This window comes from Mytilus californianus, unplaced genomic scaffold (genome assembly GCF_021869535.1).
Source record: "Mytilus californianus isolate M0D057914Y unplaced genomic scaffold, xbMytCali1.0.p SCAF_40, whole genome shotgun sequence".
Classification (NCBI taxonomy): domain Eukaryota; kingdom Metazoa; phylum Mollusca; class Bivalvia; order Mytilida; family Mytilidae; genus Mytilus; species Mytilus californianus.
The window spans coordinates 1,825,887-1,897,975 of NW_026262691.1; the positions used below are offsets into that span (position 1 = coordinate 1,825,887).

General features: G+C 35.1%; 1 protein-coding gene and 1 long non-coding RNA gene across 4 annotated transcripts; both read left to right on the forward strand.

Annotated features, from left to right (window-relative positions):
• The first annotated feature begins 25,891 nt into the window (after positions 1-25,891).
• On the forward strand, positions 25,892-27,762 carry LOC127699782 (uncharacterized). Of its 3 annotated transcripts, none has more exons than XR_007981208.1 (3): positions 25,892-25,928; positions 26,207-26,234; positions 27,727-27,762. It is a non-coding gene; the product is annotated as an uncharacterized LOC127699782 (long non-coding RNA). The 3 variants fall into 3 exon arrangements; XR_007981209.1 differs by lacking the exon at positions 26,207-26,234 and adding an exon at positions 27,454-27,481; XR_007981207.1 differs by lacking the exons at positions 25,892-25,928; positions 26,207-26,234 and adding exons at positions 27,123-27,175; positions 27,454-27,481.
• Positions 27,763-32,281: 4,519 nt separating this feature from the next.
• Positions 32,282-37,389, forward strand: LOC127699772 (uncharacterized). Its single transcript, XM_052203128.1, has 5 exons — positions 32,282-32,336; positions 32,751-33,020; positions 33,753-33,888; positions 34,791-34,900; positions 37,215-37,389. Exons 2-5 carry the CDS (start codon positions 32,819-32,821, stop codon positions 37,220-37,222), a joined length of 456 nt encoding a protein of 151 aa, XP_052059088.1. The 5' UTR covers positions 32,282-32,336; positions 32,751-32,818; the 3' UTR covers positions 37,223-37,389.
• The last annotated feature ends 34,700 nt before the right edge of the window (positions 37,390-72,089 follow it).

Below are 72,089 nucleotides of genomic sequence, written 5' to 3' on the forward strand. Positions count from 1 at the left end.
ACTCTAGAACAATAAGAGTGACACCCTAAAAAACAATCTTGATCTGTATTTTGTAGTAATTAGCAAGCATTGTGTATAAGTTTCATAACATTTGGTTGAGGCTAACTTAAGATAGAGAACGGAAACAACAAGCATTCTGTGAGTATTGCCTGGCAATACATAGTCCCCTACCGGTTAAAAATTCATTGTACTAGAACAAATGCTAACTTGATCTATAACTTGTCATGGTGTAAACTATATAACAAATATCAGGTCAATATCTTCAAGTATGACCAAAAAAAATATGGAAAATTGATTATTTAAGTGAATTTTCCAAGGACCATATCTCTGCACAAAATCATCAGACCTGACAAAATTTGAACTTGATTTGTAACTTGTCAAGATAAAACTATATACCAATCATCAAATCAATGTCTTCAAGCATGACAAAAAAAAGTGCGGAAAGCTGATTATTTGAGCAATTTTTCCAATTTCAAAGGGGCATAACTCTAGAACTGTTAAAGTGACACCACCAAAATTCCAACTTGATCTGTATTTTGTCGTAATAAGCATTGTGTAAAAGTTTCATAGCATTTGGTTGAGGCAAACTTAAGTTAGAGAACAGAAATGAAAAATTCAGCAATTTTTCCATTTGTAAAGGGGCATTACTCTAGAACAATAAAAGTTACACCCACAAAATTCAAACTTGATCTGTATTTTGTGGTAAAAAGCATTTTGTATAAGTTTCATAGCATTTTGTAGAGGCAAACTTAAGTTAGAGAACAGAAACGAAAAATTCAGCAATTTTTCCATTTGTAAAGGGACATAACTCTAGAACGGTAAAAGTGACGCCACCAAAATTCAAACTTGATCTGTATTTTTGTTGTATAAAGCATTGGGTATAAGTTTCATAACATTTGGTTGAGGCAATCTAAAGTTAGAGAACGGAAACCAACTTTGGGACGTACAGACGTACAGATGAGCAAGGGTAAAACTGAATGCCCCCTCCGCTATGGCAGGGGCATAAAAATACTGATATAGCTATATGAGAAATTCATTGAACAAATGCATCATAATAAAGGAAGGTACTCACCACTTCAATGATATTTAAACATATGCTGGCATCATAGCTGGGATCATCGAGACAAATGTCCACCTGTGGTTTATACTTCACATATCTGCATGGGGCAGTATATATCTCAAATGGTTTTAAAGGAAGTTCTTGGTGAGCAATAAAACGTCCATCAAAATGTTTCATCAGCATACAGTGGAAAAGATTTCTTCCAAGAGAATGGGCAAAATTGCGTCCAAAGGATTCAAATCTCTTCCGACACTGCTTTATCCTAAAAAGTAATGAGTCAACCTCCTGAACTATTGGTTGTGATAGACACAGTTCTATAATGTTGACATACATGTACACGGAATAATGAACCTCAGTTGGAAATAAGAGTCTGAGGAATATTTTGTGCTTTGTTAGAAGTTGATTATTACACTTGTTAGTGTTAGATATAATATATAATTCAAATGTACAAGCTATGGTCATGATGGTCAGTGAATTGAACAAACATCAAAATGTGAAGTAACCGTTTTCAGGAGTTGAGACCAAATTCCTTACCCAGAGAATTTTCAAATAAATCTGTCACTCCAATTATAATTGTGAGATAGACATTTACCACATGCTTTGTCATAATCTGATAACAGGAGAAAATTATTTAAAAACACTTAGTGTAATCAAACTTTATATATATAATTAACCATTTCTGTACAAAGAGAAGTAACTCAATCACATAAATACCACTTTTGGATATTAAAAAGGGCGATAACTCAACAAGGAGAAAAACTAAAATCGTGTAAATTGAACCTTACCTTCATTTAGTCACAGGAAACAACATATCTAAATTTGAAAAAATTTCATCAAAGCGTTTTCATGTTATTGAACGGACACTGTTTGGCAGCTGCCTGCCCGCCAGCCGTACATCACCAAATCAATAACCGATATTTCCTTTGAAAATCCAGTTAAAAATGTGAAAAAAAGGTCAGATTTGTCATTTATGGGCAATAAATCCTATAAGAATTTGTCTGACAGTTTTGACGTATATGGACAATTGGTAGAGCTCATCATTTTGAACAGTTTTGCTCCTTTCAGATTTTCTCTATTGATAATGGTTCACAAAATATTAGACAAAACTTGCATTTCACCCCTATGTTCTATTTTTAGCCATGTTGTCCATGTTGGTTGATGGGCGGGGTTATCGGATACAATTTTTAAACTAGATACCTAAGGATGATTTAGGCCAAGTTTGGTTTAATTTGGCCCAGTAGTTTCAGAGGAGAAAAGATTATAAAAATTTACGAAAAATTGTTTAAATTGACTTCAAAGGGCAAGAACTCCTTATGGGGTCAATTGACAAGTTTGGTCATGTTGACTTATTTGTAGATATTACTTTGCTGAACGATTTTGCTGTTTACAGTTTATCTCTATCTATTATAATATTCAAGATAATAACCAAAAACTGCAAAATTTCCGTAAAATTACCAATTCAGGGGCAGCAACCCAACAACGGGTTGTCTGATGCGTCTGAAAATTTCAGGGCAGATAGATCTTGACCTGATGAACATTTTTACTCCTCTTCAGATTTGCTCTAAATGCTTTAGTTTCAGAGATACATGTACATGTATAAGCCAAAAGCTGCATTTTACCCCCATGTTCTAATTTTAGCCATGGCGGCCATCTTGGTTGATGGGCGGGGTCATCAGATACATTACTTTGCTGAAAGATTTTGCTGTTTACAGTTTATCTCTTGCAAGATAATAACAAAAAACTGCAAAATTTCCGTAAAATTACCAATTCAGGGGCAGCAACCCAACAACGGGTTGTCTGATGCGTCGGAAAATTTCATGGCAGATAGATCTTGAAATGATGAACATTCTTACTCCTTTCAGATTTGCTCTAAATGCTTTAGTTTCAGAGATATAAGCCAAAAGCTGTATTTTACCCCAATGTTCTATTTTTAGCCATGGCGTCAATCTTGGTTGATGGGCGGGGTCATCGGTTAAATTTTTTAAACTAGATACCCTAAGGATGATTTAGGCCAAGTTTGGTTTTATTTGGTCCAGAAGTTAAGGAGGAAAAGATTTTTGTAAAAGTTAACAGACGACAACAGACGACTACGACGGACTCCGACGTCAAGAGATGAAAAAAGCTCACACGACATAATCACTGAAATGTTACCCATATAAATCAAGTATATCAGAAAAGAAATGGTCACAGTACCCAAATTTCACAAAAATAGCAGCAGAAGTCTTACAAGTTTTCTTAGAGAATTAACAATTTGTATTTTTATTATTTGACATTATACACGTCTTTCAACATAGCTAAATATATTTAGATATACACAAAATGTTCACAGTATATATATATCAACAGATGAAGTATTTACTACAAAAAGTAAAATCTACGGAAAAGTAGCAATGCGACGTCAACAAAAAGTAAACTTTCAGAAATAAGCAATTACAATTTTGCCCTTACCCCCGCCCTTCTGCCCTCCCTTGTTTACTGCTAATTAGTGGATTTAAGATAATTGAACAAATACTAGATATTTAATACAGAATGAAATGTCCACATGTTATCCATTTGTAATGTTTATGTACAGCATGTACACCTGAAAAAAATTATTTAAGTAGGCATAACATAAAAAATAAAATCTTGAACAATTTTAAAGGCATACATAGTTTTGACTAAATTGGTAAAAATGTTTTGTTTCATAACCATGAGTATGAAATTTAAAGAAGAATCAAAGAAATTTGTACTTTGAACATAACAAGATTCACTTCCTGTTTTACTTCTTGTATTTTATGATCCTCCTGACATAGGAGCTCTCAACAAATTTATTTTTAACAATGATGGAGAAAAAAGCAACTGTTTATACCTTCTGCAATATATTATTGCATCAATATAATATGATCATCTCCTGTCTCACCTGTTATATTTATAAAACTCCTTACTGAGGAACACTTTGGTGTGCACTTAAGAACTTTTTTGTAACAATTCAAATGATAATAAATAACTTTCAATAACAAATATACCATATGTTTGAACAAGTAATTTAAATGTAGATAATTTAATTACATTAAACATTCAATTTTGCATGTATAAGTCCATCTTTCAAAACTACAAATGTACTTATTTATTTTTATAGACTGGTATAAGTTATAAAACATTGAAATTTGTGATGATTATTTCCCTTACCAAATGTACAAGTTTGTTAAGATTAACATCAAAATGATATGCTTTGCTTCATGGTATGATCATTTGATAAAAAAAAAATCTTACTGGAACCAACATCAAGAACACATTAATTTCTGAATATGGTTTAAATACAACTAATGTTCTCCAGCAAAGCCTAGCAATATTCAAGGTAATTTATACACTGTCCAACAGTGCCCTTAAAATATGGGTTATAACGCTAAAGTGCCCTTTCAGACAACTAGCACCCTTCTGCCCCGAGATTCAAGCTGGAACACTGTGGGTACTCCTCATTACAGAATTATTGGTTGTATGGAGGTCAGTCCAAACACATTTGTCTATGATACAATATGGATTCAAAATTTAATCGGTGGGACTATATAGTTAATAAGGATACATCTACAAAAAAAAAACAGAATGGACACTTTTGTCTGGATCATAAACGTAGGTGAAACAAGAATGTGTCCATAGTACACAGATGCCGCACACTATCATTTTCTATGTTCAGTGGACCGTGAAATTGGGGTAAAAACTCTAATTTGGCATAATTAGAAAGATCATATCATAGGGAACATGTGTACTAAGTTTCAAGTTGATTGAACTTCAACTTCATCAAATAAACTATTTCGCTGAGTGCAGCTGGATACGCCAGCAGAGGTCCAACCCTTAACAGTTGGGGCAAAAATGGACACAATATTCAAGCTTGATACAGGTCTGAATTTGGATTGTAATTAAATGTTTGGCATATTATAGGTTTCTGAATAAATGTAGTCAAAGAACTTGAAATTGGTTATATGAATTGAATTTATATTCAATTAAAGATTTCTTGCTGTAGTGCAATACACTGTGCTGTTGCGCAATACTTAGTAAATCTGTTGTCAGACTATAAACAAATAAAGTTCAATTAATTCTCAATGTCAAATTAGAAATTTATGAAAATGTAAAGGGAGCTTTCATCAATAGATATAAACAATTCACCAAAGTTTCATGAGAATTGCTGACAGCATTTCTGAGTTATTGTCCAAAAACTGGAAAATCCCCCCTTTTTTAATGAATAAAACCTCGTAACTCAGAAATGATAAATGAAAAATTCATAAAATTCTAAACGGAGCTTACATCAATAGATATAAACAATTCACCAAAGTTTCATAAGAACTGCTGAAAGCATTTCTGATTTTTTTGTCTAAAAACTGGAAAATCCCCCTTTTTTTATGAATAAAACCCTGTAACTCAGAAATGTAAAATCTAAAATATATAAAAATCGAAAGGGAGCTCATGTCAATAGATATAAACAATTCACCACAATTTCTTGCAAGTTGGTGAAAGCATTCTTGAGTTATTGTCCGAAAACTGGAAAATCCCCCTTTTTTTATGAATAAAACTCTGTGACTCAGAAATGTAAAATCTAAACTATATAAAAATCAAAAGGGAGCTCACGTCAATAGATATAAACAATTCACTAAAGTTTTATGCAAATTGGTTAAAGCGTTTTTGAGGTTATGTCCGACATGTTGACGACGGACAGACAGACGGACGGACAGATCTAGACATACAGATGGACAAAGGTATCCCATAATACATTCCGTAAACGGGCGTATAAAAATGCCTTGACCAAAAACTTTATCATGTTTAACCTGAAGCAGGACAGATGGACGAACGGACGGACTGAGGGACAAACGAATGAACAGACGCACAGACTGAAAAACATAATGCCCCTAGCTGGGGCATAAAAACTGTCAAAATAGGTGCAATTTGGGTACCGTCATGTTATATACATGAGTCAGAGTGCGATAGTCAAGTTCAAATTAGCCTAATCTACTTACTGTGTTGAGTTCCATGTTTCAATGCAATCTCTTGCTCCACTATGAGATTCAATTTGTTCCCAAATTCCCTGCCCTAAAACCTCTTCACATGACTGAACTTGCTTTATATCACAAAATCTAAATGGCCACCTAGCAGCTGATATTTCTGAAGGAGAAACGTTTGACCTGCAAGAAAAATAATTAAGTACAAACATTCTACATGTATATCCATTGTCAAATTTGAAATATTTACAAACTTTGATCGGTCAGTGCTGTTTATTTGGAATATTTATTCACGCAATCGTTCTTGTAACATCGTAACTGTCATCACCTTTTAAATTTTAGAATTGTGCCAGTTCACATCCCACATTACTATTTTTATTTGAAGCATATCTTTGCAGTCTCTGTTGTAAATAGCTATATAACCTATGTCATGTTTAAAATTTTTAGAATTGTACAAGCGTCTAAACTATGATGTTCGGTTTAACTGTTTTAATTGTATAAATTTCAAGGTTGTTATAGTTTAATAAAAATAGATTGATATGATTCATTTGACATCCATGATCATAATCATACAGATGAAGGATATCTGTTATCCGAAATATTGATAAATAATTACATTTATAGTTTTCTTTTTTTGTTATTGGTGTTGTTTTGTACACTTTTCAGGTGTTTATATATATACATTGGAGATGTTGGAAAAACAGATAAAAATAAAGGTTCTTTTATTCACTGGGTAACAATTTTTGTGAATTTAATGGTTAATGAGGGTCTGGGTGGAGTTTACAGAATAGATACATTGTAATAATGGGGGAAAAAATGAACCAAAAATTAAGAATAGAGAATAATGAACCAAACAAAAAAGAATAGAAAAAACCCCTAACATGCACACTTTTTGTTAATGACAAGAGTGCACACACTGAAATGTCTTGCTTGTTTTACTTTAAATATATCATTGATTTTATGTTGAAAGTCTGTAATATGAAGTTTTACTACAAGTATCACACAAAGGTAAATCATGTTATTAAAATCATTGCATATGACTGTAGATAATATTTCTACATGTTCTAAAGTGTTAAGTATCATGTTATTAAGACAATTCACCTTCAGCAGTCAGGGGACTTATTGAAATAAGTGATTTTCAAATCACTTATTTAAGTAGCAAATTCGAAGTTTTGTCACAAATTGTGATTTTGTAGTTTCACCAAAATTTTAAACACATATATACATGTATGTTTAGATAATATCTTTTCATTAGTAAAATTGAAAAAAATGAACTTTTTGCTTCTTTTAAGCAGCAAGGTTTATGCCTTTGATACAATCATTTAGCTGCAAATTCTATTTTAGTTGAAAAACTGCTATAAAAATTGCTTTACATAATGAACTGATACTTTCTTAACAGATTTTTACCAGCAGTGGGATTATTTTTTCCGTAAAATTCAAGGTTTCATCTTATAGATTATGTAATAAAATTCTACTGTTCGCGATCAAAATATCACTGTTCGGGGGTGTTGAAATTAGTGGGGGTTATTAAAATAATGATACTTAAAGAAGTGATTTTTTGGAACGAAATTAAGGTATGATACATTGTACTTAAACAAGTGTTTTTTATGTCATTATCCTAGATTTAGTACAAGGTCATCACCTGACATGACCCGCTCATCCTATCAAAACAGATGTTGGTTCTGATAATTTTAGCAACATAATTAGTCCCTGGATCATTAGTATTCTATATTTAAAGCTACAATAAAATTAAATCACTTAGTTTAGTGATTAATTTGTACTACTTAAATAGGTGATTATTAAAGAAAGACAACTCTTACTTCCAACCTTTATGGACATAATGTTACTTGAATCAGTGATTTAGAAAATCACTCATTTAAGTAAGTCCCCTGACTGTTCAGTTATTGTATATATATATTATATATATATATAATAATTGTATTCAAATTTAATGAATCATTGAATGTGTCAGCGTGTGTCCTGTTTGGCTTGGGTCAGTGTGGTCTCCACAACAGAATCCACAGTTACAACAGACCAGTATATAAATCATGCCTCATTATTCAATTTTAAGGATCAAATAGAATTCTTACTTCAAAGAAACAATGTCAATCTCAACTTTTGAGTGACAAGTAGTAAGTAAAGAAAAATGTGTTTATCAGATCGTTCTTCAACAAAGAACCAACTCAGTACTTGGGATTTTTGTACTTATCAAAATATAATATATATAATATATTTTGACCACTGAAGAAGAGAAGAACTCTAAATCTATAAAGCTGATCTTCAATAATGAGCTTGCAAGCTCATTTTTTTTACTTTTGTTTGACCAAATAGGGCTCGTTTATCATTTGAGTTTACGGATTCGATCCGTAGCTTAAACAAATATCTCAGTATGTACTAGTCGGATCAAGTACCAATTTCTTTGTCCGCCTGCTTTCACTCCAGATGCCATATTCCTTTTGTTCAAGGTAAAACCCGTACCCCGTTTCAGGAAGAGAACCGAAATGATTCCGTACCTGCTTGAGTCTTAAAAAACATCAATATTCAGGCATGCAAACGACGGACTATGGACAACTCGGACCGACTAGTAAGTCAACTAGGACCGTCTATAATGTCAACCCAGACCAGAAACTACTATAACACAGTACAAAGTATTAAAAGGAACGTTTAGACTATTTGAATCTTTATAAAAACTCATCATTTACTATATTTTTCATGTTTTAATCTCATTGCATATTTCTTTTGTATTTTACCTTATGTACGTCTGTAAGTCAACTTGGACCGTCTGTAAAATCAACTAGAACCGTCTATAATGCCAACTTTGACAAAGTATAACATAAAATTTGTGCTATTTAAATGATTAAACGTTATATTTTACGTAACAGTATCTTTTATCATGATACCTTAGCATAAAAAAAGCATATAATATTTATTGAAAAACAGGTATACACATATACAATACAACGTGACAAACTCTGTAAAGCATTTAACCGACATACATATGTACAGAGACTTTACACGCAGAACACAGAAAGCACATCATGCATAGCATAAATACTGGTACCAAAGCACAGCAAATTATAACAACTTGGAACTTAAGGCTAACAAAAGGTCCCCACTGGAAATAAGTTTTAACAGAAGTCCATTACTAGTAATGGACTTCTGGTTTTAATAACCTTTGTGGGTCATCCTAAGATAATAGGCTACAGTGAAAATCTAGTCAATTTAAATTTTAAATTTCACTCATTATTTAATCTAGTCTATTTATATTATCAAAATATCATAAAAATTTTCATAATTTTATTTTTTAAATAAAATATGTCTAGTGCTATATCTGTGTCAATTGTAATATATTGTATCTGTCAATTTCATGCCTTTTTATCTTGAATAAATAAATATATATATAACAACTAATAAGCAAATCAAAGCTTATAAAAGTACAAACTGACATGTATGCGGTAGCTATTGAACACTAAAAGAATTAAGCACTCAGAACAAAATTTAAAGGTATGCAAACAAAAATATAAAAGCCAGAACTATATAAGATAAATCAATGTTCTACGGCTCACTGTGATCTGCAGGAGGAACACTGACACGAAGTCATCATTAAATTAAATTAACAACCAATAATGTAATTTCAATGATTCCAATCTTCAAAAATAGTTAGATGCACGTCTAGACAAAATATCAAACCGTTTAATTTGTCTAAATAGACAGTCCAAGTTGTCTTTTTCGTAGATACTTATTTAATCATTTATTTAGTCAAAACTCTCCATAAAATAGTTGTCTGAGTTTGCATTATAGACGGTCCGAGTTGACTTACTGAAAGACGATTCTAGTTGACTTATTGAGGATACAGAGGCAGATCCAGAGTGTGCCCCCTGAGGAAGACAAACATAGAGTATTATCTAAATTTTAGGTAATTTACCAATTGGTATTTCATTAATAATAAACTTGTCATTCTATTTTCATTCTGGCTATTCCTACATTTTGAATTTTATAGGTAAAATAGTAAACTTTTATGTTGGAGTTCCCAGAATTTTTATGTAAACAATGGAATTATGTAGGATAATGTTGTAGCAACACTTAACTAATGAACCAAGGTAAATACAGGTAAATCTTGTGGAAAATAAAGAAAAAGAATAGTTTCTATTACAATATTTTATTTAACAGTTTCATAGGTGAAATTTATTTAGGTGAAAATATTAATATATACAAGTAAATAATATCATTTGAAATATAAATATATTAAAATTGTAGTTCTTATTCATTGAAACAATAAGTTCATCATTCTGTAACCTTGTTTTCAGTGTTCGAATATAAAAATAAGAAGATGTGGTATGATTGCAAATGAGACAACTCTCCACAAGACACCAAATAACACAGAAATTAACAACTATAGGTCGACGTACGGCATTCAACAACGAGCAAAGCCCACACCGCATAGTCAGCTATAAAAGGCCCCGAAATGACAAATGTAAAACAATTCAAACAAGAAAACTAGCGGCCTAATTTATGTACAAAATAATGAACAAAATACAAATATGTTACACAGCAACAAACGACAACCACTGAATTACAGGCTCCTGACTTGGGAGAGGCACATACAGAATGTGGCGGGGTTAAACTCGTTTAAAAGCACCAACCCTACCCTAACCTGGGACAGTGGTGTAACAGTACAACATAAAAACATCTATCAAAAACAAAGAGTTGTCGTGGATATGTACTTATACATCCCCACAACAAAATGACACTAAGTACAGATCCGAGAGTACTCGCAGTTACTGACAGCCAGTTCAAAGCCAATAACAACTAATAAAAAAAATCATGCATCTAAGACTAAAATATCAATCAGTTCACATCCAACATCCAATGGATTTAGAGTAAAGACGTCATAAAGTCTGTCATCTATTTCTCTGTATTTTCTCTTTCTTGGAACACGTTTCCCACTGGCTCTGTATTGGATAAGTGTGAGAGCATGGAAGGCTTCTTCTTGTCTTAAGAACTTGATCATGCTGAAGATGTTTGGATGAGGTGCATTGACTAACTTCTTCAGTTTACTATGCCAACTTTCTAAATGATTTGTTGTTCTAGTACCTTCTGTTTTTGTTTAAAAAATTATATTTTTTTTCAAATAATGAAATTAATTGAATCTTTGAAGCTAAAGTTGAAAGTGTAGGTTACTATTAAATGCTTTAACTACCTTTTCTTTTAAATAGTTTCTTTTCCAGACTTTTAAATGCTTTTGCTACTTTTTCTTTTAAATGATTTTATTTTCCAGACTACTAAATGCTTTTACTGCCTTTTCTTTTAAATAATTTTATTTTTCAAGAAATTCCATATTAGAAACACTTAATTATAACACTTGTTACATGTTTTCAAATAAACAAAAAGACAACCATTTTTTTTTACATAAATTTCATATAAATAATTAGATTTATATAATTTCTACAGGTAAAGTTGACTGTGACCTAATTAGACACTAATAACTTAAACAACATATTTTGCAATAACAACATCTATTGTTCTTCCCATAATCTCCCATGTAGGAATAGCCAGAATAGTAAAATATAAAATGTAGGAATAGTCAGAAGACACCTTTCAATACAACATATTTTACCTTAAGGCTAAATGACATGTTTATACAATGAACATGTAGCTAATTACCCATCGTTAATTACCCATTCGGTTTCTTTAGTTTGTGAGCTATAAGTAAGTAAGTAAGTAAGTAAGTAAGTAAGTAAGTAAGTAAGTAAGTAAGTAAGTAAGTAAGTAAGTAAGTAAGTAAATTTTATTTAAAGACGGCATATAATATACATATATATATATATATATATATGTATACATAGTAACAGATAAAACATGAGCCCTTGTGAGCTCTTTAACCGACTGGCATATAAAAATCATGCAGCTTCATGCAACTACAAATAAATAAAAATGCATGTTAATATAATGAAAGCAAATTAATTTTGATTTCTGAGCCTCCAGAGTCAATGCTCATGCGGCAAACACCCCTATGTGCATTGAATGGGGGAACCAGCAAATCACTGAAATTTCATTAAATAGAAAAGAATAGAATAGAATAGAATAGAATAGAATAGAATAGAATAGAATAGAATAGAATATTTTTATAGAAAAGAATATTTTTTTAAAACTATTTCATTTCATTAAATATTAACAAACTAAAAAGCATAAAATAAATAAATAAATTAAGCACTGGCATTTAATAGCAGGTATATATAATGCATAAAAAGGCAGAGCAAAAGACCAGAAAAAGAAAGAAATTTCAGCTATGAGACAGCACTGAATGGAAACGGCACGAACTGCAGTTTCATTTTTGACCCCACACCAGGAATTTATATAATTCCTAAATTGGTCAAAAGAGATCATAATTCTAGACTCATTGGGAAGGGAAGTTCCGTACTTGTGCTGCCTCAAATCTAAAAGATCTTTCACCATAACTTGAGGTTCTTGGTTTTAAGGTACCTCAGCAGTGTTCACATACCTGAAATTATATGAATTTTTTTTTATAACAACTAGATCTTGAATAAATAAAGGACATTTTTTATTAATTATTTTAAAGGTCTCCAAGGCAATTTGCGCATTCTACGAGTTTTTAATGATGGAAGGTTTGAAATCTGCAAGCGCCTGTGCCCAACGCTAGAAATGAAAATAACACTTTTACATATTTCGGATTGGATTAGGTGAAAACAAAACTACTTCTACAATACAAACCCGAAGAAAGAAAGTTTTCACTGTTGAAAAAAAAAATTAATACCAAATTATGACACTAACTTATTTCAGCTTAGAAGTTATGTGGGTTGTTGAAATAAATCAATGGACTCTTTTATCATGTTTATGTAGAAAATACTCTACATACCTTTACAAGTATCAAGAGACAAATACAATTTTATTACATGTCTATGCAAACCAATTATACCAATGATGTTTCAATATAAAGAGCATTTTACATCATAGTACTATCTTATTACACAATTACAATCAATTATACCAAGGTTGTTTCAATAGATAGAGAACTAAACGTCATAGTGCTATCTTAATACACCATATAAAAGATGTATATCAAGGATGTTTCAACAGGTATTGCAATGAACATCACTGTACTATCTTATGACGCCATTAAAACAATTAAACCAAGAATGTTTTAATAGATAGACCTTCTAACATCATAGTACTATTTTACTACCGTATTAAAACCAATTATACCAAAAGTGTTACAACAGGTATGTCAATTAACATCATAGTATAGAGATTAATACATGGCCTTTTCCATATCGGCCTGGGTATCATCCCGAGACCCCCATATCAGCCCGAGACGTAGTCGAGGTGCTGATATGGGTCGAGGGATGATACCCGGGCCGATATGGAAAAGGCCATGTATTAATCTCTTTATCATATACTTTCGACAATTGTTTTATGTAAGGCAAATAAACAAATGAAATAACTAAAACATTCAAAAACTTTATAAAGAAGTTAAATCATGAATCCAACAAATACACTATAATTGTCCAACAATAGCATCACTACCTCCATATATATTATGGTACCATTTCCTATAGAGGCATTTGGAAACATTAAAAATTTGGAAGCTGGAAGCATGGAGGAAGTATTTACAGTTTTATGATCATTATTACTACATGTTGTACTCTATGAGATGATTCATAATTGTCAATGGCATTTGTTAGCAAGTACTAATTGTAAACTAGCATCATTTTGAAAATCTATATCATCGGATTTAGCCATGTTAACATCTGTTTTTCAATAACAGCTGGTTCTCTACAAACAGATTGACCACTGGATCCAATAAACCTTATCGCTGTTTGTCCGCCGTTACTGGGCATTTCAAAAGTTCCCGTAAAATTTTGACGTCATAATAAAAAATATCTGACGCCACAATGGAAAAGTAAACATACGATACCGGAAATGCCGGAAGTAACTTGCACGAGAGGCACTGTTATGGATTTTTTGCACGAGACGCCCCTGATATGGGTTATCAGCCCGGGTGGGAAATAATGGCTTGTGTACTTCCGTTCATTACACATATGCAAAAGCTATCATATTAATGCTAAGTATATGATAAACTATCATACTACACCATAAAAACCTGTAATACCAAGGAATTTTCAATAGGTAGAGGAAACCAGCTGCCATTCGGACAAGTACACATTGCAACCATTCCATACACCCAATATAGTTGACCTATTGCATGTCTCTAGTATCTGAAATTCGGACTTGACCAAGAAAACTTAACCTTAATCACTGATCCATGAAATGAGGCCTCGGTTGCCAAGTTACACATTATATAGTAAATTATGTTTCAACAGTTGAAAAAAGTTGACAAATGTTTAACTTTTTAAATATAAATAAACTTCTCTTATGGTTGTGGCCTGTTATCTATTTCTTACATGAAGAGATATATAGTTCTCGTATCACACTGCACAGAGTGTGATACGAAAAACTGATACGCAAACTGTGTTAATTTGATTGGCTTATCCAGCACCATGAGACGATATTACGACATTTCCATTGGCTATTCGTTAGATCATTGATAACTTTCAAAGGTTAAGATGATGTACATTTCGTCCATGGCAACGGACATATGTAATTTATTCAATAATATACAAAACAATTACACTTTTCACCAATTATACAAGGGTCTTTCAATTGATAAACAATCTCAACCCTGTGAGTGAAACAAATAGAGGGGAAATGGGCCCTATCTCTTTTCCGTATAAATGAAGTAAAAGTGCCAAACATATAACAATTACGAGCAGTCAATTATGATTTATTGTAATATGAAATAACTCATATGTATACAAGTGTATATGGTAATGTTGAATGTATAATTTAAAAATTAAAATAAATTGATATATAAACAGTCAAACAAATATTTAAATGTATTTATAAGCATTTAACAATAGCTAAGGATCTGTCATATACTAACAACGATTCAATTTTCAGGTAAAATAATTCATCTAAATAGCGATGTATGTGCATTTAACAAAAGATAAGTATTTTTTTAAGTTCGCAAAAAACCCAGATATTCCAAATATGGCGTAAATAAGATGTGGAAAATGTTCTAATTAACTGAACATGCAAATACAAATTAAAAATGAGAATATTCTATAAGCAGATTTCAGTGTTAAAATATTTGAATATAGGCATAAATAAAATGTGAAAAATGATTCAATTCCATCTGTATATGCATATACAAATAAACATATTTACACTTTTGGTATTTAGCTGAATTTTGCCTCCGAATAACCTTAGATTTTCTCCGAATAACCTTCTGACGTCAAGCAACGATCACTTTAAAATTGTGAAGTCAAATGTTTTGAATTGTGATGTCAAAGTTTACGGGAACCTGTGTGATTTTACGTAATGGCGGACAAATTTGCATACAAGTGTAAATACGTCTATTAAAAAATGTAAATATTCTATAAAAAGAGAAATAATATACTATTTTAACATAATTCACTCAATCAACACATCTGCCATATAGAGGGAGAAATTTAAAGTTCAGAAGATGAAAATATACAAAATGTTTTAGCATTTTTAAATTTCACAACTGGGGAAATGAAAACCACAAGGGTGGGGAGTCTCTTCTTATATGAAGGTATAAGCTGTGTACTGATCTTTTCATATAATAATGTGAGTGTTTCGACGTTGTTAACATCTAAATAAGATAGGACATATTGTATGTTTGATAGCTAAGAAATATATGAATGGGTTATAATTTTCCTATGAAAGATATGTTCGGGTAGGGATTTTCGCCCCATCATACAAACTTTTTTCAAATCCTGGATCTGCATCGGATGATGACTTTGATACTAGAGATCTATAAATAGCTTACGGGTTATTCCAACATTCATGAGTTATTGAACTTCAACATGCCATACAAAAAGAGACAAAATGTGGGATCGAAACGAGAAGAAGTGAGGTAAACTTCCCGTATGAAATTATAAGGCGTATTACGCCTGGAAATAAGGCGTAAACCAGGCGTAAGTGGTAGTTACGTGTCTAGATCCAGGCGTAAGGGAGCAGGAAACGTAAATTTGTAGTCCTTACGGGTGTAGAAAAAAGTGGTAAACCTGGCGTAAATTGAAATAAGCAAGGCGTAAATTTTCTTACGGGCGTAAAACTGTTGGTATGGGGTAAATCATAATACCCATAATGCTTTGTTTAAAGGATCATGGGAATTTTTTTTCAAAATTTGGCTTTTTGGTTTGAGTTTGCAAGAGTTGGACTTAATGCAGCTTCATACATTCAGGGATAATTAGCTTGTTTTGTGCTTTTTGGAAGAATTTGGAAATATGGAATCAAATTGATTAATAAAAATTAATTGTGAAAAAAATGGAAAGTAATACATGGTAAATAATAATTATGTGAGTATATTACCTAAGTTATTAAGTTTTAAGTTCTAACAGTAATTTTGAAATCCCAAAACCTTTATCCTTGGATAATAACATTAAAATCTTTTACATGAAGTTAAATTGCAGTATTATCATTTATATTTTAAAGGACATTAATTTATAAAAAAAACTTTGTTAATCAAAATGCAGAAGTTTTATTTCAAGAAAAATTAATTGTCATAATTCTTATTTAAACTTAAACTTATTTGAGCCAGTGTCTGTCTAAAATGTATTTATTCATATATTAGCTTCTTCAATGGTTAATATTTCCAGTTTCATGTCAAATAATGAGAAAATAAAGCAACAGTACAGAAGTTTGCATTAAATACACAAAAGTACACAGCTAGGGTAATACACTGATTTGAAATAAGTGTAGTATTATGTAAGGATATTACGCCTGGTTTATTTATTGACCAGGCGTACTCATTTGCATATTACGCCTGGTTTTCTCTGGACCAGGCGTACTCATTTAAATATTACGCCTAATTTTACGCCTGGTTTCCGCCTCAGTTACGCTTGGTTTCCGCCTGGTTTACGCCTGGTTGACGCCTGGACATGCATTCCTTAAACACTGCAATGACGCCCAGATAAAGTATGATTTTTACGCCTGGTTTCCGTGTCATATACGGGCGTCACAGTTCGTACAGGTTGTATGGCTAACTCATGCTTTTATTAGACTGCATTGTGATACACACGTCTGATTTTATTAAACGTGATATTCGTGTTTTTGTTGTTCTATGCAAGGTTATAACATGTTAATTTAAGGTATATATAATATGCTATGTCCACCAGGGGCGGACCCATGATAAAGGAGTCAACCATATGTTCCCATTCAAAAACATTGATCGTAAAAAGGGGGGTTCAAACCCCCCTGGATCCACCACTGTGCACAAGGATAACAGTTACGCTGAAAGGGGCCTGGTACAGGCAACCTCTAAAAATAGTGCTATTCTGCGCATTAATATTGTGGTTCTAAAAATAAAATAAATTAAAGGTATACTGTAAATTCAGAAATTATTGCGTGCATTTATTATCATTATAGACCGAAATTTAAATGCGATTATTATTTTTTGTGATACTGAGAAAAATCCCGCTTCATTCACAAAAAAAAAAAAAAAAAAATCCAAAATGCAAGTTTAAATTTTTTTATCATTGCGATTACAGATCATTACAACCCTGTCGCATTTTTCGCAATGATAAAAACATCGTAATAATTTCCGAATTCACTGTTCTTTCTATTTAGCTTCTTAGAACACGTATAACTAAAAGATTTGAAAGATTTGTAAGTACAGTAACTACACAAAAAACCGATTTTTATCGTGATTTACATAGACTTTATAGTTTAACTTAGCTCTTCATAGAAAACATATTTATTGTAGCAGATGTTTCCTTCATGATACATTTGTGTTGGTAGCCTATATTTATGTAAGTGAACCTTAACTTGAATTTTAAGCTCACCTTTCCAAATGTGAGCTTTTGTAATCACTTGACGTCCGTCTTCGTCCGTCGTCGTCGTCCGCCCGGTGTACAGTATTTCAAACATCTTCACCTCTGAACCTACATAACCATTTCCAACCAAACTTAGGCTGAATGATCCTTAGTGTATCTAGAATATTCAAACATCTTCACCTCTGAACCTACATAACCATTTCCAACCAAACTTATGCTGAATGATCCTTAGGGTATCTAGAATATTCAAACATCTTCACCTCTAAACCTACATAACCATTTCCAACCAAACTTAGGCTGAATGATCCTTAGGGTATCTAGAATAGAGCTTGTGTTTTATTTTCTGTTTCGTCAAAAACATGGCCGCCATGACTAAAAATAGAACATAGAGGCAAAATGCAGCTTTGGCTTATATCTCAAAAACTAAAGCGTTTAGAGCAAATCTGACACGGATACAAATGTTCATTAGGTCAAGTTCTATCAGCTCTGTAATTTTCAGATGAATCTAACAACCCATTATTGGGTTGCTGCCACTTAATTGGTAATATTAAGGAAATTTTGCAGTTTTTGGTTATTATCTTGAATATTATTAGGACCCCGCCGAATGGCGGTCGCCCTATAGTGATCAGTCTTTCCGTCCGTCTGTCCGTCCGTCTGTCCGTCCGTCCGTCCATCCGTCCGTAACAAATCGTGTCCGCTCTATATCTAGAGAACCGTTATGATTTCAAAGTTTATACTTGACATGTATATTAACCAACACCAGAGGGTGTGTCATAATGTATGTTCAACTTCCTAGGTCAAAGGTCAAGGTCAAAAACTTTGGTTTTAGTTGACAACCCCATGTCCTATGGTAAAGATCGTGTCCGCTATATATCTTGAGAACCGTTATGATTTCAAAGTTTATACTTGATATGTATATAAACCAACACCAGAGGGTGTGTCATAATTTATGTACAACTTCCTAGGACAAAGGTCAAGGTCATAACTTTGGTTTCATTTGACAACCCCATGTCCAATGATAAAGATACAAATTTTTTACCACACATTATTCACCACAGAGATGGCTCCCATCTAAATGATATCTAGTTATAGATAAAAATAAACTGTGAACATAAAAAATTTTCAGTTTTATATGACCAAAATTGTCAATTGACCCCTTAAGGAGTTATTGCCCTTTAAGGACAATTATACACAATTTGTTTATCATATTTTCTAACTTTACAAAAATCTTCTCTTCTGAAAGTACTGAACCAAATTAAATCAAACTTAAGATGAATGATTCTTAGGTTATCTAGAATAAAGTTTGTGTTTTATTTTCTGTTTCCTCAGAAAACATGGCCGCCATGGCTAAAAATAAAATATAGTGTAAAATGTAGTTTTTGACTTATATCTGAAGAACTAAAGCATTTAGAGCAAATCAGACAAGAAGTTGAAGTATTCATTAGATCAAGGTCTACCTGTCTTGACATAATCAGCCAAATCGGGTATCTGATTTTTAGGTTATTGCCCCTGAATTGACGATTGTAAGGAAATTTTGCAGTTTTCGGTTATTATCTTGAATATTATTAATGATAAAGATAAACTGTAAAAAGCAAAAATGTTCAGCAAAGTAAGATCTACAAATAAGTTTAATGACCAAAATTGTCAATTGACCCTTAAGGAATTATTGCCATTTAAAGACAATTTTTCACAATTTGTTCATCTAGTTTGCTTACTTTAAAAAACATTTTCCTTTGAAACTGCTGAATCTATTTCAGCAAAACTTGGACTGAATGATTTTAAGAGTATCCAGTATAAATTTTGTATTTCAAGAATTATAGACACTGTGGCTAAATTGGAACAAAGGGGGTAAAATGCATTTGCTTGCTTTTGAAGAAAATATGACAGATACAAAGAACATTAAAATGGAATTTTTAAGCCACTCATTAATATATATTGAAAAGCAAAAATAATCATGAGAAAGATTTAAGCGAAAAATTACAGGTGAGCTATTCAGGCTCTTGAGAACATCTTGTTTAATTGACCATTTACCCTTAAATGCCAAAACCGAAATTTCATTAATATAAAATTATAAGAACATAATGTTGTATGATAGACTCATAAGAATAAAACTAGATACAAAAACAGGTTTACGAAATAAATATTTCACCAATGCCATTCATACTTTCTTACATGTGCATGTAGTTGATAATGTTATGATAGCTCAGATGCGAATTTAGGATGGAGTTCGTTTAAATCCAAAAACTTTTTGCAAGTATATCCGAACGTTTGCGTGCCAACAAGGTGCCCCGCCCCCTTTTTCGTAAAATCCCGAATTAGATGCCTACATTGATTTAAGATTGATTTTTGTTTTATTAATTTTTGTAGGATTATGTTGACTGACATCAAACAAAGGAGTACAGGTAATTACCTTACAACAGATAATGACATAGATCTCGCGTCAACTCCAAAAGAAGACAGAGGTCTTCTATAACCGCGGAATAAAATTGAGAATGGAAATGGGGAATATGTCAAAGAGACAACAACCCGATCAAAGAGCAGATAACAGCCGAAGGCCACCAATGGGTCTTCAACGCAGCGAGAAAATCCCTCACCCGGAGGTGGTCCTCAGCTGGCCCCTAAATAAAATTGTGTACTGGTTCAGTGAAAATGGACGTCATACTAAACTCCAAAAGATATAAAGAAACTAAAATAAAAAAAAAACATACAAGACTAACAAAGGCCAGAGGCTCCTGACTTGGGACAGGCGCAAAAATGCGGCGGGGTTACACATGTTTTGTGAGATCTCGACCGTCCCCCTATACCTCTAGCCAATGTAGAATAAAGGAACACATAGCAATACGCACAGTAAAACTCAGTTTAAAAAAAGTCCGAGTCCGATGTCGGAATAGGTAACAAAAAAAACTAAACAAAATGACAATGATACATAAATTAACAAAGGACTACTAGCAGTTACTGACATGCCAGCTCCAGACCTCAATTAAACTGATTGAAAGATTATGTCATCTTCATATGAAAATCAGGTACAATCCCTCCCGTTAGGTGTTTAGTATTATACCATCATAAAATATATGAGAAGAACATAAGCCGTATCATGCCAACAACTGGTTTTAGAATAAATGTGTTTATTTCCGATGCAAAGACCCTATGAGTGAATTAATATTAATACCAAAATATGCAATCCTTAATGACTTGACAACAGAATCGTAACTATATCCTTTCCGAATAAGTCTGTTTAAGGGTTTGGTTGGCTTTAGAGGTGAATGCCGACATTTTTGTGCTTTGTAAAGAATATTACCATAAAATATTGGATGTGAAATACCTGAACGTATAAGATGTCTGCATGTTGATTTATATTTACGAATGATGTCCTTGTACCGATGATAAAATTTAGTAAATAGTTTGACTAGTTTGTGATATCGAAAACCCTGGTGTAATAATTTTTCAGTATTACAGATATTTTTTTCGTTGAAATCAAATACGTTGTTACATACACAAGCGAATCGAACAAGTTGAGATATATAAACACCATAATGCAGTTATAGATTTTGGTTACCACTTGGCACCTTTCACTGATAATGCCCTTTATATACTTTTTAGCTCCCTAATAGATATAGTAATGACTATCAGATCACGGTCAAATAAAGGCTAAACAGTTGTAGGTTTCTTCTGTCAGATAGCGTATTTTCTTTTCACTCGTTACAAGAGCATTGAACTGTGAAGATTCTGCCTACCTGTGGCCACCTGTCAATTATTTCGGTTACCCATAGTAAACGTACACACGTATCGACTTCTATTTGTTACTCCTGATCATCATCCTACAAAAAGGTTGAAATTGGTTATGTCTGTTCAGCGTACACAGATATTGACTCTTGTTTAAACTCGGATCAGTTAAAATAAATGTTGACATGTTACAACTTGCCATCTTTCAGGATACCTTTTTTGATTATCCCTGATAACCTTTCACATATGATAAAATTGTTACATTTTGTCAGGGTGCACATCGACTGGTTATATCTAATGACCAAAAACAGATTCTTATTGACATTGATTACAATTGATAACCATACACATTTTGAAATTGGCCACTTATGGTCACCATACACGGATATTTCCTTTTATTATTGGTGGTTGCCTCTGTTCATAATAACATATATTGACTTTGGTAACCTCTGGTCAACCTACATAGGTATTGAGTGTGTTACCTCTGGTCATCATACACTGATATTGACTTTGGTTACCTCTTATCACCATACATTGATATTGATATTGTTACCTCTGGACACCATAATATTATACATGTATTTAATTTGGTTACCTCTAGTCAACTTTCACTAATATTGAAATTGCATGGTGACCGCTTTTCACGATGCACAGATATTGACTGTGGGTACCTCTGGTCACATACATAGATATTGAATTTGGTTACCTTTAGTCACCATGTACTTATATTTACTTTGGTTACCTTTAGTAATCCTGCACATATTTTTATTTTAAGTTTTCTTTGGTCACCTTATAACGATATTCTATTGATAACACATTTTCACCACAAATAGATATTGCATGGAGTTACCTCTTGTCACCATACACATAAATGACAATCTTTATCTCTGGTCACCATACTTAGAAATTGAATTTGGCCATCATACACTCAAATCAAAATAGTTGTTTTTGGTTACCATACAAAGATATTAAAATTTGTAACCTCTTTTCACTATAAACATATATTAAATTTGGTAACCTCTGGTCGCGTAATACAAATATTGACCTCGGTTTCCTCTGTTCCCCATACACTGATATTGCATTTTGTTACCTATGGTCATCTTACACAGGCATTGACTTCACTTACTTTTGGACACCGCAAACATATATTGCATTTGGTAACCTCCGATCATCATACATTAATATATATTTTCTCAACCTCTGGTCACCATACACAATAATAACATCGGTTACCTCTGGTCACCATACTTTAAAATTGAATTTGGTTACAAATATGAATTTTGTTTACTGAATACCATACACAGATAGTTATATAGGTTACCTCTGGTAACCTTACACTAATTTTGAATTTGGTTATCTCTGGTCAACTTACACTGATATTGAAATTGGTCATCTTTTTTAATCATAAACAGATATTGAATTTGGTTACCTCTGGTCACCTTACACAAACATTGAACGCGATTACCTCTGGTCACTAAACAACGATATTGAATTTCGTTAACGCTGGTCAACTTACACAGGTAATTACTTCCATTAGCTTTGATAACTGCAAACATATTTTGAATTTGGTTAGCTCTTGTCAACTTCCGATTGTATTGAATTTCGTTTCCTCTTGTTACAATACACATTAATGACATCGGTTACCTGTGGTCACCACGCTTCGAAATTCAATTTGGTACCATACGATAAATATAAATCACATTGGTTACCTGTGGTCACATTAGGCTGATATCAAAATGTGTAACCTTCTTTCACTTTAAATATAAAGATAAGGCCTTTGGTTTTCCCGTTTGAATGGTTTTACACTATTAATTTTTGGGGCCCTTTATAGCTTGCTGTTTGGTGTGAGCTAAGGCTCCGTGTTGAAGACCGTACTTTGACCTATAATGGTTTACTTTTATAAATTTTGATTTGGATGGAGAGTTGTCTCATTGGCACTCATACCACATCTTCTTATATCTATGTATATCAAATTTGGTTACCTCTGGTCACTTTACAGAAATATCGACTTCGGTTACCTCTGTTCACCATACACTGATACTGAATTTTACCTCTAGTCATCTAACATAGGCATTGACATCACTTACCTTTGGACACCACAAACAGATTTTGTTTTTTTTACCTTTTGTCACCTCATGATAATATTGAATTTCATTTCCTATTGTTACAATACACATTAATGACACCAGTTACCTCTGGTCACCATACTTTGACACTGATTGCCACTTCAAATTGTTAATTGGCTGCTTGTGTTTAAAAACTACTTTTATTTATCTTTCTGATTATATTGAACTGATAAGACTTGTTTACTCTTTCAACATTTACACGAATCTTTTCTATGTTTTTGTTCTTTTTTCATTTTTATATATTCAAGGACAGCCTCAGAAGGAACATACAGAAGAACAGGTTTGATATAAATCATGAGATCAGCAAGAATATAGCATATTGAAACATTGCATTCAATACATTGATACCACTTAACTGAATGAATATTATTTTCCAGGATCGTCAAAGTCCAATCTGACACCAAATTGAAATTGAACTGGCAAACAATGTAAAGGGCATTTGACATTCAAGTGTACTTTTGGTATACCAAATGTTTTAGTCACTTTATAATTATCCTCGTAAGATATTTCATGAAAAACGCACTGATTCTATAATTAGTTCATAATATTATTTATCTTTTATTTCACAGAAAGCTGAAGAAAAGAATGTAGAAGGTGGTATGTATTCATTTGTGTTGTTGTTTATAACCAACCATGAAGGATAATGACAGAATATTTATATGATACTGTAGCTAATATTTTCTTTTTGAAATTTGGTAAGTTATTTTTAGAAACTTGCTACTTTGGCATAATAAAACATACACGTAGTTACATTTTTCTACTTGTATTGAATTAAATGGATATTTACCAAGTATCAGCATTCACAAGCAACTGTTATATATATTTTTCTATTTTTTCGTAGAAAAGGCAAGACCTTCAAGGGGGAAAAAGAGAGGAGCAAAGGTTTGATATATATCATTGGTTCAGCAAGAATAGAGAATATTGTAATATAGTATTCAATACATTTATTACAATTAACACAATGAATAATATTTTTCATGATCATCATAACTTAAAGCAGATCTGACCATAGAAATAACTTTAAGTGGCAATCAGTGTCAAAACATGTGACAGTGAATTGTGTTTGATTATTTTACCAGAATTATCCCCATAAGACAGTTTCTGCAAGATGATTTGATTTTATAATTAGGTCATAATATTTTGTATCTTTTATTTTGCAGAAAGCTGAAGAAAATGGTGATGAAGCTGGTATGTGTTCATTTGATTTATTGTTTAAATATATAATGATGACGACATAATGTTTATGCGTCGGCTGCCAGTAATTCTTTTTTGTAATACCAATATTTGGTGATCGGTTTTCATCAAATAGTTACTTTTGTTTCTTTAAAAACTGCTTTTATTTATCTTTCTGGTTGAATTGAATTGATAGGACTTGTTTACTCTTTCAACATTTGCATGAAACTGTTCAATGTTTTTATTCTTTTTCATTTTCAGATATTCAGGGAAATCCTCAGAAGGAACATACAGAAGAACAGGTTTGATATAAATCATTAGATCAGCAAGAATATAAAATATTGAAACATTGCATTCAATACATTGATACCACTTAACTGAATGAATATTATTTTTCAGGATCGTCAAAGTAAAAAATCAAATCTGACAACAAAATTGAAATTGAACCTCCAAACAGTGTAAAGGGCATTTTACACTTAATAATAACCTCCAAACAGTGTAAAGGGCATTTTACACTTAATAATAACCTCCAAACAGTGTAAAGGGCATTTTACACTTAATAATGTCTATCTAGTATACCAAATGTTTTTAGTCACGTTATAGTTATCCTCATAAGATATTTTATGAAAATCGAAGTGATTTTGTAATTAGTTCATAATATTGTTTATCTTTAATTTACAGAAAGCTGAAGAAAAGAATGAGGAAGGTGGTATGTATTCATTTGTTTTGTTGTTAATAATATACCGTGAAGGATAATAACAGAATATTTATAGGATTCTGTAGCTTTTTTTTGTCCTTATGTTTTTGATATTTGGTGAGTGATTGTTAGAAACTTGCTATTTTGTCATGATAAAACATACACGTAGTAACATTTTTCAGGTTGTATTGAATTAAAGGATTTGTACCAAAGATCAGTATTCACAAGCAACTTTTATATGTTTTATAATCTTTTGTAGCAAAGGAAATACCATCAAAGAGGCGAAAGAGAGGAGCAAAGGTTTGATATATATCATTGGTTCAGTAAGAATAGAAAATATTGTAATATAGTATTAAATACATTTATTACAATTAACACAATGAATAATATTTTCCATGATCATCATAACTTAAAGCAGATCTGACTATAGAAATAACTTGAAGTGGCAATCAGTGTCAAAACATGTAACAGTGAATTGTGTCTGACACTTATACCAGAATTATCCTCATAAGATAGTTTCTGCAAGATGATTTGATTCTATAATAAGTTCATAATAAGTCGTATCGTTTATTTTGCAGAAAGCTGAAGAAAATGGTGATGAAGCTGGTATGTGTTCATTTGATTTATTGTTTAAATATATAATGATGACGACATAATGTTTATGCGTCGGCTGCCAGTAATTCTTTTTTGTAATACCAATATTTGGTGATCGGTTTTCATCAAATAGTTACTTTTGTTTCTTTAAAACTGCTTTTATTTATCTTTCTGGTTGAATTGAATTGATAGGACTTGTTTACTCTTTCAACATTTGCATGAAACTGTTCAATGTTTTTATTCTTTTTCATTTTCAGATATTCAGGGAAATCCTCAGAAGGAACATACAGAAGAACAGGTTTGATATAAATCATGAGATCAGCAAGAATATAAAATATTGAAACATTGCATTCAATACATTGATACCACTTTACTGAATGAATATTATTTTTCAGGATCGTCAAAGTAAAAAATCAAATCTGACAACAAAATTGAAATTGAACCTCCAAACAGTGTAAAGGGCATTTTACACTTAATAATAACATCCAAACAGTGTAAAGGGCATTTTACACTTAATAATGTCTATCTAGTATACCAAATGTTTTTAGTCACGTTATAGTTATCCTCATAAGATATTTTATGAAAATCGAAGTGATTTTGTAATTAGTTCATAATATTGTTTATCTTTAATTTACAGAAAGCTGAAGAAAAGAATGAGGAAGGTGGTATGTATTCATTTGTTTCGTTGTTAATAATATACCGTGAAGGATAATAACAGAATATTTATAGGATTCTGTAGCTTTTTTTTGTCCTTATGTTTTTGATATTTGGTGAGTGATTGTTAGAAACTTGCTACCTTGTCATGATAAAACATACACGTAGTAACATTTTTCAGGTTGTATTGAATTAAAGGATTTGTACCAAAGATCCGTATTCGCAAGCAACTTTTATATATTTTATAATCTTTTGTAGCAAAGGAAATACCATCAAAGAGGCGAAAGAGAGGAGCAAAGGTTTGATATATATCATTGGTTCAGTAAGAATAGAGAATTTTGTAATATAGTATTCAATACATTTATTACAATTAACACAATGAATAATATTTTCCATGATCATCATAACTTAAAGCAGATCTGACTATAGAAATAACTTGAAATGTCAATCAGTTACAAAACATGTTACAATGAATTGTGTCTGACACTTTTACCAGAATTATCCTCATAAGATAGTTTCTGCAAGATGATTTGATTCTATAATAAGTTTATAATAAGTCGTATCTTTTATTTTGCAGAAAGCTGAAGAAAATGGTGATGAAGCTGGTATGTGTTCATTTGATTTATTGTTTAAATATATAATGATGACGACATAATGTTTATGCGTCGGCTGCCAGTAATTTTTTTTTAATACCAATTTTTGGTGATCGATTTTCATAAAATGCTTTCTTTTGTTTGATTAAAAACTGTTTTTATTTATCTTTCTGGTTGAATTTAATTGATAGGCCTTGTTTACTCTTTCAACATTTACATGAAACTGTTCACTATTTTTATTCTTTTTCTATTTTCAGATATTCAGGGACAGCCTCAGAAGGAACATTTAGGAGAACAGGTTTGATATCAATCATGAGATCAGCAAGAATATAAAATATTGAAACATTGCATTCAATACATTGATACCACTTAACTGAATGAATAATATTTTTCAAGATAGTCAAAGTCAAAAATCAAATCTGACTTGTTTTTTTTTATTCTTTTGTAGAAAAGGAAATATCATCAAAAAGGCAAAAGAGAGAGGCAAAGGTTAGATTTACATCATTGGTTCAGCAAGATTAGAGATTAATGTAATATAGTATTCAATACAATTATTACAATTAACACAATGAATAATATTTTCCATGATCATCATAATTTAAAGCAGATCTGACTATAGAAATAACTTGAAGTGGCAATCAGTTTCAAAACATGTTACAGTGAATTGTGTCTGACACTTATACCAGAATTATCCTCATAAGATAGTTTCTGCAAGATGATTTGATTTTATAATTAGGTCATAATATTTTGTATCTTTTATTTTGCAGAAAGCTGAAGAAAATGGTGATGAAGCTGGTATGTGTTCATTTGATTTGTTGTTAAAATATATAATGATGACGACAGAATGTTTATGCTTCGGCTGCCAGTAATTTTTTGATACCAATATTTGGTTATCGATTTCCATAAAATGCTTACTTTTGTTTGATTAAAAACTGCTTTTATTTATCTTTCTGGTTGTATTGAATTGGTAGGACTTGTTTATTCTTTCAACATTTACATGAAACTGTTCAATGTTTTTATTCTTTTTCATTTTCAGATATTCAGGGAAATCCTCAGAAGGAACATACAGGAGAACAGGTTTGATATAAATCATGAGATCAGCAAGAATATAAAATATTAAAACATTGCATTCAATACATTGAAATTACTTAACTGAACGAATATTATTTTTCAGGATCGTCAAAATCAAAAATCAAATCTGACACCAAATTGAAATTGAACCTCCAAACAGTTTAAAGGGCATTTTACACTAAATAATGTTTATCTAGTATACTAAATGTTTTTAGTCACGTTATAATTATCCTCATAAGATATTTTATGAAAAACGAAGTGATTTTATAATTAGTTCGTAATATTTTTTATCTATTATTTTACAGAAAGCTGAAGAAAAAGATGAAGAAGGTAGTATGTATTCATTTTTGTTGTTGTTAATAATATACCGTGAAGGATAATAACAGAATATTTATATGATTCTGTAGCTTTTTTTTCTTTGTTGTATTGATATTTGGTGAGTGAATTTTAGAAACTTGCTACTTTGGGATGATAAAAAATACACGTATGTTTAATTTTCTGGTTGTATCGAAGTAAAAGAATATATACCAAGTATCAGTATTCACAAGCAACTGTTATATGTTTTCTTTTTATTCTTTTGTAGAAAAGGAAATATCATCAAAAAGTCAAAAGAGAGAGGCAAAGGTTAGATATACATCATTGGGTCAGCAAGATTAGAGATTAATGTAATGTAGTATTCAATACATTAATTACAATTAACACAATGAATACTATTTTCCATGATCATCATAACCAAATGCAGATCTGACTACAGAAATAACTGGAAGTGGCATTCAGTGTCAAAACATGTTACAGTCAAAAATTAGATATAAGAAGACGTGGTATGAGTGCCAATGAGACAACTCCCCATTCATGTCACAATTTGTAAAAGTAAACCATTATAGGTCAAAATACGGCATTCAACACAGAGCATTGGCTCACACCGAACAGGAAGCTATAAAGGGCCCCAAAATGACTAGTGTAGAACCATTCAAACAGGAAAACCAACGATCTTATCTATATAAAAACGAGATACGAGAAACACTTATGAACCACATCAACAAACGACAACCACTAAACATCAGGTTCCTGACTTAATGTCCGATTATTATACCAGAATTACCCTTATCTAGTTTCTGCTAGATGATTTGATTTCATAATTAGGCCATAATATTTATTTATCTTTTATTTTTGCAGAAAGTTGAAGAAAAGGAAAATGAAGCTGGTATATATTAATTTGATTTGTTGTTAAAAAATGTTTTGTTTGTAATATCAACATTTGAGATTCGATTTTCATATATATCAAATATTGAATTCGGTAACCACTCTTTACCTTAGAAAAATATTTACTTTGGTTACCGCTGGTAACCTCACACAGATTTTGACTTGCAATGGTTAGCTGTGGTCATCATAAACATATATTTAATTAGGTTATATCCTGTCACCTTTCACATATATTGGTAACCTTCGGTCATCATACACACATATATTGAATTTGGTTACCTCTGGTCACCTTATTGATCTTGGTTACTTCTGGACAAATAAACATGCAAATAATGACTTCTGTTACTCTGACACTCTTTTCCGTGACCATTGGTCACCTTAAACATATATTGAATTTGGTTACCTCTGGTCACCTTTTGACTTTTGTTACTTCTGACCACATATTCGTGCAAATATTGACTTCTGTTAAACCTGACCACTCTTCACAGATATAGACATTTGTTACCTCTGGTCACCTTACAAAGCTATTGACCATGGTCATCTATGGTAACCTTACACAGATAATGACTATCAATCGTTAGCCCTGGATATCCTAAACATAAATATAAATATGTTATATCCTGTCACCTTTCACAGATATTTAAAATTGTATCCTTTGGCCACCTTACACAGATGCTGAATTGGGTTACCTCTGGTCACCTTATTGGCCTCGGTTACTTCTTGCCAATTGTTATCTCTGGTCACTCTTTTCCGTTTCCATTGGTCATCATACACAGATATTGATTTTGTAACTGCTCTTGACCTCAGACAAATATTTACTTTGGTTACATCTGGTCACCTTACACAGACATTGAAATTTGTTACCTCTGTTCTATTTCAGCAGATATTTATTGTGGTTTCCTCTGGTCACATTCTTAAGCCATGCAAATATTGACTGCTGTTACATCGGTCACCTTACAAAGACATTTCCATTGGTTTCGTACGGTTATCTGATACAGATATTGAATTCCACTAGTGTACTCTGGTCATCAGACACAGATTTGTGGAAAGAAAACAAATTGTAATTTTCAAATATTGACTTCTGTAACCACTTGTTCCGTTACCATTTTTCATCATAACAGATATTGATGTAAGACAGATATTTACTTTGGTTACCTCTGGTAATCTTACACAGATATTAAGTTTGGTTACCTACTGTCACGATATTGACTTTGGTTACCTATGATAACCTAAAACAGATTTTAACTTTCAATGGTTAGCACGGGTCCTCCTAGAAAGAAATTCCATTTGGTCAGATATTGGCCTGTTTTAGGTTACCTGAAACAGATATTGACTTTGGTTTTTTCTGGTCATATTCAAATGCAGATATTGACTTTGCTTACCTCTAATCAACTTGCACAGATAAAGACGTTGTTATCTCTGGTCACCTTACACATATATTGACTGTGGTTACCTATGATAACCTTACACATATATTGACTGTGATTACCTATGATAACCTTACACAGATTTTAACTTTGAATGGTAAGCACTGGTCATCCTAGAAAGAAATTCCATTTGGTCAGATATTGGCACGTGTAAGGTTACCTTAAATAGATATTGTTTCTTGTCATAAACACATGCATATATTTACTACGCTTACCTCTGATAAACTTGCACAGATATTGACTTCATATACCTCTGGTCACCATACAAAGACAGATATAGACTTGGGTTACCTCTGGTAACCTTACACAGACATTGACTTGGGAAACTCAGGTCAGCATACTCATGCATATATGGATTGTGGTTTCCTATGATCATCTAAACAAATATAAACATTAGTTACGATACTTGTGGTCACCTTACAACTATATTGACCTGTGATAGGTTACCTGAATGAAATATTGACTTTGGTTGTTCCTTGTCATGTACACATACATACATTGACTACGCTTACCTCTGGTCACCTTAAAAATATATTGGTCTGTGTTAGGTTTCTTAACTTAATCAGATATTGACTTGGTTGTTTTTCGTCATATACACATCCAGATATTGACCATACTTACCTCTGGTCATCCTGTACAGTCATTGACTGCATGTACCGATGGACACCATACAAATACAGATATGGACTTTGGTTACCTCTGGTTACCTTACCCAGGCATTGACGTGTGGTTACCTCATACAAATATTGAGTTCCACTTGTGTGCTCTGGTCATCAGACACAGAAATTTTCTGTCAAGTCGAAGAAATTGTAATTTGCATATTGTGGGAAGATAATATGTACATACCAATTAATGTAAGGCATTGAATATCATTCATAATTCATACGAGATAGTTAAATTTGGATGACAATAATAATATATTTCTTATCTAATTAGATAAAGTTTATTAAAAACGGAACTGCATTATATAGCTATGCTGATGACAATAACAATACATTCAGAGGAATAATGTTCAAAACAGTGATAGATTTTATGAACAAAGTAGTAAAACTCTTGTTTTTCTTGTGTTACGCTTATCATTCTGTACCATACTCTTATCTTCACAGGTTCAAGTGAACTTACTGAATGGAACGACATTTCATCGTTTGAGGAGTTCAGGCTTGCTAGTACGTACATTCAATAAATTTTCAAATCATTTAACATTAGGTTACTTTTATCACCAACATGCATAAATCTGTATTAAGTCCTCAAATATGAATATGACAATATACAGAACACCCTGATCAACTGCGATTGTTAAATTACAAAATATATTGTTCTCTTCCTTGACTGTATTGTACTTTTAGTACATCTCACTTTTGATGATGAATGACTCTAAACTCTGAAGTGACGAACTGGTAACCCATTTTAGGCGAAAAGTTCTTTATAGTATTCGCTTTATAAATTTTATATATTTTTCACATCTGACCAAAAACTCTTTCCTTAATTCATTTAATTAATAAGGCCGTCAAAAACATAATTTCAATAATTTTATTACTCTCATCTTTACGGATACATGATTTGTTCTACAATTTTTTAAGACATAAGACCAGTCAGAAGTAGATTACAGTCATTGAAAACTAATAAGACTAGTAAACGTTTGATTCATATGGTAGATGGGGATGAGATAACTGCTAGGGTACAAGGACCTGAAAAGATGTCATTGCATCAAGTTGGGGATTACCTGAGCATCGGCAAGTCAAACACAACCCACCAAACCAGAAAAGAGCTGGCTAGATTGGTGAACTTGGTACCACAACCGACAAACACAGAGCCAGCCGTGACATCTGCTTGGTCAATGTTAACAAACGGTAGGACTTTATTAATTACATTTGCATCTAAATTCTGAATGTTTTGATGGCTAAATCACAGACAATGTTTTTAATAGGTACAAATGAAAATGTAAACCCGAGATTGGTGAGCTCGTGTTTCCATCAAGCCATTTATATAGGAAAAGTAAAGTATGTTATTAGATATGTGAACCATGATCTGTCCAGTATCTTTTGTCAATAGAAATTGACATATTTTATTCAATGATATCCAACCAACTTATATTGATTATATTTTGGCACCACTTACTTCCACAGCGGTACAGTTTCCGACTATATATGTTGGTAACTGGTTTTTGTCACACCATATGTGACAAACAAACTAAAAGAATCAAATGGCCTAACTTTCAACACACGATACTATAATAATTATTGACACATCAAAAACACCTAACAAAACTATGACAATTAAATTACTTAAAGTAAAGGAAACAGGTTATTTGATGTATATTTATCCATAACACTGTATATCAATCCTGGCTTTAATGGGAGTCCAAATAACCTAAGCATTCATGTTCGAGTTTCGGATCCCCTGGTATATTACTGTTTAATTAATTATCTGTTATCTGACTTGGTCTTCCTACCACTTTTTATTCGTTTAGACTTGTTTTAAGTAATAAGAGCATAGATTACAGATGTTTAATTACGCCTTACTATATATCTATGTGCTTAACAGCAAGACAGGATCACATCTGTGTCTGATTTCATTTTCAGGAGATGTTGAATATCAAATACAGTCCATCAACAATATTACGGAGGCCCTTGTTGACAAGGAGAAAACAAAAAAAGCTGTATTAAAAAAAATGAAAGGAACAGCTGCACAAAAAAAGGATAACATTGAAAAAACTAAGTAAGTGTTGTTCAAGTCCTTACATTGTGTGAATGATTCTTTAATGGCAGTTTACCAACTCATTTTCTTGACATCTTTTATTAGCGTCCTATGAAGACTTAATAGAAAATACATACATAGATTGAATAATTTTGAAAATATACAAGTGTATAATACAATCAGAAACTTTAAATTTACTCTTGAAGTACACAAAATATGTATAAACCTTAAACATTTGTGTTAATGTTGGATGAACTACTCTGTTTTAATTCTAGAAAAACTGTATCCAAGGTTTTGTATTCATTTATCTACTACATGAATAACTTATTATATTCATTTGTTTACAAAAAATCCAACAACACATAAACCATTCTTGGAAAGTCTCATCAGATACAATTTAAATGCACACTAGTTTTTAAATTGAAACAACCTAGCCCCGACCTTAATACACATTATTGGAATAACAAAATAGAATAATTTGACCCAAAAGTATTGATGTCCAAATTACTTTATTACATTGGCCCAACCATTAACCTAGCACTATCTTATTGATTGTGGTTACGTTTACCATTGATATTCTTATTTTATTTTCCAAACTATTAAAAAAAACAGAATTTTATTTATGACATCATGTATGCACTTAGTACCCAAATATTGAAATCTTTTCGACATTTAGAAAGTTTAAATAATAGTAAATAAGATAAAAAGCTTCTTTATTATTTTCAGCAAAATAATGTAGTTTAAAGCCACTTCTTCTTTCGTATTATTACATACTCTTTAAGTCTTTTCTTCAATAGGATTTCATTATTCTTAAGCTTATTAAAACTAAATTAAAATGGTGTTTATTATATAAAATTCTTTAAAGTTAAAGAGGTGTCTTCTACTTATACAAATACCTTATTGCTGTCTTCATTATTTTGCAGAGAAATAATTGGCCACGTTATACAAGAACTAAACAAAACTAAAGTGAACCAAGCCATGCACGGGAAAGTTTTCGAAGGATTCTGGAAGACAATTGAGACAATGCTGCCAGGTAGTGATTAAATTAAGACATCACAATTTTTATCATATCTTTGAAAATATTTGTTCATTTGTGTCTAAAATGGAGCTACTTTTGAACGCCAGATGCGCGTTTCTTCTATAAAAGTCTCGTCAGTGACCCTCATATAAAAAAAAAAAAATGAAAAGGTCAAACTAAAAACTAAGTGGAAGAATATTAAGGACCCTTATTCCAAAACGTTTTGTTAAAATAATGCGAAGATGATCTATTACTGGTGTCGAACTTCCTTTATTTTTCGAAAAATTCAAAGTTTTCTTTGAAGGATACACTAACATCTGACATTTTTCTGAACAAAAAATAATATGATATAAATAATTCAAATAATTTGTTGATCGAGTTCTACCTTCCAGTATGCATCCCCTCCGCTGATGAATTTACTTGAGAGTTTGGTCATTTTGTTTCAACAGAGTCTAAAAGTCTTTAAAAGTATGTTCTAGTATCCAAACTGTTCACTGAAATGGTTTCAGAATGGATCTGTAAATTTAGAACTGTCATCATCATTTAGCTTACGGCCTTTTTTTCTCCAGATTGTACAGTCATGGTCATCTTTAGAAATTTTGGATTTTCTGTTTGCAAATACTGGTTGATGTTTTCGTTTTCTTGTAAATTAACAAAGAATTGATGCCCTTAATTAGGGCTAATAAAATTGTTTTCTTTCTTTTATTCTGTCGTGGTCTTCAATTTGTCATTATGAACATACAAGTTTTTTTCATCAATTGTTCGTTTAACAGCCTGATTTGTCGTTTCTTTGCCTTTTATATCTTGTTGTCTTGATTCGTTTTCAATTGATATATATGGAGGTGGAACTACTATTTTTGCTACCATAACACAAACACATGTGATGCCATGGCTGATTGCAAAACACAAACAACTAAAAGATTTAGTATACACAACATGCACAACTAATATTGTCCGCATTACGATACAACTTCTACTTGGCTGTTATATTCATCCTAAAAATACTGTTCACTATTAACCACATGCATTGCCTGCGTTCTACACTCCCCCGTAATGTTTATATTCTTTTGAGCAACAATCATCTGTGCTAAGTGTACATGCCTACACATTCCTGAAAGATAATTGATCATGAACTGTGTAAGAAATAAATATATTTTTTGTCTTAATATTATACCAAATGAACATAATTATAACACAAGGTTAGCGTCTGTTTTGAAAACAAAACATACAAACTTGTAAATGAAATAATTAAAACCTAGTAACAAAAGTTTACAATTATAAAAAATAACGACACAGAAATAAAGAGCTATAGGTCAGCGTACGGCCTTCACAATGAGCAAATCCCATTCCGCATAGTCTGCTATAAAGGCCCCAAAATCACAAATGTGAAAACATTCAAACGAGAAAACAAACGGCCTAATTAATGTACAAAAAAATGAACGAAAAACAAATATGTAACACAGCAGCAAACGACAACCATTGAATTACAGGCTCCTGACTTGGGACAGGGACATACATACAGAATATGGCGGGGTTAAATATGTTAGCGGGATCCCAACCCTCTCCATAACCAGGGACAGTGGTGTAACAGTACAAAATAAGAACGAATATAGCTTTGGCACACAAGTATTTTTGTGTGTGAAAAACAAAAATGTATGTGCTTCATATCGCTATCCAGTAACTAAGAATGTTCAATTAATTCATTTAACTACTTCATACTGTAAATACATGGTAATCCTTCATTATATTGCAAGAAATCGTAAAAATGGTGCAAATAAAAAGAATAAAAACAGGTTTACGATAATTGATGAAGACAATGCTGAAGGAAATTGTTTTTTGAATCTTGTAAGACTGTGTGATTTTTTGATGATTTATGACTGACAAAATGTAGATTCATAACACTTTTTCACAAATTGTAATCTCAATTCTCAATTCAAGAAATCATCGACGAAAGTATACTTACTGAAGTGGTATCAAAAAGATTTTTATAAATATAAAAAAAAACACCTACCTGTATTGTAGAAGCTTGACAGCTGCACATTACATTGACAATATCAACATTGTAAAATGTCCCAGAATCTGTCTGTGAGGGAACAATGCCACACTGTTGATGAGATCCATTGGACAGCTTTTTCTAGTACTGCTTTGAGCATATACTGTGCTGTCTGCTTAGTTTTTTCTTCTCTTTGTCCTCTCATATTTTTTAGGCGACCATTCTTTGCAAGTTCGTCAAGATATCTTTAATAATAAATAATATATTTGTTACAATACTTTGTCTTAGTCTTTAATATGTTTTCATCTAAAATAGAATTATTCCTTATAATTTCAGATGATTGATCTCGAGTAACTACTATGGTATGCTCAACTAACTACTTTGGTATGCTTTACTGATAAAGGACACAATAATCCGGTGGTGCCTTTATATAGAACTATAGACTATATAAATATATGTAGATATTGAAAGTTATTTTGACACTTGCAAGACAATGACCAGAATATTGTTTTAATATTGATTTGTTTTCTTTAATAAATATACAGCGTTTTAACCAGTTGGCATTCATTATTTTTGTAAACTAATGTAATGCCCTAGATTTAAAACCCTGGTTAGCATGGATACCCTAGTACCATAGTACTAAGATGCTAGATGGTCCATCTATTGAAACATCCTTGGTATAATTAGTCTTTATGATGTAGTAAGATAGTAATATGATATTATATGGTCTATCTATTAAATGATGCTTGGTAAAATTGGTTTATATGGTGTAGTAAGATAGTACTATGATGTTAGATGGTCTATCTAATGACACATCCTTTGTATCGTTGGTTTTTATAGCGTAGTAAGATAGTACTATGATGTTAGACGATTTTTTTAATGAAATATACTTGGTATAATTGGTTTTTATGGTTTAATAAGATAGTACTATGATGTCAGATGGTCTACCTATTGAATCATGTTTGATATAATTGGTTTTATGGCGAAGTAAGATAGTAATATGATGTAAGATTGTCTATCTATTGAAACAAGCTTGGTATAATTGGTTGTTCTGGTGTTAATATTTTAACCTTACGCGGACATTGACCTTGGAACATTTGGTCACCTTACTCATGTAGATATTGACTGTGGTTTCCTGTGATCTCCTAATCAAATTTCGAAATGTTACCTGTGGTCACTTTATAACGATATTGGCATGTGATAGGTTACCTTAATCAGATGCTAACTTTAGTTATTTCTTGTCATATACACATGCAAATATTGACTACATTTTCCTCACCTTGTACATATATTCACTACGCTGTCCTCTGGTCACCTTACAATCATGTCCTGGTCACATTACACACGTATTCAATTTGGTTAACTTTGGTCACCTAACACATATATTGACGTTGGTTACCTCGTGTCATTTCAACAAAAAGGCCGGAGAACATGGTTATGGAAAGGGTATAAAAAAAATAGCAAGGAACACACTGTCCACACTAGGGACTATATTCGTAGACAACGAAAATTAAAGGACGATAACTGTGTTCCCGGACCAATATTGACTATGGTTCCGCTGGTCACCTTACACCGATGTTCATATATTGGCTTAGATTACCTCTGGTCACCCTGGACACACACTGACTATGTTTACCCCTGGTCCAGTTACAATGATGCTCTGGTCACATTACACACTCATTTAATTTGGTTACCTCTGGTCACCTTGTACATATATTCACTATGCTGACCTCTGGTCACCTTACAATCATGTCCTGGTCACATTACACACGTATTCAATTTGGTTATCTCTGGTCACCTAACACATATATTGACGTTGGTTACCCCGGATCATTTGAACAAAAAGATCGGAGAACATGGTTATGGAAAGGGTATAAAAAAAAATAGCAAGGAACACACTGTCCACACTAGGGACTATATTCGTAGACAACGAAAATCAAGGGACGATAACTGTGTTCCCGGACCAATATTGACTATGGTTACCGCTGGTCACCTTACACCGATGTTCATATATTGACTTATGTTACCTCTGGTCACCTTGGACACATACTGACTATGTTTACCCCTGGTCCAGTTACAATGATGCTCTGGTCACATTACACACTCATTTAATTTGGTTACCTCTGGTCACCTTGTACATATATTCACTATGCTGACCTCTGGTCACCTTACAATCATGTCCTGGTCACATTACACACGTATTCAATTTGGTTAACTCTGGTCACCTAACACATATATTGACGTTGGTTACCTCGGGTCATTTCAACAAATAGGCCGGAGAACACGGTTATGGAAAGGGTATAAAAAAAATAGCAAGGAACACACTGCCCACACTAGGGACTATAGTCGTAGACAACGAAAATCAAGGCACGATAACTGTGTTCCCGGACCAATATTGACTATGGTTACCTATGGTCACCTTACACCGCTGTTCATATATTGACCTAGGTTACCTCTGGTCACCTTGGACACATACTGACTATGTTTACCCCTGGTCCAGTTACAATGATGCTCCGGTCACATAACAAACTCATTTAATTTGGTTACCTCTGGTCACCTTGTACATATATTCACTACGCTGTCCTCTGGTCACCTTACAATCATGTCCTGGTCACATTACACACGCATTTAATTTGGTTATCTCTGGTCACCTAACACATATATTGACGTTGGTTACCTCGGGTCATTTGAACAAAAAGGTCGGAGAACATGGTTATGGAATGGGTATAAAAAAAATAGCAAGGAACACACTGTCCACACTAGGGACTATATTCGTAGACAACGAAAATCAAGGGACGAAAACTGTGTTCCCGGACCAATATTGACTATGGTTACCGCTGGTCACCTTACACCGATGTTCATATATTGACTTAGGTTACCTCTGGTCACCTTGGACACATACTGACTATGTTTACCCCTGGTCCAGTTACAATGATGCTCTGGTCACATTACACACTCATTTAATTTGGTTACCTCTGGTCACCTTGTACATATATTCACTATGCTGACCTCTAGTCACCTTACAATCATGTCCTGGTCACATTACACACGCATTCAACTTGGTTATCTCTGGTCACCTAACACATATATTGACGTTGGTTACCTCGGGTCATTTGAACAAAAAGGTCGGAGAACATGGTTATGGAAAGGGTATAAAAAAATAGCAAGGAACACACTGTCCACACTAGGGACTATATTCGTAGACAACGAAAATCAAGGGACGATAACTGTGTTCCCGGACCAATATTGACTATGGTTACCGCTGGTCACCTTACACCGATGTTCATATATTGACTTATGTTACCTCTGCTCACCTTGAACACATACTGACTATGTTTACCCCTGGTACAGTTACAATGATGCTCTGGTCACATTACACACTCATTTAATTTGGTTACCTCTGGTCACCTTGTACATATATTTACTATACTGACCTCTGGTCACCTTACAATCATGTCCTGGTCACATTACACACGTATTCAATTTGGTTAACTCTGGTCACCTAACACATATATTCACGTTGGTTACCTCGGGTCATTTCAACAAATAGGCCGGAGAACACGGTTATGGAAAGGGTATAAAAAATAGCAAGGAACACACTGTCCACAGTAGGGACTATATTCGTAGACAACGAAAATCAAGGGACGATAACTGTGTTCCCGGACCAATATTGACTATGGTTACCGCTGGTCACCTTACACCGATGTTCATATATTGACCTAGGTTACCTTTGCTCACCTTGGACACATACTGACTATGTTTACCCCTGGTTCAGTTACAATGATGCTCTGGTCACATTACACACTCATTTAATTTGGTAACCTCTGGTCACCTTGTACATATATTTACTATACTGACCTCTGGTCACCTTACAATCATGTCCTGGTCACATTACACACGTATTCAATTTGGTTAACTCTGGTCACCTAACACATATATTGACGTTGGTTACCTCGGGTCATTTCAACAAAAAGGTCGGAGAACATGGTAATGGAAAGGGTATAAAAAAAATAGCAAGGAACACACTGTCCACACTAGGGACTATATTCGTAGAAACCAAATATCAAGGGACGATAACTGTGTTCCAGGAACAATATTGACTATGGTTACCGCTGGTCACCTTACACCGATGTTCATATATTGACTTAGGTTATTTCTGGTCACCTTGGACACATACTGACTATGTTTACCCCTGGTCCAGTTACAATGATGCTCTGGTCACATTACACACTCATTTAATTTGGTTACCTCTGGTCACCTTGTACATATATTCACTATGCTGACCTTTGGTCACCTTACAATCATGTCCTGGTCACATTACACACGTATTCAATTTGGTTAACTCTGGTCACCTAACACATATATTGACGTTGGTTACCTCGGGTCATTTCAAAAAAAAGGTCGGAGAACATGGTTATGGAAAGGGTATAAAAAAAATAGCAAGGAACACACTGTCCACACTAGGGACTATATTCGTAGACAACGAAAATCAAGGGACGATAACTGTGTTCACGGACCAATATCGACTATGGTTACCGCTGGTCACCTTACACCGATGTTCATATATTGACTTAGGTTACCTCTGGTCACCTTGGACACATACTGACTATGTTTACCCCTGGTCCAGTTACAATGATGCTCTGGTCACATTACACACTCGTTTAATTTGGTTACCTCTGGTCACCTTGTACATATATTCACTATGCTGACCTTTGGTCACCTTACAATCATGTCCTGGTCACATTACACACGTATTCAATTTGGTTAACTCTGGTCACCTAACACATATATTGACGTTGGTTACCTCGGGTCATTTCAACAAAAAGGTCGGAGAACATGGTTATGGAAAGGGTATAAAAAAAATAGCAAGGAACACACTGTCCACAATAGGGACTATATTCGTAGACAACGAAAATCAAGGGACGATAACTGTGTTCCCGGACCAATATTGACTATGGTTACCGCTGGTCACCTTACACCGATGTTCATATATTGACTTATGTTACCTCTGCTCACCTTGGACACATACTGACTATGTTTACCCCTGGTTCAGTTACAATGATGCTCTGGTCACATTACACACTCATTTAATTTGGTTACCTCTGGTCACCTTGTACATATATTTACTATACTGACCTCTGGTCACCTTACAATCATGTCCTGGTCACATTACACACGTATTCAATTTGGTTAACTCTGGTCACCTAACACATATATTCACGTTGGTTACCTCGGGTCATTTCAAGAAATAGGCCGGAGAACACGGTTATGGAAAGGGTATAAAAAAATAGCAAGGAACACACTGCCCACACTAGGGACTATATTCGTAGACAACGAAAATCAAAGGACGATAACTGTTTTCCCAGACCAATATTGACTATGGTTACCGCTGGTCACCTTACACCGATGTTTATATATTGACTTATGTTACCTCTGGTCACCTTGAACACATACTGACTATGTTTACCCCTGGTCCAGTTACAATGATGCTCTGGTTACATTACAAACTCATTTAATTTGGTTACCGCTGATCACCTTATACATATATTCACTATGCTGACCTCTGGTCACCTTACAATCATGTCCTGGTCACATTACACACGCATTCAATTTGGTTATCTTTGTTCACCTAACACATATATTGACGTTGGTTACCTCGGGTCATTCGAACAAAAAGGTCGGAGAATATGGTTATGGAAAGGGTATAAAAAATAGCAAGGAACACACTGTCCACAGTAGGGACTATATTCGTAGACAACGAAAATCAAGGGACGATAACTGTGTTCCCGGACCAATATTGACTATGGTTACCGCTGGTCACCTTACACCGATGTTCATATATTGACCTAGGTTACCTTTGCTCACCTTGGACACATACTGACTATGTTTACCCCTGGTTCAGTTACAATGATGCTCTGGTCACATTACACACTCATTTAATTTGGTTACCTCTGGTCACCTTGTACATATATTTACTATACTGACCTCTAGTCACCTTACAATCATGTCCTGGTCACATTACACACGTATTCAATTTGGTTAACTCTGGTCACCTAACACATATATTGACGTTGGTTACCTCGGGTCATTTCAACAAACAGGCCGGAGAACATGGTTATGGAAAGGGTATAAAAAAATAGCAAGGAACACACTGCCCACACTAGGGACTATATTCGTAGACAACGAAAATCAAGGCACGATAACTGTGTTCCCGGACCAATATTGACTATGGTTACCTATGGTCACCTTACACCGCTGTTCATATATTGACTTAGGTTACCTCTGGTCACCTTGAACACATACTGACTATGTTTACCCCTGGTCCAGTTACAATGATGCTCTGGTCACATTACACACTCATTTAATTTGGTTACCTCTGGTCACCTTGTACATATATTCATTATGCTGACCTCTGGTCACCTTACAATCATGTCCTGGTCACATTACACACGTATTCAATTTGGTTATCTCTGGTCACCTAACACATATATTGACGTTGGTTACCTCGGGTCATTTGAACAAAAAGGTCGGAGAACATGGTAATGGAAAGGGTATAAAAAAAATAGCAAGGAACACACTGCCCACACTAGGGACTATATTCGTAGACAACGAAAATCAAGGCACGATAACTGTGTTCCCAGACCAATATTGACCATGGTTACCTATGGTCACCTTACACCGCTGTTCATATATTGACTTAGGTTACCTCTGGTCACCTTGGACACATACTGACTATGTTTACCCCTGATAAAGATACAATGATGCTCTGGTCACATAACAAACTCATTTAATTTGGTTACCTCTGGTCACCTTGTACATATATTCACTACGCTGTCCTCTGGTCACCTTACAATCATGTCCTGGTCACATTACACACGTATTCAATTTGGTTATCTCTGGTCACCTAACACATATATTGACGTTGGTAACCTCGGGTCATTTGAACAAAAAGGTCGGAGAACATGGTTATGGAAAGGGTATAAAGAAAATAGCAAGGAACACACTGTCCACACTTGGGACTATATTCGTAGACAACGAAAATCAAGGGACGAAAACTGTGTTCCCGGACAAATATTGACTATGGTTACCGCTGGTCACCTAACACCGATGTTCATATATTGACTTAGGTTACCTCTGGTCACCTTGGACACATACTGACTATGTTTACCCCTGGTCCAGTTACAATGATGCTCTGGTCACATTACACACTCATTTAATTTGGTTACCTCTGGTCACCTTGTACATATATTCACTATGCTGACCTCTGGTCACCTTACAATCATGTCCTGGTCACATTACACACGCATTCAATTTGGTTATCTTTGGTCACCTAACACATATATTGACGTTGGTTACCTCGGGTCATTCGAACAAAAAGGTCGGAGAATATGGTTATGGAAAGGGTATAAAAAAATAGCAAGGAACACACTGTCCACACTAGGGACTATATTCGTAGACAACGAAAATCAAGGGACGATAACTGTGTTCCCGGACCAATATTGACTATGGTTACCGCTGGTCACCTTACACCGATGTTCATATATTGACCTAGGTTACCTTTGCTCACCTTGGACACATACTGACTATGTTTACCCCTGGTTCAGTTACAATGATGGTCTGGTCACATTACACACTCATTTAATTTGGTTACCTCTGGTCACCTTGTACATATATTTACTATACTGACCTCTGGTCACCTTACAATCATGTCCTGGTCACATTACACACGTATTCAATTTGGTTAACTCTGGTCACCTAACACATATATTGACGTTGGTTACCTCGGGTCATTTGAACAAAAAGGTCGGAGAACATGGTTATGGAAAGGGTATAAAGAAAATAGCAAGGAACACACTGTCCACACTAGGGACTATATTCGTAGACAACGAAAATCAAGGGACGATAACTGTGTTCCCGGACCAATATTGACTATGGTTACCGCTGGTCACCTTACACCGATGTTCATATATTGACCTAGGTTACCTTTGCTCACCTTGGACACATACTGACTATGTTTACCCCTGGTTCAGTTACAATGATGGTCTGGTCACATTACACACTCATTCAATTTGGTTACCTCTGGTCACCTTGTACATATATTTACTATACTGACCTCTGGTCACCTTACAATCATGTCCTGGTCACATTACACACGTATTCAATTTGGTTAACTCTGGTCACCTAACACATATATTGACGTTGGTTACCTCGGGTCATTTCAACAAATAGGCCGGAGAACACGGTTATGGAAAGGGTATAAAAAAAATAGCAAGGAACACACTGCCCACACTAGGGACTATATTCGTAGACAACGAAAATCAAAGGACAATAACTGTGTTCCTGGACCAATATTGACTATGGTTACCGCTAGTCACCTTACACCGATGTTCATATATTGGCTTAGGTTACCTCTGGTCACCTTGGACACACACTGACTATGTTTACCCCTGGTCCAGTTACAATGATGCTCTGGTCACATTACACACTCATTTAATATGGTTACCTCTGGTCACCTTGTACATATATTCACTATGCTGACCTCTGGTCACCTTACAGTCATGTCCTGGTCACATTACACACGTATTCAATTTGGTTATCTTTGGTCACCTAACACATATATTGACGTTGGTTACCTCGGGTCATTTCAACAAAAAGGTCGGAGAACATGGTTATGGAAAGGGTATAAAAAAAATAGCAAGGAACACACTGTCCACAATAGGGACTATATTCGTAGACAACGAAAATCAAGGGACGATAACTGTGTTCCCGGACCAATATTGACTATGGTTACCGCTGGTCACCTTACACCGATGTTCATATATTGACTTATGTTACCTCTGCTCACCTTGAACACATACTGACTATGTTTACCCCTGGTCCAGTTACAATGATGCTCTGGTTACATTACACACTCATTTAATTTGGTTACCTCTGATCACCTTATACATATATTCACTATGCTGACCTCTGGTCACCTTACAATCATGTCCTGGTCACATTACACACGCATTCAATTTGGTTATCTTTGTTCACCTAACACATATATTGACGTTGGTTACCTCGGGTCATTCGAACAAAAAGGTCGGAGAATATGGTTATGGAAAGGGTATAAAAAATAGCAAGGAACACACTGTCCACAGTAGGGACTATATTCGTAGACAACGAAAATCAAGGGACGATAACTGTGTTCCCGGACCAATATTGACTATGGTTACCGCTGGTCACCTTACACCGATGTTCATATATTGACCTAGGTTACCTTTGCTCACCTTGGACACATACTGACTATGTTTACCCCTGGTTCAGTTACAATGATGCTCTGGTCACATTACACTCTCATTTAATTTGGTTACCTCTGGTCACCTTGTACATATATTTACTATACTGACCTCTGGTCACCTTACAATCATGTCCTGGTCACATTACACACGTATTCAATTTGGTTAACTCTGGTCACCTAACACATATATTGACGTTGGTTACCTCGGGTCATTTCAACAAACAGGCCGGAGAACATGGTTATGGAAAGGGTATAAAAAAATAGCAAGGAACACACTGCCCACACTAGGGACTATATTCGTAGACAACGAAAATCAAGGCACGATAACTGTGTTCCCGGACCAATATTGACTATGGTTACCTATGGTCACCTTACACCGCTGTTCATATATTGACTTAGGTTACCTCTGGTCACCTTGAACACATACTGACTATGTTTACCCCTGGTCCAGTTACAATGATGCTCTGGTCACATTACACACTCATTTAATTTGGTTACCTCTGGTCACCTTGTACATATATTCATTATGCTGACCTCTGGTCACCTTACAATCATGTCCTGGTCACATTACACACGTATTCAATTTGGTTATCTCTGGTCACCTAACACATATATTGACGTTGGTTACCTCGGGTCATTTGAACAAAAAGGTCGGAGAACATGGTAATGGAAAGGGTATAAAAAAAATAGCAAGGAACACACTGCCCACACTAGGGACTATATTCGTAGACAACGAAAATCAAGGCACGATAACTGTGTTCCCAGACCAATATTGACCATGGTTACCTATGGTCACCTTACACCGCTGTTCATATATTGACTTAGGTTACCTCTGGTCACCTTGGACACATACTGACTATGTTTACCCCTGATAAAGATACAATGATGCTCTGGTCACATAACAAACTCATTTAATTTGGTTACCTCTGGTCACCTTGTACATATATTCACTACGCTGTCCTCTGGTCACCTTACAATCATGTCCTGGTCACATTACACACGTATTCAATTTGGTTATCTCTGGTCACCTAACACATATATTGACGTTGGTAACCTCGGGTCATTTGAACAAAAAGGTCGGAGAACATGGTTATGGAAAGGGTATAAAGAAAATAGCAAGGAACACACTGTCCACACTTGGGACTATATTCGTAGACAACGAAAATCAAGGGACGAAAACTGTGTTCCCGGACAAATATTGACTATGGTTACCGCTGGTCACCTAACACCGATGTTCATATATTGACTTAGGTTACCTCTGGTCACCTTGGACACATACTGACTATGTTTACCCCTGGTCCAGTTACAATGATGCTCTGGTCACATTACACACTCATTTAATTTGGTTACCTCTGGTCACCTTGTACATATATTCACTATGCTGACCTCTGGTCACCTTACAATCATGTCCTGGTCACATTACACACGCATTCAATTTGGTTATCTTTGGTCACCTAACACATATATTGACGTTGGTTACCTCGGGTCATTCGAACAAAAAGGTCGGAGAATATGGTTATGGAAAGGGTATAAAAAAATAGCAAGGAACACACTGTCCACACTAGGGACTATATTCGTAGACAACGAAAATCAAGGGACGATAACTGTGTTCCCGGACCAATATTGACTATGGTTACCGCTGGTCACCTTACACCGATGTTCATATATTGACCTAGGTTACCTTTGCTCACCTTGGACACATACTGACTATGTTTACCCCTGGTTCAGTTACAATGATGGTCTGGTCACATTACACACTCATTTAATTTGGTTACCTCTGGTCACCTTGTACATATATTTACTATACTGACCTCTGGTCACCTTACAATCATGTCCTGGTCACATTACACACGTATTCAATTTGGTTAACTCTGGTCACCTAACACATATATTGACGTTGGTTACCTCGGGTCATTTGAACAAAAAGGTCGGAGAACATGGTTATGGAAAGGGTATAAAGAAAATAGCAAGGAACACACTGTCCACACTAGGGACTATATTCGTAGACAACGAAAATCAAGGGACGATAACTGTGTTCCCGGACCAATATTGACTATGGTTACCGCTGGTCACCTTACACCGATGTTCATATATTGACCTAGGTTACCTTTGCTCACCTTGGACACATACTGACTATGTTTACCCCTGGTTCAGTTACAATGATGGTCTGGTCACATTACACACTCATTCAATTTGGTTACCTCTGGTCACCTTGTACATATATTTACTATACTGACCTCTGGTCACCTTACAATCATGTCCTGGTCACATTACACACGTATTCAATTTGGTTAACTCTGGTCACCTAACACATATATTGACGTTGGTTACCTCGGGTCATTTCAACAAATAGGCCGGAGAACACGGTTATGGAAAGGGTATAAAAAAAATAGCAAGGAACACACTGCCCACACTAGGGACTATATTCGTAGACAACGAAAATCAAAGGACAATAACTGTGTTCCTGGACCAATATTGACTATGGTTACCGCTAGTCACCTTACACCGATGTTCATATATTGGCTTAGGTTACCTCTGGTCACCTTGGACACACACTGACTATGTTTACCCCTGGTCCAGTTACAATGATGCTCTGGTCACATTACACACTCATTTAATATGGTTACCTCTGGTCACCTTGTACATATATTCACTATGCTGACCTCTGGTCACCTTACAGTCATGTCCTGGTCACATTACACACGTATTCAATTTGGTTATCTTTGGTCACCTAACACATATATTGACGTTGGTTACCTCGGGTCATTTCAACAAAAAGGTCGGAGAACATGGTAATGGAAATGGTATAAAAAAAATAGCAAGGAACACACTGTCCACACTAGGGACTATATTCGTAGACAACGAAAATCAAGGGACGATAACTGTGTTCCCGGACCAATATTGACTATGGTTACCGCTGGTCACCTTACACCGATGTTCATATATTGACTAAGGTTACCTCTGGTCACCTTGGACACATACTGACTATGTTTACCCCTGGTCCAGTTACAATGATGCTCTGGTCACATTACACACTCATTTAATTAACACATATATTCACGTTGGTTACCTCGGGTCATTTCAACAAATAGGCCGGAGAACACGGTTATGGAAAGGGTATAAAAAAAATAGCAAGGAACACACTGCCCACACTAGGGACTATATTCGTAGACAACGAAAATCAAAGGACAATAACTGTGTTCCTGGACCAATATTGACTATGGTTACCGCTGGTCACCTTACACCGATGTTCATATATTGGCTTAGGTTACCTCTGGTCACCTTGGACACACACTGACTATGTTTACCCCTGGTCCAGTTACAATGATGCTCTGGTCACATTTCACACTCATTTAATTTGGTTACCTCTGGTCACCTTGTACATATATTCACTATGCTGACCTCTGGTCACCTTACAATCATGTCCTGGTCACATTACACACGTATTCAATTTGGTTAACTCTGGTCACCTAACACATATATTGACGTTGGTTACCTCGGGTCATTTCAACAAAAAGGTCGGAGAACATGGTAATGTAAAGAGTATAAAAAAAATAGCAAGGAACACACTGTCCACACTAGGGACTATATTCGTAGACAACGAAAATCAAGGGACGATAACTGTGTTCCCGGACCAATATTGACTATGGTTACCGCTGGTCACCTTACACCGATGTTCATATATTGACTAAGGTTACCTCTGGTCACCTTGGACACATACTGACTATGTTTACCCCTGGTCCAGTTACAATGATGCTCTGGTCACATTACACACTCATTTAATTAACACATATATTCACGTTGGTTACCTCGGGTCATTTCAACAAATAGGCCGGAGAACACGGTTATGGAAAGGGTATAAAAAAATAGCAAGGAACACACTGCCCACACTAGGGACTATATTCGTAGACAACGAAAATCAAAGGACAATAACTGTGTTCCTGGACCAATATTGACTATGGTTACCGCTGGTCACCTTACACCGATGTTCATATATTGACTTAGGTTACCTCTGGTCACCTTGGACACACACTGACTGTTTTTACCCCTGGTCCAGTTACAATGATGCTCTGGTCACATTTCACACTCATTTAATTTGGTTACCTCTGGTCACCTTGTACATATATTCACTATGCTGACCTCTGGTCACCTTACAATCATGTCCTGGTCACATTACACACGTATTCAATTTGGTTAACTCTGGTCACCTAACACATATATTGACGTTGGTTACCTCGGGTCATTTCAACAAAAAGGTCGGAGAACATGGTAATGGAAAGGGTATAAAAAAAATAGCAAGGAACACACTGTCCACACTAGGGACTATATTCGTAGACAACGAAAATCAAGGGACGATAACTGTGTTCCCGGACCAATATTGACTATGGTTACCGCTGGTCACCTTACACCGATGTTCATATATTGACTAAGGTTACCTCTGGTCACCTTGGACACATACTGACTATGTTTACCCCTGGTCCAGTTACAATGATGCTCTGGTCACATTACACACTCATTTAATTAACACATATATTCACGTTGGTTACCTCGGGTCATTTCAACAAATAGGCCGGAGAACACGGTTATGGAAAGGGTATAAAAAAAATAGCAAGGAACACACTGCCCACACTAGGGACTATATTCGTAGACAACGAAAATCAAAGGACAATAACTGTGTTCCTGGACCAATATTGACTATGGTTACCGCTGGTCACCTTACACCGATGTTCATATATTGGCTTAGGTTACCTCTGGTCACCTTGGACACACACTGACTATGTTTACCCCTGGTCCAGTTACAATGATGCTCTGGTCACATTTCACACTCATTTAATTTGGTTACCTCTGGTCACCTTGTACATATATTCACTATGCTGACCTCTGGTCACCTTACAATCATGTCCTGGTCACATTACACACGTATTCAATTTGGTTAACTCTGGTCACCTAACACATATATTGACGTTGGTTACCTCGGGTCATTTCAACAAAAAGGTCGGAGAACATGGTAATGTAAAGAGTATAAAAAAAATAGCAAGGAACACACTGTCCACACTAGGGACTATATTCGTAGACAACGAAAATCAAGGGACGATAACTGTGTTCCCGGACCAATATTGACTATGGTTACCGCTGGTCACCTTACACCGATGTTCATATATTGACTAAGGTCACCTCTGGTCACCTTGGACACATACTGACTATGTTTACCCCTGGTCCAGTTACAATGATGCTCTGGTCACATTACACACTCATTTAATTAACACATATATTCACGTTGGTTACCTCGGGTCATTTCAACAAATAGGCCGGAGAACACGGTTATGGAAAGGGTATAAAAAAAATAGCAAGGAACACACTGCCCACACTAGGGACTATATTCGTAGACAACGAAAATCAAAGGACAATAACTGTGTTCCTGGACCAATATTGACTATGGTTACCGCTGGTCACCTTACACCGATGTTCATATATTGACTTAGGTTACCTCTGGTCACCTTGGACACACACTGACTGTTTTTACCCCTGGTCCAGTTACAATGATGCTCTGGTCACATTTCACACTCATTTAATTTGGTTACCTCTGGTCACCTTGTACATATATTCACTATGCTGACCTCTGGTCACCTTACAATCATGTCCTGGTCACATTACACACGTATTCAATTTGGTTAACTCTGGTCACCTAACACATATATTGACGTTGGTTACCTCGGGTCATTTCAACAAAAAGGTCGGAGAACATGGTAATGGAAAGGGTATAAAAAAAATAGCAAGGAACACACTGTCCACACTAGGGACTATATTCGTAGACAACGAAAATCAAGGGACGATAACTGTGTTCCCGGACCAATATTGACTATGGTTACCGCTGGTCACCTTACACCGATGTTCATATATTGACTAAGGTTACCTCTGGTCACCTTGGACACATACTGACTATGTTTACCCCTGGTCCAGTTACAATGATGCTCTGGTCACATTACACACTCATTTAATTAACACATATATTCACGTTGGTTACCTCGGGTCATTTCAACAAATAGGCCGGAGAACACGGTTATGGAAAGGGTATAAAAAAAATAGCAAGGAACACACTGCCCACACTAGGGACTATATTCGTAGACAACGAAAATCAAAGGACAATAACTGTGTTCCTGGACCAATATTGACTATGGTTACCGCTGGTCACCTTACACCGATGTTCATATATTGGCTTAGGTTACCTCTGGTCACCTTGGACACACACTGACTATGTTTACCCCTGGTCCAGTTACAATGATGCTCTGGTCACATTTCACACTCATTTAATTTGGTTACCTCTGGTCACCTTGTACATATATTCACTATGCTGACCTCTGGTCACCTTACAATCATGTCCTGGTCACATTACACACGTATTCAATTTGGTTAACTATGGTCACCTAACACATATATTGACGTTGGTTACCTCGGGTCATTTAAAAAAAAAGGTCGGAGAACATGGTTATGGAAAGGGTATAAAAAAAATAGCAAGGAACACACTGTCCACACTAGGGACTATTTTCGTAGACAACGAAAATCAAGGGACGATAACTGTGTTCCCAGACCAATATCGACTATGGTTACCGCTGGTCACCTTACACCGATGTTCATATATTGACTTAGGTTACCTCTGGTCACCTTGGACACATACTGACTATGTTTACCCCTTGTCCAGTTACAATGATGCTCTGGTCACATTACACACTCGTTTAATTTGGTTACCTCTGGTCACCTTGTACATATATTCACTTTGCTGACCTTTGGTCACCTTACAATCATGTCCTGGTCACATTACACACGTATTCAATTTGGTTAACTCTGGTCACCTAACACATATATTGACGTTGGTTACCTCGGGTCATTTCAACAAATAGGCCGGAGAACACGGTTATGGAAAGGGTATGAAAAAATAGCAAGGAACACACTGCCCACACTAGGGACTATATTCGTAGACAACGAAAATCAAGGCACGATAACTGTGTTCCCGGACCAATATTGACTATGGTTACCTATGGTCACCTTACACCGCTGTTCATATATTGACTTAGGTTACCTCTGGTCACCTTGAACACATACTGACTATGTTTACCCCTGGTCCAGTTACAATGATGCTCTGGTCACATTACACACTCATTTAATTTGGTTACCTCTGGTCACCTTTTACATATATTCACTATGCTGACCTCTGGTCACCTTACAATCATGTCCTGGTCACATTACACACGTATTCAATTTGGTTATCTCTGGTCACCTAACATATATATTGACGTTGGTTACCTCGGGTCATTTGAACAAAAAGGTCTGAGAACACGGTTATGGAAAGGGTATGAAAAAATAGCAAGGAACACACTGCCCACACTAGGGACTATAATCGTAGACAACGAAAATCAAGGGACGATAACTGTGTTCCCGGACCAATATTGACTATGGTTACCGCTGGTCACCTTACACCGATGTTCATATATTGACCTAGGTTACCTTTGCTCACCTTGGACACATACTGACTATGTTTACCCCTTGTTCAGTTACAATGATGCTCTGGTCACATTTCACACTCATTTAATTTGGTTACCTCTGGTCACCTTGTACATATATTTACTATACTGACCTCTGGTCACCTTACAATCATGTCCTGGTCACATTACACACGTATTCAATTTGGTTAACTCTGGTCACCTAACACATATATTGACGTTGGTTACCTCGGGTCATTTCAACAAATAGGCCGGAGAACACGGTTATGGAAAGGGTATAAAAAAAATAGCAAGGAACACACTGTCCACACTAGGGACTATATTCGTAGACAACGAAAATCAAGGGACGATAACTGTGTTCCCGGACCAATATTGACTATGGTTACCGCTTGTCACCTTACACCGATGTTCATATATTGACTAAGGTTACCTCTGGTCACCTTGGACACATACTGACTATGTTTACCCCTGGTCCAGTTACAATGATGATCTGGTCACATTACACACTCATTTAATTTGGTTATCTCTGGTCACCTTGTACATATATTCATTATGCTGACCTCTGGTTACCTTACAATCATGGCCTGGTCACATTACACACGTATTCAATTTGGTTAACTATGGTCACCTAACACATATATTGACGTTGGTTACCTCGGGTCATTTAAAAAAAAAAGGTCGGAGAACATGGTTATGGAAAGGGTATAAAAAAAATAGCAAGGAACACACTGTCCACACTAGGGACTATTTTCGTAGACAACGAAAATCAAGGGACGATAACTGTGTTCCCAGACCAATATCGACTATGGTTACCGCTGGTCACCTTACACCGATGTTCATATATTGACTTAGGTTACCTCTGGTCACCTTGGACACATACTGACTATGTTTACCCCTGGTCCAGTTACAATGATGCTCTGGTCACATTACACACTCGTTTAATTTGGTTACCTCTGGTCACCTTGTACATATATTCACTTTGCTGACCTATGGTCACCTTACAATCATGTCCTGGTCACATTACACACGTATTCAATTTGGTTAACTCTGGTCACCTAACACATATATTGACGTTGGTTACCTCGGGTCATTTCAACAAATAGGCAGGAGAACACGGTTATGGAAAGGGTATGAAAAAATAGCAAGGAACACACTGCCCACACTAGGGACTATATTCGTAGACAACGAAAACCAAGGCACGATAACTGTGTTCCCGGACCAATATTGACTATGGTTACCTATGGTCACCTTACACCGCTGTTCATATATTGACTTAGGTTACCTCTGGTCACCTTGAACACATATTGACTATGTTTACCCCTGGTCCAGTTACAATGATGCTCTGGTCACATTACACACTCATTTAATTTGGTTACCTCTGGTCACCTTTTACATATATTCACTATGCTGACCTCTGGTCACCTTACAATCATGTCCTGGTCACATTACACACGTATTCAATTTGGTTAACTCTGGTCACCTAACACATATATTGACGTTGGTTACCTCGGGTCATTTCAACAAATAGGCCGGAGAACACGGTTATGAAAAGGGTATGAAAAAATAGCAAGGAACACACTGCCCACACTAGGGACTATATTCGTAGACAACGAAAATCAAGGCACGATAACTGTGTTCCCGGACCAATATTGACTATGGTTACCTATGGTCACCTTACACCGATGTTCATATATTGACTTAGGTTACCTCTGGTCACCTTGAACACATACTGACTATGTTTACCCCTGGTCCAGTTACAATGATGCTCTGGTCACATTACACACTCATTTAATTTGGTTACCTCTGGTCACCTTTTACATATATTCACTATGCTGACCTCTGGTCACCTTACAATCATGTCCTGGTCACATTACACACGTATTCAATTTGGTTATCTCTGGTCACCTAACACATATATTGACGTTGGTTACCTCGGGTCATTTGAACAAAAAGGTCGGAGAACACGGTTATGGAAAGGGTATGAAAAAATAGCAAGGAACACACTGCCCACACTAGGGACTATATTCGTAGACAACGAAAATCAAGGAACGATAACTGTGTTCCCGGACCAATATTGACTATGGTTACCGCTGGTCACCTTACACCGATGTTCATATATTGACCTAGGTTACCTTTGCTCACCTTGGACACATACTGACTATGTTTACCCCTTGTTCAGTTACAATGATGCTCTGGTCACATTACACACTCATTTAATTTGGTTACCTCTGGTCACCTTGTACATATATTTACTATACTGACCTCTGGTCACCTTACAATCATGTCCTGGTCACATTACACACGTATTCAATTTGGTTAACTCTGGTCACCTAACACATATATTGACGTTTGTTACCTCGGGTCATTTCAACAAATAGGCCGGAGAACACAGTTATGGAAAGGGTATAAAAAAAATAGCAAGGAACACACTGCCCACACTAGGGACTATATTCGTAGACAACGAAAATCAAAGGACAATAACTGTGTTCCTGGACCAATATTGACTATGGTTACCGCTGGTCACCTTACACCGATGTTCATATATTGGCCTAGGTTACCTCTGGTCACCTTGGACACACACTGACTATGTTTACCCCTGGTCCAGTTACAATGATGCTCTGGTCACATTACACACTCATTTAATTTGGTTACCTCTGGTCACCTTGTACATATATTCACTATGCTGACCTCTGGTCACCTTACAGTCATGTCCTGGTCACATTACACACGTATTCAATTTGGTTATCTCTGGTCACCTAACACATATATTGACGTTGTTTCCTCGGGTCATTTCAACAAAAAGGTCGGAGAACATGATAATGGAAAGGGTATAAAAAAAATAGCAAGGAACACACTGTCCACACTAGGGACTATATTCGTAGACAACGAAAATCAAGGGACGATAACTGTGTTCCCGGACCAATATTGACTATGGTTACCGCTGGTCACCTTACACACATGTTCATATATTGACTAAGGTTACCTCTGGTCACCTTGGACACATACTGACTATGTTTACCCCTGGTCCAGTTACAATGATGCTCTGGTCACATTACACACTCATTTAATTTGGTTATCTCTGGTCACCTTGTACATATATTCAATATGCTGACCTCTGGTCACCTTACAATCATGTCCTGGTCACATTACACACGTATTCAATTTGGTTAACTCTGGTCACCTAACACATATATTGACGTTGGTTACCTCGGGTCATTTAAAAAAAAAGGTCGGAGAACATGGTTATGGAAAGGGTATAAAAAAAATAGCAAGGAACACACTGTCCACACTAGGGACTATATTCGTAGACAACGAAAATCAAGGGCCGATAACTCTGTTCCCGGACCAATATCGACTATGGTTACCGCTGGTCACCTTACACCGATGTTCATATATTGACTTAGGTTACCTCTGGTCACCTTGGACACATACTGACTATGTTTACCCCTTGTCCAGTTACAATGATGCTCTGGTCACATTACACACTCGTTTAATTTGGTTACCTCTGGTCACCTTGTACATATATTCACTTTGCTGACCATTGGTCACCTTACAATCATGTCCTGGTCACATTACACACGTATTCAATTTGGTTAACTCTGGTCACCTAACACATATATTGACGTTGGTTACCTCGGGTCATTTCAACAAATAGGCCGGAGAACACGGTTATGGAAAGGGTATGAAAAAATAGCAAGGAACACACTGCCCACACTAGGGACTATATTCGTAGACAACGAAAATCAAGGCACGATAACTGTGTTCCCGGACCAATATTGACTATGGTTACCTATGGTCACCTTACACCGCTGTTCATATATTGACTTAGGTTACCTCTGGTCACCTTGAACACATACTGACTATGTTTACCCCTGGTCCAGTTACAATGATGCTCTGGTCACATTACACACTCATTTAATTTGGTTACCTCTGGTCACCTTTTACATATATTCACTATGCTGACCTCTGGTCACCTTACAATCATGTCCTGGTCACATTACACACGTATTCAATTTGGTTATCTCTGGTCACCTAACACATATATTTACGTTGGTTACCTCGGGTCATTTGAACAAAAAGGTCGGAGAACATGGTAATGGAAAAGGGTATAAAAAAAATAGCAAGGAACACACTGTCCACACTAGGGACTATATTCGTAGACAACGAAAATCAAGGGACGATAACTGTGTTCCCGGACCAATATTGACTATGGTTACCGCTGGTCACCTTACACCGATGTTCATATATCGACCTAGGTAACCTCTGGTCACCTTGGACACATACTGACTATGTTTACCCCTGGTCCAGTTACAATGATGCTCTGGTCACATTACACACTCATTTAATTTGGTTACCTCTGGTCACCTTGTACACATATTCTCTACGCTGTCCTCTGGTCACCTTAGAATCATGTCCTGGTCACATTACACACGTATTCAATTTGGTTAACTCTGGTCACCTAACACATATATTGACGTTGGTTACCTCGGGTCATTTCAACAAAAAGGCCGGAGAACACGGTTATGGAAAGGGTATAAAAAAAATAGCAAGGAACACACTGTCCACACTAGGGGCTATATTCGTAGACAACGAAAATCAAGGGACGATAACTGTGTTCCCGGACCAATATTGACTATGGTTACCTCTGATCACCTTAGACTGCTGTTCATATATTGACTTAGGTTACCTCTGGTCACCTTGGACACATACTGACTATGTTTACCCCTGGTCCAGTTACAATGATGCTCTGGTCACATTACACACTCATTTAATTTGGTTACCTCTGGTCACCTTGTACGTATATTCACTATGTTGACCTCTTGTCACCTTACAATAATGCTCACATAACACAATCATTCTCTTTGGTTACTTCTGGTCACCAAACACATATATTGATGTTAGTTACCTTTGGTCATCTTACACAGATATTGACTAAAATTTCCTCTGGTCACCTTACACAGATATAAACGTCGGTTTTGTCTAGCCACCTTATTAACACATATGTTTATTTTGTTTACCTCTGATTTCCTAATAAATATATTTATTTTAGTTACCTTTAATCACCTTACACTAACTTACTTTAAAATTCATGACCCAAATATTTTTACAGTGTAGTTTCATCCCCCTACTTGCTATTTGAGGCATAAAACACGAAGAAATAAATTTGAAAAGGGTATAAAAAAATAGCAAGTAACACTGTTCACAGTAGGGACTATATTCGTAGACAACGAAAATCAAGGGACGATAACTGTGTTCCCGGACCAATATTGACTCTGGTTACCTCTGGTCACCTTACGCCGCTGTTCATATATTGACTTAGGTTACCTCTGGTCACCTTGGACACATATTGACTAAGTTTACCCCTGGTCCAGTTACAATGATGCTCTGGTCACATTACACACTCATTTAATTTGGTTACCTCTGGTCACCTTGTACATATATTCCCTACGCTGTCCTCTGGTCACCTTAGAATCATGTCCTGGTCACATTACACACGTATTCAATTTGGTTAACTCTGGTCACCTAACACATATATTGACGTTGGTTACCTCGGGTCATTTCAACAAAAAGGCCGGAGAACACGGTTATGGAAAGGGTATAAAAAAAAAAATAGCAAGGAACACACTGTCCACACTAGGGACTATATTCGTAGACAACGAAAATCAAGGGACGATAACTGTGTTCCCGGACCAATATTGACTATGGTTACCTCTGGTCACCTTAGACCGCTGTTCATATATTGACTTAGGTTACCTCTGGTCACCTTGGACACATACTGACTATGTTTACCCCTGGTCTAGTTACAATGATGCTCTGGTCACATTACACACTCATTTAATTTGGTTACATCTGGTCACCTTGTACGTATATTCACTATGTTGACCTCTTGTCACCTTACAATAATGCTCATATAACACAATCATTCTCTTTGGTTACTTCTGGTCACCAAACACATATATTGATGTTAGTTACCTTGGGTCACCTTACACAGATATAAACGTCGGTTTTGTCTAGCCACCTTATTAACACATATGTTTATTTTGTTTACCTCTGATTTCCTAATAAATATATTTATTTTAGTTACCTTTAATCACCTTACACTAACTTACTTTAAAATTCATGACCCAAATATTTTTACAGTGTAGTTTCATCCCCCTACTTGCTATTTGACATAAAACATGAAGAAATAAATTTGGAAAGGGTATAAAAAAATAGCAAGTAACACACTCTTCACACTAGGGACTATATTCGTAGACAAAGAAAATCAAGGGACGATAACTGTGTTCCCGGACCAATATTGACTCTGGTTACTTCTGGGTTATTTTAATACAAAGACCATCCAACATCATAGTACTATCTTACTTCACCATCAAAACCAATTATACTAAGGATGTTTCAATAGATAGAGCAATTAACATCATAGTACTATCTTACTTCACCATAAAAACCAATTATACCAAGGATATTTCAAAAGATAGACCATTTAACATCATAGAACTATCTTGCTATACGCAAAAATCTAATGAACATTATGTGTATTACCATCAAAACTTTCGACAGGCTTTATCTACTAGAAGTACACATAAACTCTACCTAAAGTACAGACCAATTCAATCTTCTGACACCCAAATCTAATGAACATTAATGTGTATTACCATCACAACATTCGACAGGCTATGTCTACTTGACGTACACATCAACTGAATCTCAAGTACTGAACAATTTATTCTTCATACACCCAAACCTAATGAATATAAATGTGTTTCACCATCAAAACATTCGACAGGCTTTGTCTACTTGACGTACACATCAACTGTATCTCAAGTACAGACCAATTCAATCAACATACACGCCAAACCTAATTAACATTAATGTGTATTACCACAAAAGTTTTCGACAGCTTTGTCTACTGAACGTACACATCAACTGTATCTCAAGTACAGACCAATCCAATTTACATAACCCAAATCTAATGAACATTAATGTGTATTACAATCATAACTTTCGACAGGATTTGTCTACTTGACGTACACATCAACTGTACCTCAAGTACTGACCAATTCAATCTACATACTGTCCAAATCTAATGAACATTAATGTGTATTACAATCGAAACTTTCGACAGGCTTTGTCTACTTGACGTACACATCAACTGTACCTCAAGTACAGACCAATTCAATCTGTATACGCTCAAACCTAATGAATATTAATGTGTATTACCATCAAAACATTCGACAGACTTTGACTACTTGACGTACACATCAACTGTACCTCAAGCACAGATCAATTCAATCAATATACACCCAAACCTAATGAACACTAATGTGTATTACCATCAAAACTTTCGACAGGCTTTGTCTACTTCAGGTACACATCAATTGCACCTCAAGTACAAACGATTTCAATCTACAAACTATCAAATCTAATGAACATTAATGTGTATTACCATCAAAATTTTCTTAGTCTACTTGACGTTCAAATCAATTGTATCTCAAGTTCATTCTAATGCAATTTAATCTACATACACCCAAACCTAATAAACAATAATGTGTATTACCATCAAATCAGCTGTACCTCAAGTGCAGACCAATTCAGTTGTTATACACCCAAACCTAAAGAACATAAATGTGTACTATAATGTGTATTAGCATCAAAACCTTCGACAGGCTTTGTCTACTAGAAGTACACATCAATTGTACATCAAGTAGAGACCAATTCAATGAACATACGCCCAAATCTGATAAACATTTATGTGTATTACCATAAAAACCTTTCGACAAGCTTTGTCTACTTGAGGTACACATCAACTGTACCTCAAGTACAGACAAATTCAATGTAATTACGCCATACCTTAACGAACATTAATGTGTATTACCATCAAAACTTTCGACAGGCTTTGTGTACTTGACGTACACATCAACTGTACCCCAAGTACAGACCAATTCAATCTACATACGCCCAAACCAAATGAAAATTAATGTGTATCACCATCAAAACATTCATTATGCTATGTCTACTGGACGTACACATCAGTTGTATCTCAAGTACAATTTTCATACACTGGAATGTCTATTACCAACAATAATTTTAACAGTTTTTTTCCTCTTGACATCAAATCAACTGAATCTCAAGTATAGTCCAACTACGTTTACATAAACCAAAATCCAAGGAACATTAATGTGTATTACAATCAAAACTTTGGACAGGCTTTGTCTATATGAAGTACACATCATTAGATCCTCAAGTACAGACCAATTCAATTTTCATACACTCGAACCTAATGAACAGGAATGTCTATTACCAACAACAATTTTGACAGGTTTTTTTTCTACTTGACGCACAAATCAACTGAATCTCAAGTACAGACTAACTACGTTAACATAAACCAAAACCCAAGGAACATTTATGTGTATTACAATCAAAACATTCGACAGGCATTCTGTACTCGACGTACACACCAACTGTACCTCAAGTACAGACTGATTGAATCTACACACAACCAACCCTGATGAATACTAAGGTGTGTTACTATTAAAACTTTCGAAAGACTTTGTCTACTTGAGGTACACATAAACTGTACTCCAAGTACGTATACAGACCTATTCAAACTATATACACCCAACTCTGATGAATATTGATGTGTATTATCATCAAAACTTTTGACAGGCTTTATCTACTTGAGGTACAAATCAACTACACCTCAAGTGCAGACCAATTCAATCTACATACACCCAAGTATAATGAATATTAATGTATATTACCATCGAAACTTTAGACAGGCTTTGTCTACATGAAGTACACATCATTTGTATTTCAAGTACAGACCAATTCAATTTTCATACACTCGAACCTAATGAACAGCAATGTCTATCACCAATAACAATTTTGACAGTTTTTTCTACCTGACGTACAAATCAACTGAATTTCAAGTACAGACCAACAAGATTTACGTAAACCAAAACCTAAGGAACATTAATGTGTATTACAATCAAAACATTCGACAGGCTTTGTCTACTCGACGTACACATCAACTGTATCTCAAGTACAGAGCGATTGAATCTACATACAACCAATCCTAATGAATACTAATGTGTGTTACCATTAAAAAGTTCCTAAGGCTTTGTCTACTTAAGGTACACATCAACTGTACCTTAAGTACGAACCAATTCAATTTACATACACCCAACTCTGATGAATATTGATGTGTACTACCATCAAAACTTTGGACAGGCCTTGTCTACATGAAGTACACATCATTTGTACATCAAGTACAGACCAATTCAATTTTCATACACTCGAACCGAAAGACGAGGAATGTCTATTACCAACAATAATTTTGATTTTTTTTCTTCTTGACATCAAATCAACTGAATCTCAAGTATAGACCAACTACGTTTCAATAAACCAACATCCAAGGAACATTAATGTGTATTACAATCAAAACTTTGGACACGCTTTGTCTACATGAAGTACACATCATTTGTACCTCAAGTACAGACCAATTCAATTTTCATACACTCGAACCTAATGAACAGGAATGTCTATTACCAACAACAATTTTGACAGGTTTTTTCTACTTGACGCACAAATCAACTGAATCTCAAGTACAGACGAACTAAGTTTACATAAACCAAAACCCAAGGAACATTTATGTGTATTACAATCAAAAAATTCGACAGGCATTCTGTACTCGACGTACACACCAACTGTACCTCAAGTACAGATCGATTGAATCTACACACATGCAACCCTGATGAATACTATTGTGTGTTACCATTAAAAATTTCGAAAGGCTGTGTCTACTTGAGGTACACATCAACTGTACCTCAAGTACAGACCAATTCAATTATCATACACTCAAACCTAATGAACAGGAATGTTTATTATCAACAACAATTTTGACAGGTTTTTTCTACTTGACGCACAAATCAACTGAATCTCAAGTACAGACTAACTACGTTTACATAAACCAAAACCCAAGGAACATTTACATGTATTTCAATCAAAACATTCGACAGGCATTCTGTACTCGACGTACACACCAACTGTACCTCAAGTACAGACTGATTGAATCTACACACAACCAACCCTGATGAATACTAAGGTGTGTTACCATTAAAACTTTCGAAAGACTTTGTCTACTTGAGGTACACATAAACTGTACTCCAAGTACGTATACAGACCAATTCAATCTACATACACCCAACTCTGATGAATATTGATGTGTATTATCATCAAAACTTTTGACAGGCTTTGTCTACTTGAGGTACAAATCAACTACACCTCAAGTGCAGACCAAATCAATCTACATACACCCAAATATAATGAATATTAATGTATATTACCATCGAAATTTTAGACAGGCTTTGTCTACATGAGGTACACATCATTTGTATTTCAAGTACAGACCAATTCAATTTTCATACACTCGAACCTAATGAACAGCAAAGTCTATCACCAATAACAATTTTGACAGTTTTTTCTACCTGACGTACAAATCAACTGAATTTCAAGTACAGACCAACAAGATTTACGTAAACCAAAACCTAAGGAACATTAATGTGTATTACAATCAAAACATTCGACAGGCTTTGTCTACTCGACGTACACATCAACTGTATCTCAAGTACAGAGCGATTGAATCTACATACAACCAATCCTAATGAATACTAATGTGTGTTACCATTACAAAGTTCCAAAGGCTTTGTCTACTTAAGGTACACATCAACTGTACCTTAAGTACGGACCAATTCAATCTACATACACCCAACTCTGATGAATATTGATGTGTATTACAATCAAAACTTTGGACAGGCCTTGTCTACATGAAGTACACATCATTTGTACATCAAGTACAGACCAATTCAATTTTCATACACTCGAACCTAATGAACAGGAATGTCTATTACCAACAACAATTTTGACAGGTTTTTTCTACTTGACGCACAAATCAACTGAATCTCAAGTACAGACGAACTAAGTTTACATAAACCAAAACCCAAGGAACATTTATGTGTATTACAATCAAAAAATTCGACAGGCATTCTGTACTCGACGTACACACCAACTGTACCTCAAGTACAGATCGATTGAATCTACACACATGCAACCCTGATGAATACTAATGTGTGTTACCATTAAAACTTTCGAAAAGCTGTGTCTACTTGAGGTACACATCAACTGTACCTCAAGTACAGACCAATTCAATTATCATACACTCGAACCTAATGAACAGGAATGTCTATTACCAATAACAATTTTGACAGTTTTTTCTACCTGACGTACAAATCAACTGAATTTCAAGTACAGACCAACAAGATTTACGTAAACCAAAACCTAAGGAACATTAATGTGTATTACAATCAAAACATTCGACAGGCTTTGTCTACTCGACGTACACATCAACTGTATCTCAAGTACAGAGCGATTGAATCTACATACAACCAATCCTAATGAATACTAATGTGTGTTACCATTACAAAGTTCCAAAGGCTTTGTCTACTTAAGGTACACATCAACTGTACCTTAAGTACGGACCAATTCAATCTACATACACCCAACTCTGATGAATATTGATGTGTATTACAATCAAAACTTTGGACAGGCCTTGTCTACATGAAGTACACATCATTTGTACATCAAGTACAGACCAATTCAATTTTCATACACTCGAACCTAATGAACAGGAATGTCTATTACCAACAACAATTTTGACAGGTTTTTTCTACTTGACGCACAAATCAACTGAATCTCAAGTACAGACGAACTAAGTTTACATAAACCAAAACCCAAGGAACATTTATGTGTATTACAATCAAAAAATTCGACAGGCATTCTGTACTCGACGTACACACCAACTGTACCTCAAGTACAGATCGATTGAATCTACACACATGCAACCCTGATGAATACTAATGTGTGTTACCATTAAAACTTTCGAAAAGCTGTGTCTACTTGAGGTACACATCAACTGTACCTCAAGTACAGACCAATTCAATTATCATACACTCAAACCTAATGAACAGGAATGTTTATTATCAACAACAATTTTGACAGGTTTTTTCTACTTGACGCACAAATCAACTGAATCTCAAGTACAGACTAACTACGTTTACATAAACCAAAACCCAAGGAACATTTACATGTATTTCAATCAAAACATTCGACAGGCATTCTATACTCGACGTACACACCAACTGTACCTCAAGTACAGACTGATTGAATCTACACACAACCAACCCTGATGAATACTAAGGTGTGTTACCATTAAAACTTTCGAAAGACTTTGTCTACTTGAGGTACACATAAACTGTACTCCAAGTACGTATACAGACCAATTCAATCTACATACACCCAACTCTAATGAATATTGATGTGTATTATCATCAAAACTTTTGACAGGCTTTGTCTACTTGAGGTACAAATCAACTACACCTCAAGTGCAGACAAAATCAATCTACATACACCCAAATATAATGAATATTAATGTATATTACCATCGAAATTTTAGACAGGCTTTGTCTACATGAGGTACACATCATTTGTATTTCAAGTACAGACCAATTCAATTTTCATACACTCGAACCTAATGAACAGCAAAGTCTATCACCAATAACAATTTTGACAGTTTTTTCTACCTGACGTACAAATCAACTGAATTTCAAGTACAGACCAACAAGATTTACGTAAACCAAAACCTAAGGAACATTAATGTGTATTACAATCAAAACATTCGACAGGCTTTGTCTACTCGACGTACACATCAACTGTATCTCAAGTACAGAGCGATTGAATCTACACACAACCAATCCTAATGAATACTAATGTGTGTTACCATTACAAAGTTCCAAAGGCTTTGTCTACTTAAGGTACACATCAACTGTACCTTAAGTACGGACCAATTCAATCTACATACACCCAACTCTGATGAATATTGATGTGTATTACAATCAAAACTTTGGACAGGCCTTGTCTACATGAAGTACACATCATTTGTACATCAAGTACAGACCAATTCAATTTTCATACACTCGAACCGAAAGACGAGGAATGTCTATTACCAACAATCATTTTGATTTTTTTTCTTCTTGACATCAAATCAACTGAATCTCAAGTATAGACCAACTACGTTTACATAAACCAAAATCCAAGGAACATTAATGTGTATTACAATCAAAACTTTGGACAGGCTTTGTCTTCATGAAGTACACATCATTTGTACCTCAAGTACAGACCAATTCAATTTTCATACACTCGAACCTAATGAACAGGAATGTCTATTACCAACAATAATTTTGACAGGTTTTTTCTACTTGACGTACAAAGCAACTGAATCTAAAGTACAGACTAACTACGTCTACATAAACCAAAATCTAAGGAACATTTATGTGTATTACAATCAAAACATTCGACAGGCATTCTGTACTCGACGTACACATCAACTGTACCTCAAGTACAAACCGATTGAATCTACTCACAACCAACCCTGATGAATACTAATGTGTGTTCCATTAAAACTTTCGAAAGACTTTGTCTACTTGGGGTACACATTAACTGTACCTCAAGTGCGTATACAGACCAATTCAATCTACATACACCCAACTCTGGTGAATATTGATGTGTATTATCATCAAAACTTTTGACAGGCTTTGTCTACTTGAGGTACAAATCAACTACACCTCAAGTGAACACCAATTCAATCAACATACCCAAATATAATGAATATTAATGTATATTACCATCGAAAAGTTAGAGAGGCTTTGTCTACATGAAGTACACATCATTTGTACATCAAGTACAGACCAATTCAATTTTCATACACTCGAACCGAAAGACAAGGAATGTCTATTACCAACAATAATTTTGATTTTTTTTCTTCTTGACATCAAATCAACTGAATCTCAAGTATAGACCAACTACGTTAACATAAACCAAAATCCAAGAAACATTAATGTGTATTACAATCAAAACTTTGGACAGGCTTTGTCTACATGAAGTACACATCATTTGTACCTCAAGTACAGACCAATTCAATTTTCATACACTCGAACCTAATGAACAGGAATGTCTATTACCAACAACAATTTTGACAGGTTTTTTCTACTTGACGCACAAATCAACTGAATCTCAAGTACAGACGAACTAAGTTTACATAAACCAAAACCCAAGGAACATTTATGTGTATTACAATCAAAAAATTCGACAGGCATTCTGTACTCGACGTACACACCAACTGTACCTCAAGTACAGATCGATTGAATCTACACACATGCAACCCTGATGAATACTAATGTGTGTTACCATTAAAACTTTCGAAAGGCTGTGTCTACTTGAGGTACACATCAACTGTACCTCAAGTACAGACCAATTCAATTATCATACACTCAAACATAATGAACCGGAATGTTTATTATCAACAACAATTTTGACAGGTTTTTTCTACTTGACGCACAAATCAACTGAATCTCAAGTACAGACTAACTACGTTTACATAAACCAAAACCCAAGGAACATTTACATGTATTTCAATCAAAACATTCGACAGGCATTCTGTACTCGACGTACACACCAACTGTACCTCAAGTACAGACTGATTGAATCTACACACAACCAACCCTGATGAATACTAAGGTGTGTTACCATTAAAACTTTCGAAAGACTTTGTCTACTTGAGGTACACATAAACTGTACTCCAAGTACGTATACAGACCAATTCAATCTACATACACCCAACTCTGATGAATATTGATGTGTATTATCATCAAAACTTTTGACAGGCTTTGTCTACTTGAGGTACAAATCAACTACACCTCAAGTGCAGACCAAATCAATCTACATACACCCAAATATAATGAATATTAATGTATATTACCATCGAAATTTTAGACAGGCTTTGTCTACATGAGGTACACATCATTTGTATTTCAAGTACAGACCAATTCAATTTTCATACACTCGAACCTAATGAACAGCAAAGTCTATCTCCAATAACAATTTTGACAGTTTTTTCTACCTGACGTACAAATCAACTGAATTTCAAGTACAGACCAACAAGATTTACGTAAACCAAAACCTAAGGAACATTAATGTGTATTACAATCAAAACATTCGACAGGCTTTGTCTACTCGACGTACACATCAACTGTATCTCAAGTACAGAGCATTTGAATCTACATGCAACCAATCCTAATGAATACTAATGTGTGTTACCATTACAAAGTTCCAAAGGCTTTGTCTACTTAAGGTACACATCAACTGTACCTTAAGTACGGACCAATTCAATCTACATACACCCAACTCTGATGAATATTGATGTGTATTACAATCAAAACTTTGGACAGGCCTTGTCTACATGAAGTACACATCATTTGTACATCAAGTACAGACCAATTCAATTTTCATACACTCGAACCGAAAGACAAGGAATGTCTATTACCAACAATAATTTTGATTTTTTTTCTTCTTGACATCAAATCAACTGAATCTCAAGTATAGACCAACTACGTTAACATAAACCAAAATCCAAGAAACATTAATGTGTATTACAATCAAAACTTTGGACAGGCTTTGTCTACATGAAGTACACATCATTTGTACCTCAAGTACAGACCAATTCAATTTTCATACACTCGAACCTAATGAACAGGAATGTCTATTACCAACAACAATTTTGACAGGTTTTTTCTACTTGACGCACAAATCAACTGAATCTCAAGTACAGACGAACTAAGTTTACATAAACCAAAACCCAAGGAACATTTATGTGTATTACAATCAAAAAATTCGACAGGCATTCTGTACTCGACGTACACACCAACTGTACCTCAAGTACAGATCGATTGAATCTACACACATGCAACCCTGATGAATACTAATGTGTGTTACCATTAAAACTTTCGAAAGGCTGTGTCTACTTGAGGTACACATCAACTGTACCTCAAGTACAGACCAATTCAATTATCATACACTCAAACCTAATGAACCGGAATGTTTATTATCAACAACAATTTTGACAGGTTTTTTCTACTTGACGCACAAATCAACTGAATCTCAAGTACAGACTAACTACGTTTACATAAACCAAAACCCAAGGAACATTTACATGTATTTCAATCAAAACATTCGACAGGCATTCTGTACTCGACGTACACACCAACTGTACCTCAAGTACAGACTGATTGAATCTACACACAACCAACCCTGATGAATACTAAGGTGTGTTACCATTAAAACTTTCGAAAGACTTTGTCTACTTGAGGTACACATAAACTGTACTCCAAGTACGTATACAGACCAATTCAATCTACATACACCCAACTCTGATGAATATTGATGTGTATTATCATCAAAACTTTTGACAGGCTTTGTCTACTTGAGGTACAAATCAACTACACCTCAAGTGCAGACCAAATCAATCTACATACACCCAAATATAATGAATATTAATGTATATTACCATCGAAATTTTAGACAGGCTTTGTCTACATGAGGTACACATCATTTGTATTTCAAGTACAGACCAATTCAATTTTCATACACTCGAACCTAATGAACAGCAAAGTCTATCTCCAATAACAATTTTGACAGTTTTTTCTACCTGACGTACAAATCAACTGAATTTCAAGTACAGACCAACAAGATTTACGTAAACCAAAACCTAAGGAACATTAATGTGTATTACAATCAAAACATTCGACAGGCTTTGTCTACTCGACGTACACATCAACTGTATCTCAAGTACAGAGCGATTGAATCTACATACAACCAATCCTAATGAATACTAATGTGTGTTACCATTACAAAGTTCCAAAGGCTTTGTCTACTTAAGGTACACATCAACTGTACCTTAAGTACGGACCAATTCAATCTACATACACCCAACTCTGATGAATATTGATGTGTATTACAATCAAAACTTTGGACAGGCCTTGTCTACATGAAGTACACATCATTTGTACATCAAGTACAGACCAATTCAATTTTCATACACTCGAACCTAATGAACAGGAATGTCTATTACCAACAACAATTTTGACAGGTTTTTTCTACTTGACGTACAAATCAACTGAATCTCAAGTAAAGACTAACTACGTCTACATAAACCAAAATCTAAGGAACATTTATGTGTATTACAATCAAAACATTCGACAGGCATTCTGTACTCGACGTACACATCAACTGTACCTCAAGTACAAACCGATTGAATCTACTCACAACCAACCCTGATGAATACTAATGTGTGTTCCATTAAAACTTTCGAAAGACTTTGTCTACTTGGGGTACACATTAACTGTACCTCAAGTACGTATACAGACCAATTCAATCTACATACACCCAACTCTGGTGAAGATTGATGTGTATTATCATCAAAACTTTTGACAGGCTTTGTCTACTTGAGGTACAAATCAACTACACCTCAAGTGAACACCAATTCAATCAACATACCCAAATATAATGAATATTAATGTATATTACCTTCGAAAAGTTAGACAGGCTTTGTCTACATGAAGTGAACATCATTTTTATTTCAATTACAGACCAATTCAATTTTAATACACTCGAACCTAATGAACAGCAATGTCTATTACCAATAACAATTTTGACAGTTTTTTTCTTGCTGACGTACAAATCAACTGAATTTCAAGTACAAACCAACGACATTTACATAAACCAAAACATAAGGAACATTAAATTGTATTACAATCAAAACATTCGACAGGCTTTGTCTACTCAACGTACACATCAACTGTATCTCAAGTACAGACCGATAAAATCTACATACAACCAATCCTAATGAATACTAATGTGTGTTACCATTAAAAAGTTCCAAAGGCTTTGTCTTCTTAAGGTACACATCAACTGTACCTCAAGTACAGACCAATTCAATCTACATACACATAACTCTGATAAATAGTAATGTGTGTTACCATTAAAACTTTCGAAAGGCTTTGTCTACTTGAGGTACACATAAACTGTACCTCAAGTACAGACCAATTCAATCTACATGCACCCAACTCTGATGAATATTGATGTGTATTACGATCAAAACTTTCGCGACAGGCTTTGTCTACATGAGGTACACATCAACTGTACCTCAAGTACAGATCAATTCAATCTACATAAACCCAAATATAATGAATATTATTGTATATTACCATCAACAATTTGGACAGGCTTTGTCTACATGAAGTGCACTTAATTTGTACCTCAAGTACAGACGAATTCGATTTCCATACACTCGAACCTAATGAACAGGAATGTCTATTACCAATAACAATTTTGACAGTTTTTTTCTACTTGACGTCAAATCAACTGAATCTCAAGTATAGACCAACTACGTTTACATAAACCAAAACCCAAGGAAAATTCATGTGTATTACAATAAAAACTTTCAACAGGCTTTCTCTACTCGACGTACACATCAACTGTACT

Excerpts from the sequence above, each read along its gene's own strand:
- LOC127699772 (XM_052203128.1), top strand. The coding sequence starts at position 32,819 with ATGGTAGATGGGGATGAGATAACTGCTAGGGTACAAGGACCTGAAAAG. Across the intron at positions 33,021-33,752 it reads TTGGTCAATGTTAACAAACG|GAGATGTTGAATATCAAATA; the intron begins GTAGGACTTTAT and ends TTTCATTTTCAG. Across the intron at positions 33,889-34,790 it reads GATAACATTGAAAAAACTAA|AGAAATAATTGGCCACGTTA; the intron begins GTAAGTGTTGTT and ends ATTATTTTGCAG.